We start from the raw sequence: 60,948 nt of genomic DNA on the forward strand, positions 1-60,948 counted from the left end.
CTACTATCACTCATTGCAACAAAGGTTCTTGTAATGTGGAATTGACCTAAATGTTTAAACTAACCCTGCATGTTGTGTCATGCCCTTATATGCTATTTGTTCAAGCCTTAAATCTCATGTGGCGTTTGGTTGAGAACTTTAAAGAAAAGCCCTTTGGCAAAGTCTGGAGTGAAGGCTTAAAGAGAGGTGAGCTGAAAACACTCCATCAAAGCTTAGTCTCACCTCACGCCATTAAATTAACCCATCGCCTTCAAATATTCATCGAAATCTCATCACTGTCGGGACAGTTTAAAAATCCTTTTAAAACTGTTGAAGGCTGAACAAGGAACTCCCATGATTCTGCCAGAGGAAGTTTTCAAAAACTCAAACAAATAAATAAACAACCAAACAATAGCTGTTTAGCCCTGCTATTAGTGGTTTTGTCATGTCATTGGTAGTCACCAGAGGAGTGGAAACAGGTCCTATTACACAAAGAGTGGGAACAATAAGAAACATTCCTGCATGCGAGTGGATAAACTTTTCCAGCACCAGGATGAGATAACAGGGATTAAGTTAACTTGACCACTTTAAAATGCAAAGCACTGACATGCAACACATCTAAAAGACTCTCTGGGCTGACTTGAAAGAAGCCATTACTTCCTACAAAGTTTCTGAGCATGACTACAGTTCGTGGTGCTGCGAGACCTCCTGATATCCTGTGGCGTGCGGCGTGCACCGAGGCATTTCCAGGAGCTCCTCGCCTACGACTGAATGCAACTCTTCATGCTTTTTGACCTGACCCAGTTAGTAAAACACTGGCTTATTTAGACGCAAAACACTAACCCTTCATTCCAACCATGACATCGATCTCATACTAAACTATATTTTTACTGCGATTAAATTTCTCCTTAACCCTGACACACTAGTCACCTATACCTTGTTTTTTCTGCCAACCACACAAGCAAAGCAAAATGACACATAAGAAGAGAGGAAGTTAGAAAAGCCATGAGTTTATTTTGGTCTCAGTGAAGCTGCTGTGCACTTATACTAATATATTTCAGGTTTTTCTTTCTTTGAGACCTTTTTCAAGAAAGTACGAAAGGAGGCTATGTGATAAGAAAGCGTGGCAACAAGGGAAGAAAGCTGAGTTGTTTGTGTTGACTTGTGTAAAGCTGCTGCTTTGACTGTAGTTTCTAGGAACTCAGAATAAAATTGTTTCGGTCACGTAGGTGTTCAAGGCGGAGGCGATTTTACAGGAGATATGTGGGTAATCATCACAAATGAGCTGAGACCTTGTTTACTGCAGCATCATAGTGCATCAAAGCCTCTGAGTTGTACGTTTTTCTAGCTGTTGTTTTATTAGTAGTCACTGTGCTACTGACTCCTTGTGAGGCTTCTCCAGAAACCGCTGGAGTTGCTTTACAGCAAATCCATAGATTTCATCTGACCACTGTAGCTGCAGCCAAAGGGGCCTTGAGATCCCAGTGACCTGAAAAGCCAAGCTGTCCCTCCACATCCTTAAAGAGTTAGTTCACCTAAGCTCTTATTTCTGCTCAGAGGAGCGAGGAGGCTGCCTGGATGAGCTGTCATTGAGGACACTGAATTCTGCTACAGTTAAACATGTCCCTTTATTGGAAATCAGTTTGTGAGTTGACGCTTTAAATTAAAGATCAGAGAAAAGTACATCTCATGCTTCTTAAAACGTGTTTCCTCGAGTTTTCTCTCCTCACAGTTTCTTCTTTTATCTGACGTGGTCGTGACTAAGATGCTAAGAAAAAATGCAAGCGAGGGAAATGTAGATGCAATTAGTGAAATTGGGATTCGTGTAATATATGCCTGATCAGCTGGGATAATCCAGACACCTCACTGTGAACATGTCTCTAAATCTGAACAAAATACTAAAATACCAAAAGATCTACGTGACTAGACTTTGCTAAAGGTCAGTAAGGGAATATGTTTGTTTTAAAAAAGAGCAGCTTATATCCAGACCCCAAGGACCCTACCTAGTATTTGCTGACTACCTGAGTATACCCAGACCTCTGTGGTGAAATGTGTAGGAACCACTTTACAATCTGGTCAACATGTGCCCCAAATTTCATGGCTTGAAAAAAGGGATCTGCCTCCGGTAAGACCCTTTTCGTGCTTCTCCAAAGCAACTGCTTTTGCTTTGACTAAAAAGAAGGAACACTGACTGAAGCCAAAATATCAAGATCAAGTTCCTCAGTTTTTTTCTTTTTTTTCTTTTGCTAATTCATACGACCTGAACTGAAGCCACTGACTCTGTGAGGGAGGTGCAGAAACAGGCAAACAGAGGGAGAACGTATGCTCGTCGCTGTGTGTCTGCTCCACTCATGCACTCTGACACTGCTGCTGCTGCTGCCAGGCTAAAAGTCACTTTGTTACAGACAGCAACAAAACAATGACAAGCTAATCACATACAGTTTGTCTCTATGAGAGCACATATGTCAGATTTCCTTTCTTCCTATTACACTAATGCAGTGCTCAGTGTGTGTGTGTGTGTGTATGTCACCATGGTAATAAAAAGTGTGGTATTTGCTCCTGGGTCTCTGCTTTCATCTTTTCTTTCAAGACTGTTAGAAAATCTGACTTCATTCAACTTTAAAATTTTTATAGGTAGAAAACTTTAGTGGTAGATTTGCAAATCTGCCCCTAATGGTGAAACTAATGATTTGGAAATTAAACAGGCCAGTGGTAGTGCATTTGCATTTAACAGCAAATACAAATGAAACATATGAATATTAAGTCCAATACACACAGTTACTCAGTCTAATTTCCATCACTAATCCAAAGAGCCAATTAGAACAGAAAATAGAAGCGATCCATATACAGCAACTTTCAGCTGCATCTACATGAATCTGTGCGCTTTGATTGGCTGGTTCGGGCTGCGTACCTCCTGGGTGTGTTGCGTAAAGGAAACGTCGCATTAGCATCGTTGTATCTGTCAGAAGTGGGTCAGTGGAAGCATTAATATACATTACACACCAAATGATGCAATATGTGGGAATATCCTCCTGCTCACTGTCCGCTCATCGTCTGAGGAGCTGCAGCAGAGCGCTCACAGCATGTATGGAGCTTAGATATAATACTAAATGTATAAACACCTCGCTCTTTATATGTACAATGTAAGCAGCTGGCATATAATGAAACAACTGCTCTGCTCAGTAATTTAAAAGATAAAACACAGCTCTGTGCTCATGCATGTAAATTGCTGAGGAGGGTGTTTATGAGTTTGAGAAGAACAATTCACACTAAAGAGAAACTAAGAAACAGAATAGAGGGAGTGTGTAATAGAGCATTTTGATACTGGTATGTGTTTGTATTTTAAGGTTAACATGATGGGAGATATGTTAATTGATTTTTGCCAAATGCCAAACTATTCCTTTAAGTTGAAGGAGCTTTAAATATGGTGTCATATGATACACAGCGTGTCATAAGTGCTGAGTTGATTTACAGCAGGACGCGTCATTATCCATAACACAACCTGGTCATACGTTCATTTTAATAAAGCTGCAACATATTCAGTTATTACACAACCATTTTCTGCCTGTGAAATATTATCAGTCAGCTCCTGCTGCAATTCTACCTCTCATCACTCTTCCAGGCTCCAAATGACCATAGGTTATGATTACAGCTGGTTTTAAAATAACAAACACTCGCACAAAGTACACGTTGAAAAGATTTTCTTGCGGTGCATAATGCTTGGTTTAAAAACATCTGCCTGTTATACAAGAACGCCCACACTGCAGAGGGCACGGCTCCTCTCTGCTTTCTAAAAAGGGTAAAAGTTGAAAAAAAAAAAAAAAAAAAAATCGATAAACAAATGCTGCATAGAGCTTCTGCAAAAGGAGAACTTGACAGTCGTATGTTTCTTACACTGCTTACAGTTCCACTTTATTTAAATATTACATGTAATGATTGCTACATGACTTTAACTAGGAGCGTTCATTCCTGTGTTCCTGAGATAAATCATATTTTGGTGGGTTTGTAGTATGAGTGTGTACATCAGAGCCTACTCAACCATGAAGCAAACAACTCCACCTACACAACTGAAGGCATCCCCCTGCCACCACAACCGCAAGTCACAAACGCATCAGTGTGACCGTGCTGTAAACTTTGCCCAGCTGCCTCGACCCAGCCGCCCACCTGTAAACCCACGCCTGACTTCACACAACTGACCCCTGGCAAGCTTACCGTCTTCGTAGAAGACATCCTCTGCTTCTTCACGCATCATCTCATCCAGGTCATCGTCCGCAATGTCGGTCAGAGCCATCACTATTCCTCTGCTTCTCCTTCTCTTTGGTTTCTCTCAGCTGACTAATCAGAGCTTTGGAGAGAGTGACTGGGCTGTAAAATTGAATCAACGGCGGCCGGGCCTCTTCGCTTCAGGCGACAGTCCGATCACCAGCAGGCTCCTTGTTGAAGAAGGCGAGGACTGGGACTGAGCGGAGTTTCAGCCCCCCCCACACGAGGATGTGTGTTTGAGTGTGCGAGTGCCAGGTGAAGTGTGTGTGTGGGGGGTGAGAGAGAGAGAGAGAGAGAGAGAGAGAGAGAGAGAGAGAGAGAGAGAGAGAGAGAGAGAGAGAGAGAGAGAGAGAGAGACACCCAGCGACCTTCACTAAGTTTCAGCAACAGTGCTGATTTCATAACATCCTGTGCAAAACTGAAGTGAGAGTGTGCTGGTTAGAGAGCACTTGTAACAATAAGTGTGCGCATGTGTGAATATATGGGGAGGGTCAGTGTCTGTGTGTGTGTGTGTGTGTGTCCATACACACAATATGGCTCTCTATAATGAGTCAGCTCAAGCACTGGGTGATTAACAGAAATAATTAGATTCTGTGTTTTGAGCCAGTAAGGACATGCAAAGAGGGTGTGAATAATGTGTGTGTGTGTGCGTGTGTGTGTGTGAATAATGTGTGTGTGTGTGTGTGTGTGTGTGTGTGTGTGTGCATATCTGGCATGCCATGTGAAATATGAGGCTCGTTCTACTTGTCATTCATCACAACTCACTCGGAATCATGGGACCACACTGATTGCTCCTTCTATTTTCTCCCTTGGACCACATTGAGTGGGCCTCAGCAAGACTGATAACATCTGGTGTCGCCCGCTGCTGCTCCTCCATGACGCTGCTCAGGATGCAGCAAATATACACACTGACCTGATACACTTTCAGAGCCTGTGGGAGCCATGCAATCATAGCTGTTTACATTTGAGGCTGTGACTCCACTTATTGCTCTTTCAAAGACATTTCTATCCATTTTGGACTCCTGCACAAAAATGAATATTATTTAACCAGTTTAACAAGTTGCAACCCTTCAGGTTCACATATATTAATCCTATTTTCCACAATTGTATATGTAATATATGAAATAATTAGGACTCAAAGGTCCTTAGCTGTAGTTTTCATATCCTGATCACTGAGGCCTTTTTGTACAACTAGTAGCCACAACAAACTGGCTGCAACTTGTGAACAAAACTCCAAGTAATGTGTAATTACAAACTTTCCACCGAGTCATGGGCAATCTGAAATAGAGTTGAACTGGCTTTTTAAAAGGTGTGCACCATCCCCATGAGGGCCCTTACTAGCACCTCAAGCATTTTACATCCAGTCCCAAATGGCCGGTAACATGTGGTCCTGTCTCTTTAAGTTATTCTTAGCTGAAAAAGTCAAGACACAAAATTTTCTTCCTCTTTCTCACACCATGCTTCCATCTGCCTTCACTGTGCAGTTTCTGTGACTCACACTCCATTTAGACAAACCATTTCCCAACCAAAATAGAAACTAGGCCTTAAGTCAATTCATTATCACTTTTCCTTCAGACTTCCTCTCCCCCGCCACTGCCTCCCTTTAAGGCCAAAGCTCGAGGGAATGGACCTGGAGACAAACTCATTTTCACTGAGGCTAGTCCAGACAATTCAGACACATTACATCTACCTGGAGATGGGATGTGGTTCTGAACACATGTGAAGAATATGTACTCTGGACGAAAAGTTGTTCTGCAATTTTCTGCATTCATGATGCTCATAAAGAAGTGGTTCGAGATCATCGTCACATGAGAAAATAAAGGTGGAAAACAACAGACAAATATATATAGTTTTCTAAACTAAATTTCAGCTACTAATTTGTCATGCAAATTCTTTCCCGTTCTCAAATGTCAGAATTAGCTGTTTTTTTTATGCACGCATTTTCATACAGTGCAGTTCTCTCGGACAGTTTCGAGATTGAGAGCAGGGTGGGACAAAAACACACCCAGCTGACAGTATGGAAAGACAGCGTTCACAGACTTTTGAAATCAAAATTAAATAGTTTTTCTGATAAAATTGGAGCTGCAGCTGGAAAGTACAGAAACTGGTCAAATAGACTCTATAGCAGAATAATCTAGAAATAATCATGCACTGTGTGATCCAGTGGAGTAAAATTATTTCCACAAATCGGGTAGATCCACATGATCTAGTTGCAAAAAAAGAATATTAAACTTGAGAGATGCAGCTTTCAAGCTAAACATCCAGAGGATTAAAAGATGGAGATAATTCAAGCAGTAGTAATTAATGTCCACAACCAATCTGACAGCTCACAGCAGCCACAGTGACATTTTGACTTAGAGTTCTGATCCAAGAAATATCATGCAGTGAAGGAGACTCACTGCTCACACAGGCAAGTAAACAGAAAACAATCTCACATATTGTACAGTACAGAACACTGACACATGCAAAGCAAAGCTCACTGTCTTATTCAGACACGTCCCACTCCCATCTGTGCACTGCTACCATCATCATCATCATCATCATCATCACATGTTCTGTGACTGTATCATCATTTATGTAAAAAACATTCCTATTACATTATTCACAGCAAAATGGTGCATGCACTTTTGAAAAGTTCCAAATCTGAGCAATCACAGATATTTCAACAACTTTTTGTTTTCTCTGAGCAGCAGTTTCTGACCATGAGCTACTTGCAGGCAGCAGTGCAGAGAAAACGGGGTCACGTTTGGGCTGCATTTGCCCTGCTGCATTTCAATGACAAGTGTACGTTGTTGTTGCCAGCAGAGAAAACCCCCTGCTTCTGGAAACACAAACACATGCTGCTGGGATTTAAACACAATGCCATGCGCGTGCGCGCGTGCGCGCGCACACACACACACACACACACACACACACACACACACACACCAACAGATATTCACACGTCTGTATAATAGTACTGATCTCTCGCACACAATGCCACTGAAACACAACGCAGTACGCACATCATGCACACGCAGTTGTTACTCCACCATTGCAAAGGGTGGTGCGATCACACAGTACAATGGTGTTGTTTGAATGGGGTCAAACAATGGAGCTCTTTGGCATCTGAATCAAGCCAGATGATGAGTATCCCAGGAGGATGAATAGGCGGCTTCAGCCTCCTACACTCTGGCTCTTCTGGCCTTGACAATATGCATCAGTGCGCCGCCTGTTACTGCAGACTAAAATATCAGTTATTAGCATGGAACCAGTAACTCTTAGCATCGCAGCTAATCCTAGTTCATTTTCATGTTACCAGCTTCCTGCAGTGATGACATATTTGTCATAAAATACTGGAAAACTAGAGAAAGTACTTCACATCAGAGAATTCTATTCGTAACACCCCGTTACACTTCTCTAATTACAAAGCAGAAGCAATTATCGCACGAGTTTGTGAAAACACTACATTCGGAAAAAGAGTTACATCTTATGTTTCTGGTGGTTGATGAACTGACATCAGACACCAAAATAAATCCTTCAGTGCTCACAGCAACATTTGGGTCATTTGTGATATTTTCATGCACTGCAGGACTGTGGCCAGTACTGACATCACTGAATTCATTCCTTGGTTTTTCTGAGAATTTGGTCTTTTGAGTAACATAAATGATGCTTTACAAAAAAAATAACAGATGCTATTTAAATGGATGATCACATTATTTTTCAGCTGCCTAAATTACAATTTCAGTTAGCTGACATTAAAAAATGTGTATATGTGGTTTGAAACTAGATCAAAAATAATTAGATTTGTCATGTTTTTGACATTACAACATTACACATACTTTATTTTGTAGGAGAGCCTAAGATTTTATATTCATTTATAAGTACAAGGAACTTGAATAAGGGCACACTGCAGCAGCATGTCACCCCTGGCACAGACGGCTCAGATACATCAAATACAGGATGTGCATGGAGAGTTGGGTATAAGGAGGAAATATATGAGAAAACTACTCAAAAAGTTCTTGATGTTGTCATGATTTTGTCTGTTAAACCATGACAGACAGGCAGGAGGGAGAACAAAAATGTAATATCCTATTTGAAGAATGCTACAAGGACTCCTCAGGTCAACTCACCTCGGGTAAGTCCCACAGACTGATGTGTGTGAGAGTCACAGAGGATGAAAGGTGGAAGATATAGAGAAAAAAAGATCAGTAAAGAGTGACCTCTTTGGACATCTTCTCTCCTCTCCTATATCTCCACCCAGGCCCTCTGATGCTTTTCTCTCCCTCTAAGAAGGATGACAATATGGGATGATCGTGAAGGGGCGCCTGGTTTCCCTGGTAACAATAACGAGGGCATTGCTTGATAAATCCAATTTGCCGTGACGCTCTCTGACTCATTCGAAATGCACGTGTGTGAGTTAGCGTGTGTACGACGTATTACTGTGGCCATGTACTGCAGTTTAGTCCTAGTGCTACATACTCATGCATAGTGACACACACGAGCTTAACACATCCCTGCAATGTCTTTAGAATTATTAGAACTGGAGATCCGAGGATGGATGTTGATGTTATTGTCTAAAAGCTTGCAGGACAGGAGCTTCCCTTTATGGGCGTAAAGAACTGAAGTGAAAGTTTCTGCCTAAGACACAGGGAAATCAGTGTAAACTGCTGATTGAAACACCTCATGAATCCCTGAGGAATTTAACCAGAAAATTAGTCTATGCAAAAAAGAGAATGTATGAACTTACAAATGGGGCCATGATTTTCAAACTATTTAACTTCCTTGTCTTTTTATGTTCACCATTTAAATCAGGTTCCACCTGCACAAACATGCAGCCTGTGATTGTTTGAATATAATTGGTTTAGTTTATTAGTAGTTTTTTATTTTAAAAAAAAAGCATGAAAAAATGAAAGTTAAGTAAAATTAAGTAAAAGTAAAAGTAAAAAAAATAATTAAGTAAAAAAAAAAAAGTTGTTGGAGAAAAACTGGTAAATATACGTACTGTAAGCATATCGATATCTCTTCATCTTTATGTGGTTGTAAGTCCTGACTCTGCGGTACATTATTCTAGGGGATAATCCAAGCAGACGCCTCCTTGTCAGTGTAAAGCCTACAGCTCCTTTTGTGCTGTCACCATTTTCTATTTTTGTTCTCTCTCTCTCCCCGTCTCTCCCTGCCCCTATTGTATTTTGTCTTTCTCTGTTCCACAATTGGATCCTTTTCTCTCAGTCATTCACACTTTGCCACTCTGTCTCTGTCCCAGGGTGCACAGAGGGCATCAGACAATGGCTGCGATACAGCAGCAGAACACCAGCTGTGCAGACTGGCACTGCAGAGACAGCAGTGCCCATGTTGTGCACTGCTGCCGCTGGGTACACCTGGAGGGAAAGTATAATAAGCAGCTGAAGCACTCCACCAAGTAAAATCAATAGACCGCAGCGTTATCTGGTCATTTGTGTCTGAAATCTTCAGTGTCAAATTTAAACAGCAGGACGAGCTTTGAAAAATTTTTATTTTAAATGATCTTTTGCTAAAACAAACAGCAGCTGTCGACCTTTACAGATTACATTAGTTTGTGATGTTACAGGTTACATCTATTGTGTGTTTCTCAACAGTGTGGAAGCCCATCGTGCATGCTCACTGCTTATGATGCTACACTTCACGAGAAAAATGTAGTTTCTGGTCAGGGTGACCTTTCATTGTAGATATTTAGCTTTAGTCTCAGTCTTCTAGCACAATTTTATCTGCAGCCATGAAGTGAATGTGTATGACCCCTTTTTACAGGGTTTTCAATGTAAAACAGCTGGAAACATAAAAAAAAAAAGCCAGTCAGATGCAGCATTTTCAGCAAAGTCATGAAACGAACGTTATTATTAATGAGCTTACCACAATGCAACACTCCACATTTAATAAGTGGGGAAATTAGCTCATTTACATGCTACATCACCCTCATGTCTGAGCAGATTTCAGTGTATTTCTCCCAACCATTCAGGCCAGCTCATTAGATATTACATTATCTTGGACTATTTTTGACAAGGAACTATTTTCCTGATAGGGCAATCCAGAAACCACATGCAGCAGGGCGGGGTAACAGGGTGGCAAAAGGTTTGAAAACCACTGTTTCCTCTCCCACGCCACCCAGTACAGCACCGTGTCCTCTAGCTCACACTACAGCCAACACCTGCTGGTTGCAGAATGAGGAAGTCAACTTTCAAAACCAGAAACACGCGGCCAACTGATGCAATGTACTCTAGATGGACATTTTTACCCAGTTATAACCTGCACTGATCTGAGCAGTAAAACTGGCATGTTGCATTAGTCTTATAGTCAAAAGCTATGTAAAGTATGTACAATCAAACACTTGGATTCAATAGATAAAGTTGGAAAGTAGAGGTAATTTGCATTGAAGGATTTAAACAAATCGAGCAGGGAGGATGGGAGGATATCACAACACAGCTCATGAGAAACAGGGTGGGGACATGGAAGGAAGGTTGGCTAACAGTGTGGAAAATAACATTAAGGGCCTATTGCAGCTGTATTTCTCAGAGTACAACACAATGCACATGATGTGCCACAATATGCATAATGGGTGTCACAATTAGGAAGTGAGTGAATGGTTTACTCAGCGGAGGGATGACTACTTTTAGTGTTGTAAGTACTGTAGAGCCTTTCTGCTGCACTGGTCATAGAAACAGGGACAGTGGGAGCAGGGTTGGCAGCTCATCATCGCACATGAGGAAATCTTTAAAAAAAAAATCCCCTTCTCTTTGTATTTGTTTTCACTATTGCATAAAATCACTCCAGAATGGTGATACCTGCTGTGACCACAACATAAGACAATCTGACCAAACACACTATTCCAGCTCTCAGCTCAGTTTGGGACTTAACAGTCACAGTTAAAAAAAACAAAAAAAAAAAACAAACAAAAAAAACCCAAAAAACTGAGATTTGACACCTCACATCTTTGACACCTTTAAAGAAATGTACTTTAGCTGAGTGAAAGTGGGAGAGAGACTCTCCCACAGCAGTGGAGAGTGAATTCAAGGCCTTCTTTCCGGTTCATCAGCATCTGAATGTTTCTTCTCCTCAGTGAAGCCAGCGTGAGTTTCACTAAAGCCAGCATCTTTCTCTGTCCCACACAAGAACACACACACACACCCACACACACACACACACACACACACACACACACACACAATTATCTTAGCCTGGCATCCTCCTAAGGGAAATGGACACTCCATAAAGCCACATCCTGCCTCCATGAAAACTCAGGAGTTCTACTGAGCAGCACAAAGAAGAAACTGGCAACCCGGTCCAAACCCAGTGACATGGGAACCATGAGCTCATGAGATACTGTTGCCATATACTCACAGGATGCCAAATCTGAGAAATCTGCTGGAAAGTGGCATAAAGTTCAACCAGTCAACCTTATGCTATTGAATAAGACTTTTTCATTGAGACATCAATGAAAAGACTGAAATGATGAGTTTGACGTTCTTATTGTTGTGTACGCTGTATACTCAGCTGTGTACTTTCAGCATCAGGACATTAAAAAAACTGTTTTCAGGGAAATTGAAAAAAAAAAATCATCTCTTTGCATTTTGTTCAACACAGCTCATTGTGGAGCATTAGAATTGAATAATCTCTTCCAGTGTGGTTTTTCTTTTAACCATTGTGCCATATACGTCATCATGGGTCAAGCTTACTGAGCAACAGCCAGAGGTCTAAACTGAACTGTTCTTTCATTGCCTCTGAATTACATCTACAGGATACTTCATCAATTCTGTTTGCTCGCTCTATTTTGCAGAGTGGTCAGATATCCAGTGCTATGCTTTGCTCAGAGGAATCTCAGCAGGGTGGCTGTTGGTTTGTTAAAAGGCTTAGTACTCAGTTCACACATTACATACATTTTCAAACCATTCTTGCACTAATTCTACATAAATTCAACAAATAAAGTCAAACTATGATAAAAATGCTTTTACATTTGACTGATATGAATAGAAATGGTCACTTTTAACATTTTGGTCTCAAAAGCCAAAGACCATGGGTTCGATTCCCATCCATGCCTGAACTGTCTCACTTTATTAACTCAAGGAGTCTAACAAATCTCATACAGTCACCATAAAGAGCACAACACAACTCTTAAGATATAAAAAACAAACTAATACAAGCCCTTCTTGAGATTCTGATTGAACACACAGGAAGAAAAGCCACACTGAGAAGGCTCAACAGTGTGGGCCAGAGTCCCTGAATCAGCCACACAATCTTAACACAAAGATGGAGTGAAGTTCACTCCATTATCACCAGCAAGCTTACCAATTACAACCAGTAAGCTGAATGTCAAACTACACAGCATGCTACTCAATCCACCAACCAAACTTCCTGAGCTACCTCATTTTAACAATCAACACACAAACGCTTTGGTTTATAAAACTCCTACTTTGTCCCAGTCACAATCCCACAGCCACTCTCTGGAACTGGTTATAGTGTTAACCATGTTTTACACTGCCAGCTTCAGGCTCTGCCCTCTTCCTCAGCACAGTGTCAAAACCATTAAATACAACTGAGGAAAAGTGGAACCTATAAAAACCCTTACGGTGAGCCTCTGCTGGGCAGACCTTAGGTTTCCAACTACACTCCTGCTGCCAACTTTGTATATCTAAGCTGTTTTCCAGTCATGGGGAGTTTCTACTGCATCCTCCCATTGTACTGAGCTCTACAATATACACAACCCACTGTAACCACAACACAAGACATTAGATTAGTGGCAGTTAATAAGTTAGATTAGCGGCAGCTATCATCTTATGGACTATCAGGTGTTTTCTTAAATCTACTCTTAACTAAACAGTAGTAGTTAATTAAACAGTAAACAGTAGTAGTAAATTAAAGTTTCAATGTGTAATATTTAGAATGGTCTATTAGCAGAAATTCAGTATAGTATAAGTATGTTGTCAGTGTGTAATCACTGAAATACCACTCACTTTTCTTAATCTTAGAATGAGTCTTAAATCTACACAGGGAGCTTGTCTCCTGTTATAGCTGCAGCAATGTTGTATGAATGAACAAACCAAACACTGGCTCTAGTGTTTTGTTTTAAACATGACAACCACCATACCCTCCCCTCTGTGACTGGAAACAGGGTGGGGTGCTCAGAAGGTTGCATTCTGCAATCTCACCACTAGATGCCACTAAATGTTTCACATTTTACACATCGCATCTTTAAATTTCCAGGTCGGTCACACTTGAGACAGCCAAATGTTTACACCCTAAAGTGTCCAAGAACACAACATTCTCTAGTCATAACCTACAGAACTGGGCTTCACCAGACCAAACAGTAAACAGTCGGCGGTTTGACCAACATAACATCGACATTATAGTTGTTTGAGCTAAGCTTCTGTTGCTGGTTCCATTTGAATGCCAAAACTTGCTCAGTGGTCCAGAGGAAATCACTAATAACTAGTAGTAGATGGTATTTGCATCAGAAAATGACATAGTTCATAGGCACCATAATCAATGACTAGCAATACTGGCATATACAGGACCTGCTGTTATGGAAATGAGAGCTATACCAGTAAGAAACAATTGTAATGAATGGCATTCTTCTTTGGGAAATGCAGACAGTGTTTTATTTTGTTCTGTCCTCCCTCTGTCTCTCATGCTTTCCATTAGTCAGTCTCCCTGTGTTCATATGAGCAGCCCACGCAGCAGTCCTGCTTGTTGACTTTATTGTGTGAAATTACAGAGAAAAGGCCAACATGATTCCACAGGTGCATGTACCCTGAAAGCTTGTGAATTGAATTCTCTTCTTGGTGGAGAGGGACGGGCAGCGTGTCCATAAGAAGATAGTTAAAAAGAAGAAGCGAGAGAAACAAAGCTGTGTGAGAGAACTGTGAGCAAAGAACTGACATGCTGAGACTCCGTTCCAGCTACAGCTGACAATGGGAAAATGAACCGAGGCAGTATGTAATCTCCTCTGATGTAGTTTCACATCCCAACACCGCCTCCTGCATCGGCAGCAGCAGAGGCTACAGTAGTGAGGAGGCGCGTTGCTATGGAGTGGGAAGATTTTCAGAGTGAGCACCATTACAAACCTAAGAGAGGAGAGGAAAGGAGGGGAAAGGAGGGGAAAGGAGGGGAGAGGAGGGGAGAGGAGGGGAGGCAGGGAAGGAGATAATGAAACTCTGAGGCGAGGGAGAGGAGAAACGGGGGGGGGGGGGAGAGAGGTCGCAGGGCATGATGACGATAAATGAGAAGACAGGAGATAGGCTGCAGGAGAGATGAGAAAGAATGAAAGCAATAAAGGAAATGCAAAGAGGGCAGAGGTGAGGGACAGAGAGGTGTAAGAGGGTGGGAGGTGACAGCAGAATAAAGGAGAAGAGAAACGTGGAGGGTGAGGCAGGTCACAGAAACAGAATAACAATCTGGTAAAATGTTTTTATCTAATCACGTCCATTATTGCTTCAGCTACGTTTAGAGTAAAAAAAACACAGCAGCCTGACAGTGATAGACCTGTTTGATTCTCCATATTGTTTTGAGCATCTCATATCCTCTGTATTATTCATAAAATCAGTAAGGTGAACCTGCCAGGATGGGAAGAATAAATCATCTTAGACCCTCTACAATGTTGAGTGGAAAACAAATGCAACCATGGCATTGTTTCACTTCGCTCTGAAGAGAGGAACATACAGTGTGTGTGTTTCTGTGGTGAGCAGTTCATCATTATAATGTATTAACAAACTGTGGAGGACCCCTGCTGGTGATGACTGGGAGCACAACGAGTTAGTCAGGAAATAAAACAATCATATGTAGCTTTGGAAAAACATTTAGTGGCCAAGTGATAAGGTGTTGGACTTGTCGACCGAAGATCAAGGATTCAGTCCCTCTGAGAAGAAACACCTCACTGTTTTCATACAGTTGAATCTTCTCAGAGTCATCAGAAGCAAAGGAGGAGAAATTATAGCCTTCAGATTCACAAAACATAGCCGTCCATCCTTTTTCATTACAGCGTTACAAAAAAGTTTAACTCTAGCTTTACAGCCTCTACTTCTAGAAGGTTTCTGTCTTAAGTAACATTTTACATTTTTCCACTGGTCCTATTCAGCTGTGTGATGACCACTGTGTGCACCACGCGTGTTCAGGAACTGAACTTATCTAGTGTAATTCATCTCCCTATTGTTTCCACAACAAAAGTGTGAAGCACAGGACGGCTTGATATGGACACTGCTGATACAGTAGAGTACGTACTGTGTGATAAGAAAGCACGAGTGGGTGGTCAAATTCTGTCCCCTCTGAAAAATCTTTAGATACAACTCATGTAATGGAAGTATGTATCTTGTCAAAATGGCTTACATTCTTGCCCAGAACATTTCGCACTGAAATAAACACATGACCTGCTAATAAGTTTCTTTCTCATACAGCTCATATACACTCCCAAGTACAGACCAGGCATCAGCCCAACCTGAGGGTGGAGAATTGCAGCTGCTGGGCTCATCCTGATGACGAAGCTCACTATGTCCCCCTCATTTCTTGTCTCACTCCTACAGACTTCCTTGCACTCTGTGTGACTGCTGACCGTCTTACAAAGAATAAAACTCACGAAGGCTTTCTCTCCTCGTCTGCATCTTTGTTGCACATCTCACCACAGAACAGATAATTATTACATTTTCCACAACGCTCACTAAATATGAGTGGCTGGCAAAGGCTACTGCAGCTTATCATAGATGTGAGATGAAACTAAACACATGCACAAATCAGCAGACTCTTCAGATTGATTTATATGGGTATAGAAACAGGTACGTTTGGAACCACCAGCAGGTGAATCAGTGAGGGGGTTTCCTTATATACACTAACACTTTAATTTAAGAGATGCAGCAGCTTTCCATAGTAGATTTCCTGCATGGAAAATATATCAGACTCACTCAGCTATAATCGACATCTAAGATTAAGAGGTCATCAATCTTCCTGATCCTGAAGGCGCACCGGTGTAGCTGCCATTAAACAAAATATAGGACCATAAAAACAGTCCTGACTGCACAGTCTGAAAACCTGCATCAAAGTAACCACAACCACAATAACTGCAATTTATCTACACAAACACAACAAGAGGTTTTATGAGCGAATGGCATCCAACAGTATTTTTTCCTGTCAACCTGCCAAACTACCTTTAGAGTTAAGGGCATATTAAACAAGATGACTTTTAAAAGAAGCATTTTTGTTTTCCTCTTTGAGATACGTCTGTAGCATCAACCTGACAGTTACTAAGCTAATGAAAAACCAGTGTTGTTACTTCACAGTAGCTTGCCAATAATACAAGGCAACACAATACAATAAAAGTACTATAAAGATACAGAAAATACATTCTCACTGTCATCTCTGTGCTGACCCTTGATAAAACCACAGCCTGCATCATTTCATTAATAAATATCGAGTTAATCTGCAGCCGACAAATCCACTCAAAGACTCAAAGGGTGAGGGGGGGAAAAAAAAAAAAAAAAATCAATAAACCTGAACTTCAATGCCTCCTCTTAAATGGAAGCTTAAAAAGGATCACTCCTGCTGACATTTAGATTAAAGCAGCGCTGGATGGGAACATGTTTTCTAACAGAACAGACAACTGCTGGAAAACCAGCGAGATTATCACAGGATTGCGTCTTTCTAAAACGGAAATGCATCTTTAAGCATGTGGCTCAGTTTAAATTAAGTTCCAAAATTTACCAGAAATTGCATAAAACATACACACTGTAGTATAGTATACTGTCTTGAATAAATATGGATAGTGACAGTGATAATTAACGCTACTACATTATTTTTGATTTGGTGCAAGATTATCAGTTAAACATTTCAGGTATAATGAGCAAGAGAAGGAAAATGTTTAAAAATGCATCACCCAGGTGTAGTCCAACATTTCATTTGTTTTCAATTCTTATTGAATTTCTATAGAAATTACGTGTTTTTAAATAGTATTCTTTCTTTCTTCACTTATTGGGCAGCACTGTATTGGTAGATACTGGATCCTGTGCTAAACACTGATCAATCACCAGCCACACAAGTGAATTCTTACACAGAATATGCTCCTTTAAAAGCATCACCCATTTCCTCTCTGCCATAAGTGCTCAGTTGATCAGTTCCTCTCTGCTACCATGGTTAGAACAACTTAATGCTGAGTGCACAACACACACACACACACACACACACACACACACACACACACACACACACACACACACACACACACACACACACACACACACACACACACACACACACACACACACACACACACACACACACACACAAACTCTCTAGACAAACCACCAAACACAGAGCTTTTATTTTGTGTGCATGATCCACAGGGGATCCATAAGACAGCTTATTGATCTTATTTCAGCTGTAATGGCTAGCAGTCAGGACTTTGAATCCAGTGAACTGAGTCAAACAATTCCCCTCCAAATCAATCAAAATTGTTTAAAATATCATGATATACAGTAGCACTATTCAATAAGTGTGACGCTGAATAGAAAGTTGGCGACAAAAGTGCCATAGTTGCTAACCACCGAGGACCATTGTGCACTCAATATGAATTGATCCATACACCTAATGTACCATAATCGCATGCACTTACATGTTCTCCCTGTGCGCATGGTCATGCTTGTCAAAGAAAAATCGTATAAGGGCATATTAAAATGTAGTTTGCTTTCTCCTCCAGATGTCGCAGTTATAAAGGACACCATTACCAGATAAACCACTGGTAGACCTACTTGGCACAGCCACACGAGTGTTGTAATCCATTCTCTCTGTATCAGTCTGATACTACACTAGCTACACAGATGCTATTTCAATTAAACATTCACTGAGCAAGTGAGATCAGGGATCCTGCAGTATCAGTTGACCACTGTGTGTCTGTGTGTTAAAGCAAAACTCATTTGCTGACAGGATTTTGTTAAGAACATTGTAGCACTACATTGTTGACTGGTCCTGTAAATCCTTACTAACCAGGTGTGATGTCTCATCTGAAAATCTTAATTTATGGTTAAAGGATGAGTCGCACATTTTATGATTCATCTTGACGGGAGCCACGAGGGTTTATGGCAGGAATCTGCTTAAAGCCTGGGGCATCATTTTAATTCATGTTTCAAGCATTAATGTCTTGTTCATCTCAAATCTTATTCTGTGTCCAAATACAAACCTGGAAGTATTTAAATGCTTAAAAAACAAAATCCAAGTACAATCTGCAAATATACTGAGTACATTTAGTAACAACAGATTATCCACACTAAGAGACACATGAATTACACAGTCTGAAGGACCAACAGTTCCCTTGACAAGCCAGTGATGACTTCAGGGGAAGTGTCTCAGGTTAACAGCAGCACTTAGACAATTAAATTAAAAGCAGGAGCAAGAAACAAGAGGTCAGAAAAAAAACAGCCATAGTAAAAGAGCAAGCACCAGCGCCCCCGAGTTGTCCACATATTCACGATAACTCTGAAGTTAAATGCCTGCTAATGTTCTGTCACTTACGGTTGAACTCCCTGCGGCGGACGTGGGGCCTCCAGGCTCTGCCTCGTATCCAGTTCAGGCGTCGGGGTAGCTCCATGATGCCAAGCAGGTGCCTGTGTGTACCGGCTCAGTTCTTCAGCCCATCCCCAGGACAGATCTTCCCTCCAGTGCATCAGTGGGGCCAAATACGTACCTAGCACCCTGGATCTCTAAAACTCAATACTTCACTCTTTCTACAGCCTGTCCTCTGCAGAGCTGCTGGTGTCCTCAGCTACATTTCCCCTTCACTGCTTAATGTTTTATGCATGAATCACTGGAACTCTACTCCTTTCGTCCTGCGCAGGGACAGTCAGGCCTCCCCCCAGAACCAAGCGCCTATCGACGGGCAGCATCTGAAGCACAGAGTGCACCCGGTGAAACGCGATGCCTGAGCACAAAGCCCCCGGGGAGGTGAGGTGGATGGATAAACAGGAGGTGGGGTTGGAAGGAGCCACCTGAGGAGGCTGGAAGGTAGACAGTCAGCCAGACGGCATGGACAGTTTCTGTGTGTGTACACAATTACACAGCTGCAAGTTTCTATTTACACACTGTAATATGTTTTACTGACAATTTACAGGAGATTACAATGACTCTAAACACTAACTTTAAGGATTATTTTACATTTAATGTTACAAAATGTTTTTACATATATATATATATATATATATGCAAATTCCACTCTGTTTATTATCACATATGTAAAGGCTTTTAAGGCTGGATGCATTACACCCTTAAAGCTTTCCACTTTAGTATGTCATCCTTGTTAGCAAAATCCTTCTATTGCAGCAGTATTGATAGATTCATTGCTAGTCTTAGAAGGAAATTATTAACACTTCAAATTTCTTCAAGAGCTTTAAAAAATTGCTACTCAGAAGTAGTACCACCTTAATCTGCAAAATGTATAACACATTTAGAAAGCTTTAAGAGTGCTGCAATCAATTTTCAGCAAAAATATTCCTCAAAAAAAAAAAAGGTTCATTTAGACCATACCCTTTAGTGACTGTGTGACACTCAGCACCCAGACATTTGTATTTCCACTTCAAGTAGAGGTCAATGGATAAGAAAAGACAAATATCACTCAGGTGTTTACCTTGTACATTCTGTACTTGCCTTTATTCAATTATGACTTGATACAATCCTGACTCAGTCTTGACAAATAACCCTTCCTGTAACACAAAAACTTTTCCTGCCATTTGGTTTTTCCCCAATATAATAAAAAGTGAACAAGACAAGAACCTTAAGATCCAATTCTACAAAAACACAAAACACAACCAACAAAATTCACATGTGGCATCCAATAAACACGTTACACTGCAAAGATCCAAGTTTTGTGTCTTCTGAATATACAAGTTCTTACAACCTGACAATATACAGAATATTGATTGTGTTTACTGCAGACAACTGACTAGTTTGGTTTAAATTACTCAGACCCCATAAACAGCAACATTAAAGAAATATCTGTGTGCTTTTGCTGGCTGGTGCTGTGGAAGTACTTGTATCAGGACATTAAATATGGTTTTGATCTGATTATTTCTAGTTGACAGTCAACTTACCTCAACTACCACATGAAGCCACCACAATTGGGGAAAAAAAAAAAAAAAAAAAAAAAAAGACAAACATGCCCTGATGGTCTTTTGACAAACCCTACAGTAACGTGTCTATACGATTATGCTCAGACACTTTACACAAAAACTACAATATCAAAAATAGACAGGCCCGTTGGCAGACCACACTCACAGAAGGCACAATCAGTTCATAAGGACCACATTAATACACAAACACCAAACACTATAACACAAATATGACTCATTTCTCCCCATAATTGAACATACATATTGATATAGGCTCACATCTCAGTGAGCAGAAAGGTGGTCCGACTACTAGCCTGTTTAAGACACTTGGTTACACACTAAAGAAATGGTCCACGATGGTGATATATTGAAAAGGCAACACCTGGTTAAAACTTGTGATAAACACTTTTAAGACTGCAAAGAGTTAAAGTTAGGTCAATATCAGCAATGTGTACCCATCAGCATGGTTGATCCTGAGGTTTAAAACTACAGTGACGCAAAGAGGTCCATCAGGTAGATTTGCTTAATCCTAGATACAATCACGGCAGCACTGACAAGTTTTAACTTTTAAAGCCTTATTCATATCCATAACACTAGTTACACCATCTCACTCGTGTGTGTGTGTTTGTAAACAGCTAAAATTACAGAATATGGTGACAAATGACAGTATCAACAAAACTCAGAAGTAGATAGTGTTGAATGACACGTGAGGTACAGCGTGTACCTGGAAGTTAATATTAGCTACTACTAGAAGGCACTGGAAATTAAATTTAGCTCAGCAATTAAAAGATTTGGTTGAAAATGAGAAAACCGTTTTATGTGCTTTGCTTAAGTGAAACAGCAGCAGGATGCACTCTGATGAACGTCACGTATTGATGTGGTATTACCACTGCTTGACCCATCACAACAAGCTTAAACAACATCTAAGAAACAACACACGTTCTCCACTGCAGTGTGATGTTGATGTAAACTTATAAAAATCATTAACCTTTGAGAGGACCCTAAGGTCTGTGACCTTCAGCAGTGGTTGCTAAGCGTCCACTGGGTTGGAAGATAAATGTGAGTAGACAGAATAGAAAGTTAGGTTACTTATTTTAAATTGATGCCTTTTGTTTGGGAATTTCTGAATTACTTTTTCATCTTACAGCATATTAAAACCTTAAAATAAAAGGGTGACACGCTAAAAAATGTAGGAACTATTGGTTTCAAACATCATGGCTCGTTTCACACATTCACAGAAGCTACTCCACCTCCCTTCATTAACATACCTGTGGTTTCTGTGCCTACACCCTGACTGTAAACAGATTATCGCAGACATCTCTGCTGAGTAAGTTCCTTCTGGACTGGATTGTTCATTTCCTCATGTAGTGTCATCACAATAAATCAGATTATGGGCGTTTGCAAGTTGTAGTGTGTGTGGAGAGAATTGCACAATCAACACTGTGTACAGGTGACTTTGTCTATACAGCTGCTTGTTGGAGGGTTATCTTTAATTCATTCTAACTAAAATCTTGCTCTGTTTTCTGTTTTAGGTTATTCCTAATATGCCCAGTTTGTCTACCCCACTTCCTTTAATCTATCAAGCCTTGAATTGGCAACTCTTGATTGTCCAAAGTTTATAGCTTACTTCATTCATTCACCCCTTCCCTCAGCTCTCCATTAAATGCTTCACTGTACTCCTCTGTTGCTCCATCATTCGATCTTTTCCAGGTCTATGTTGTCCAGATCAATATCAGGCGAGGCCACACAACACGTGCACAGTTTTTGGGTGCACAGAGAGATCTCATCTGCAGTGAGAGAGAGGAAAGAATGAAAACTGAGGCAGCCATTTTTAATGGGTAGTTGGGTAGGTGGTGTCAGTTTTGGGTAGGTGGTGTCAGTTTTAGAAATAGCTGATAAAGGATTGCTGCTTCAAGCATTTTGGCATAAGACCAACGGGGAAGGCGTACTGCTCAACTGCAGGAATTTTATAATGCCAAATTCCTGACTATATTATAAAAACTCATCAGTTTGGTTCATAAATGTTATTCATGCATTAAGCAAAATTATAACCTACATAAAAAAAGATGTTTATTCCCATGGGTCTCTGCATATGTGGTGTGGGGCTCATGATCTCTACTATAAAAATAAAAGGCAAATAGCTCTAGAAAAAAAAAAAAAAAAACCTCTTGAAAGGTAGATCCACCAAAGACCATCAAAAGTGATAAAAGTATAGTCCCCCCCCATAACAAACATGATCACAATGCTGACAAAACTACTCCTATTATGTAAACATTTGAAACTTCTTACTGAGCATCCTGCTGAGGAAGGCTGGTCTAGAGCTGGGTGGCAAGTAGACACAAATGTAGTAGACTGGTGCACCAGACAGCGCTACAGCAATTCCCACTAAAGAGTTGATGGTATCACTGTAGAGGGGCACAATTACCAGGAATATGCTGCACACACAGTAGACGACTGGGAAGAACAAAGACAGCTGCAGGGAGTAGGGAGAGGGCAAAATAAAAAAAAAAGTCAAAAATGGTTGGGGAGGGAAGAGTAGGAACAATAAAACAATCATTTTATCAAAGTTAAATATTTACTCAATGGCTACTAAAGGAACAAACAGTGAATGATCAAATTCAACACATCATGGGCTCTGAACTATCACTGCTCAGGCACACAATTTAATATGTTTTGAGCATCTTATGAGAGTTAAGGACTGGATTATGGACAGTGTATTTTGTGTGTGTTAGATACAAACTTTCCAGAAAACAAAAAAAAAAACAAAACACAGAAGATACAGTGTGTGATGGTGACAGATTCCCTTTCTGAATCAACAGTTGATACAATCCAGCATGACTGTCTTGACTAACAGTAAGGTATGTGTTCATGTGGTTATCTGTTTAAATGTCATGTCTCTCCAAGTTTGACACCACACTAAGGCAAACCCATGTCTCCCTGGAAGGCAGATTCACTGCTGTCCTTTAAAAAGCACATTTGACTCATGATGCATCAATACCTTAATAGGTCGGTGCAGATCAGGAGCTTTGAAGCGCAGGTAGATCTGGCTGGCTATTGACAGGCCGATGAACAACCAGTAGTTAAAACTGAAGTAGTTGATCAACTGGAAAACATCGGGGACGGACAGGTACAACAGAGACATGGCACCCTGTGCAGAGGAGATCGCACACAAAAAAAAAAAAAAACAGAGTTTGGTAATAAACATACACCAAGACACTGGTGACCTAAACAACCAAGTACTGCTTTCATTTCAAATCTCACTAAAGTAACACTTGCATTAAACAGCAGGGCAGGAATTGGAGTGAAACGCGTAATGTGGATCATGCACAGGATATTAGGTAGGTGACGTTCTCTGGAACCAACAAAAAACAACCTGCAGGAGAAATGGTTGGAAGTGTGAAAAAACATCACCATGTTGCAGATCAGTTGTAACATTCAAAACACTACTGGCAGAAATAAGAATGTGTAGAATACCGACTGAATCAAGTAGCAAAATCTGTACTTTACTCTTTACTGACCTGGAGGCAGCAATGATGGAGGAGTTCAGGCCCCCGTAGCAGGAAATGGCCACAGACAAAGGGATCAGCCAGCGAGCCCAGCCCAGCACCTCGTCTGCAAATGTCTGAAGCCACATTGACAAAAAGTCAACTGCTCACATTCATTGATAGTTAAGTTCTGCGGTCCTCAATGTTAAAATACAGGATAAGGAAGCTAGCAAATAATAATAGAACTACAGATTACCTGATTATTTAACTTGTAAAACACAATTTAATTTTTAGGTTAAATAGACTTGTGCATGAGTCGATGTATGTCAATACTTAAGATTTTTGAACTTCTGACAAACTTGCTAATCTGATTACGTAAACATTAGGACTGAAAATTATTTTCTGCTTAGTCATGATTTATATTTGAATGATCCAACACTGATTCTTAAAGTTTCATGATCCATATTTGCATTTGCATGTGGTGTCTGTAAACAGGTTAGATTTGCACTCAGTGTTACATGTAGGAAATGGTTACTTGGTGCAAATGGTTTAGTTTGCGCTGCATGATGCGTAAAATCAAGTTATTGCAATGTAGAAAGGGTTATTTGATGTGAACAAGAGATATATAGCTAGCTGTATAAGCTGCCTTGAGAATAGACAGTCCCAGTAACACTCCTTGTTCAACTGTTTTGAACATGTGGGACTGAAAAAAAAAATACAGATGTCTTCTGTTTTTTTTTAACTACATGAGTATTTATCTGATTTAATATTGACCTCCAGCCCTAGTATAAACTCCCAGACGTTCCCCTGCAGGTTCTACTTTTAGTCTCCCGCAGCTATCACAGAAACAAAATGCAGCAGCCCAGGGTAACACTATACATTCTCACAGCTTTAGGTCTGCGTATTATAACAATGAACTTACTGTGAAGGAAAACTGCTTAGCTTTTTAGGGGAAAAAAAAAACAAATCAATTAAACTGCAAAACTTTCTCTTTTGCAGAGATTGAGCACTGACATTTCTTACTATTACATACTTATACTTACTACCAAGTGTGGTTAAGCAGTTTACACTTGATAAAAAGTCTGAGCTGGAGTCACTGGGTAGGTCAATGGACTCAGTGCTCAGGTCAACACTTATGTTCACATGTATTACACAAGGACAAATGGGCTGTTTACCTGTAAATTAGACTATTATCAATAAAAACCAATAGATTTTTTTATGTTTATTTTTCTTAGTCAGGATTCTTTGTAAGAAGATAGTTACCTGTGCCAAGCAGAGTTTAAGATCATATAATATCAACCTTTAATGCAGCGCTGGGATATGAAGTGTCAATAGACTGCCTCAAAACATGAGGATTCACATGGCTGCTCCGCCCAAAATCTGACAAATCCAGTGATGGAAACAAACTTATTGGGAGTTGGACCATTAATAACCCATCAGACTGGATGCTCTAATAAAAAAGATAATCAAATACCACTGACAACAAGCCTGAATAGTCTTCCGCATCCAATGCACTAATCACATCAACAACCTCCCCATGTTCCTTTGTGGGGCGCTAACCTCTTTAGGCTAAATGAGGTTCCTGTCATCCTCTTGGCTCCTACAGTCAGAGACACCCAAAAGGGCCTGCTAAACCGGACACTAGTGCCAGTGACTGGCAGCCAGACAGCAGAGGACAGGAAGGAGACATTCCAACCTGCTGTTCCTATGAGACTGAGCAGATGCTGTCAATTTGAGTTAAGTCCTCTGATGTACTAATAGGGACATTAGTATGCACACGGCCGTGTGGGTGGGTAGGCTACTGCCTCTGCATTACTTCGTTACTGCTCATGGAGAGTGCAGAAGGTTGATGGCCTGCAGACACTAACCACAGCAACAGCTTCGCTGCTGAGCACTTGGTCTGCATTCATGACGATGTAGTACGCTACGTTGGTCAAGATGTAGATCACAGTGACAATGGGCATGGAAATAGCAATGGACAAGGGCAGATTCCTACAATGGAAAATAAGAAAACATTCAATTAAAGCTCTCAGCTGTAGTTGTGCAGCTAGAAGGGAAGTATGGGCTTTATGACGGTAACATTCATTAAAAAAAATTAAAGATTTACAGAGTTACAGTAGGTAATACTTTAGTTTAACATTCTAGGAATGAAAAACAATCCGGTTTATTGTGAAATCTGGGTGAACATTCACCCTTCATACCTCTCTGGGTTTTTTATCTCCTCTGTGATGAAGTTGAGCGTGTCCCAGCCAGAATAAGAGTAGAGTGCTGAATAAAGGGCCAAAGCCATGTCACCAGGGTCCAGCTTTGAGCCTTTGAATGAGTCCTCAAAGTTTTGGTCGAAACCTACACCAGCAAAGGATTGGCACATTAACACAGCAAGAAAGTGTTCACATTTTTGCTTTCAACATCCTGAACAGAATGTAGGACACCTAACCACAACACTGCAGCTTGGTCTTTAAATTCAAGTAAGTCTGTTTAAAATTTCATCCAGCTGTTTCCTTAAGTCTTTATTTTAATTACATGGCTTTAGAATGTATCTGATCTGATTTAATAAGTCAAATGACAAAAATAAACATTTAATCTACCTATTTACACAGCAAACAATTACGAAAGTATTAGCAAACAGAGGTTGAAGAAATAGAGTTGAGGCAGATACAGTACATGATAGTAGAGTGATTCACAGACAGTGCTCCCGGGACATCCTACCTTGTGCCAGCTTAACCAGCCCAGTAATGATGATGATGATGAGAGCTAGGACCTTTGCTACAGTGGAGATGACCTGAAGAATAGCACCCCATTTCACTTTCATACAGTTTACATAAGTCAATAGACCTGATAGAGAAAGTGTAAAAAAAACAAAACAAAAAAAAAAAAAAAAAACAGCAGTTAGCCAACATATAATAGTTTATACCGAATACTGGATGCCAGGCTTAGAAATATTTCTTGACTTATTTCCTTTCTGGAACATTAATGAACATGACAAAGGCACAAACTCTGCTAAACTAAGGTGTTATTCCAGCCTGTTTATCTACAAATGCATGATTTCACTCCATCATCCAGTTCTTTCCTTCCTTAATGAGGCAACCCTCTTGGAAAAACAAGGCTCTAATCTCAACAAAACACCTGCAAAATGAGATACTTGCAGGGTAGGTGCTCAGGAAAAGAAAAAAAATGACAAGTCCTTTGTTTAAATATTTCTCTGGCATCCAACATATTACAGTAAGAAGTTGTGTTGTTTTTGCACATATCTGCAGAAGGAATCTAAATAAATCAAACAGGTTTTAGGTTAAACACTGTACTTATATTACTGCTCTTCCCAAAGAGCTTCACAGTTAATAAGCTCACTTGTCTTATGAACATCACCAGCTGTAGTGTAGATACATAATTCCTTCTAAGCGCATTTAAAAATAGATTAAACAGTCATGATAGGCTGCATCAACTAGATAATGCACTATGTGCCTTAATAAGTTCAGCAGCACTACATCACATAATTAACTAGTTTCTCCTACACTTCCTCATTCAACTGTCTGCAACTGACCTAACAAGTTTAGCACAGGAGGTGGATATGAATTAAAAAAGCGCTCAGAAAAGCTCTAATTAAACTGTCACTGTGAACCAACTGAAAAGTGCAGGAGGTAAAGCAAAAAGCAGTTCGAAAAGACATAGTGTATACAGTAGAAAGAAATTAACAGAAGATTGTTCATGACCTGCAGCTTATAATACATCTCAGAACAACTATAGTGTATTATTTAAACCAGCTTCTGTACAACACCCCCACAACATACAGTACCTATACACCCTTGCACCAAGTCACCACGCAAACATATGTTCTACTGAAACCATTGCATGAGTGTGTTTACTAAAGGCAGAACCTTACATATGATGACAGCAGCAATAAGGCGGACAGCGTGGTACGGGGCTGAACACGTGGGGTAGAAGGGCTGAACCAGATAGTTGGAGAAGGTTAGGGCTATCACTGCCTGACAGGCTGGCTCTACTATCATCAGTGACGTCCACAGTCTATAGAATAATTCATACACATGTCATTTAAGTCATAAATATAACAGTCACGTATTAGTAAAATACCAACTAATAACATTGAATTATATACATTTCTGCCATTGAAGAAAAAAAATGAAAAAGAGGCACAATAGTCACTGGAGAGTATTCAAAAAGTCAGTGGAGTTTTAAAACCTGTTTTTCCCTTATAACAAAATAGGTTGTAGTGTGGTTTTTGGTGCTCATTGTGGCATTCATGTTGACAAACACTGCCAAGTTAAGTTGAGAACATGCTGTCTAGTTGTTGTCTGATAGCTGTCCAGTTTCATGTACCTATCTAAGGCTCGGTTACCACAGGCTGCGAGATAAGTGTGATAGCAGAGAGCACTGCTGTAGCTGCATCGATAATCTTGATAACGTTCAGGAAAAGCAGTACAAACATGCTTCACACATCAAGAACATAGAAATGACAAACAGTCTTGATTTAAGTGCAAGTGCATTGAGTGGATGTGATAAATAACAGTTCCAGTAAAACCAGCCCACTGTGGGGAAACATGCAGTGAAATATGTGTGTAAAAGGACAAACTGGTACCGAGGACAAGTTTGAGATGATATTTTTTAGACACCAGCCTGCCCACTCCACCACTATAGGCGCTAAGACTTTGTCTGCATAGAGACCAGTGTAAAGCATTTCTTAATTTCAACCAGTTTAATAAAGATTAAAACAAAATGGAATCATTTTAAAAAAGCATGAGTGAAATGTTAAAGTTTAATCTACAGTCACTGTTGCCATCAGTGAGCCTTGGGTGCCTGCGATACCGTCGCCAGCTCACTGTTTGAAGTTGTGTATTGTCAATTTGCGACAAACATAGATCATGTTGATTAGTGTGCTTTATTTCCTAAAATGTTAATGACTAACCAACAGAATATTAATGTGGTCTATTGACAGAAACAGTAAAACAGCAACTTACCGAATAAAAGCTAAGAAGCCCCCAAAGGCTTCCAGTATGTAGGCATAGGAGGCTCCAGATTTGCGGATAGTCGTACCAAGCTCAGCGTAGCATAATGCTCCAAACACAGAAAATACACCTCCAATGGCCCACACAACCAGGGACAGGCCAAATGAGCCTGTGTACATAAGAACCCCCTGCAGAATAACAGATTAGTAGAGAATTATTGCAGCATACACTGCAAAAAGTACTGTCTATATGAGAAAATAGCACATGACAGACAGGCAGCAACTTGCACCAGGATTTACATTACAAACCAGCAATTGTTTGTAGTTGCGATGAAATCTAACTCCAGATTGCTTTGGGTGATGTAAAACCAAACAGCACCAATTACAGCAAGGTAACATAATGAACTAATTACCTGAAAACTTAAATGACAGGATCACAAGAACTGTAAAAAAAAGGCCCTAAAATCAATCAATAAATACACAAGTGTTTAAATAATATTATTTAGTTTACACTGAAACCAAAAGACCAAGGAACTATTGTCATTTTGTTCATCCTGGAAAGAAATCAGGTCAAAAAAAATGAATCAGCCTAACAAGCAGAGATTCTTACCTTAGGTGAGACAAAGATGCCAGAGCCGATCATGTTTCCCACGATGAGACAGACCCCATGGAGAAGGGAAATCTCCTGCTTCAGCCGTACACTGCTGTCCTGCGACGCCGAGTCTCCCTGAGCAACCATTCTGAGGGATTTACAGTCTTCAGTCTCAGCTCAGGAGGTAACGGATGTGACAGGGGCACGATAAGGAGGGCAGACTGATTCCCACTCGCACCAAAAGCCAATAAGAAGATACTGGGAAAAATAAAAAGCAAAGACCTCGACCAGGCATAAAAGAAAGGGAGGTGGGCGCGTCACTGGAGGGCTATCTGCTAATCTCAAACAGGCATTGTTGTATCAATGTGTTCTTCACTGAGATAATCTGTAACAAAAGCAAGTGAACAGTCCTGAGTGATCCTGACACAATGTGGGAATGGTTTATACCACTACGTCACATGTAGGGCCAAGGGAGTAATTGCATCTGAGTAAATCACTGAATGAATAAATGGATAGATAGAATAAGTTAATGCCTTTCAGGATTTATGAGGTACAAGGCATTCAAGAAGCAGTAACCCCTACTGCTTCAGCTATAGGAACAACAAACCAGACCAAAAAAAACTGCTGTTTGACAGAAGCCTTATTTTTAACAAGCACAGAGGAAAAATGTATTAAACTGCTACTAATTTTCTCATATAATTCATCTGATCACTTAATATTAACTGGGTTTTCAAGTCCTAATACAGTGTGGTAAATCCAGTCCTCTCAGTAATCACCAGAGCTCCTTTGAGCGCAGCGAGATCACACCACTCACGGCTACAAACAATGTTTAAAGGGCACTTTCCTAAAATGAATCAACTTTTACTGACTATGGCTTTACATATATTACAGATTACAATATTGTTACGATGTTTGGAAGTGCATTAAATTCACTGCTTTCACTAGTAAACACTTTGTGCACTCTGCTTCTCCAAGAAATATATTTCATTCCAAATTAAACCTTCAGCATATCAGCAGGTCAACTTCCAATATAGCAGTGAATGAATCAGACACAGAAAGGATGGTAAATTCTTGTGTCAATGGAAACTAGGTTTGAAAAAGCAGAGGCCATCTTCCCGACACCTGCCGCCATCAGGTATTCTTTGTGAATGGAGACATCCCTAGTGTAACTACAGTATTTAACGTAACAGGAAATCATAGGTTATTTGTAGCCTTAATGTTTTCTAGACTAATGTTCATTTAGTCTTTCAATGTTAGTCAGCCCCCCAGCTCAACCTGCTGGAGTTAATGAAGACTCATGTTTCCTGCAATGGAGCAAATAAATGAATGAGATATGTAAATGAGTCGATAAGCATCATGACTGTAGAAATGAGAAAAACCAGTTAAAGAATTACAGCTATCACAGATGAAGAGATCAAAAGGACTGAAAAATGCAAAGTGTGAGGGGGGAAATGAATCACAGCGCTCCTGAGAGCCTGACAGGAGCGAGTGTGAGAGTGATACACAAATGTGGGCTTTTTAAGAGAGAAAAGGCTTTGGTGGTGAGGACTGCTCTCCAATTATAACTTGGGGAAATCTGCCAAACAGAACAAGTGTAAAAAGTGTTTCTGGTTCCTCAAGAAGTCTTTTGCAAAAACAGAAACTAAAAGTTGGAGTGTGTGTTTTTAACCCTCTGGGGTCGACTAGGCTCATGGAGCAAGTCTCCCTATAGTGCTCAACCAGTCTGCCACAAACCTTCATGATATATTCTTGCCCATCCTTTGCATTTTCAACATCTTTTTGCTCTTGTAAACACAATGAGAAGAGGCAGATGAGATCATTGAACTATTATTCATCTTTAAGCAGTTAATTCTCAAATAAAGCTTCCTGTTATGCGTCAACACTTAAAAACGTGAACCTAGTGTGGTGTGAGGCACAGAACAAGGACGTGAGACGTGGACACAGTGTGTGTGTGTGTGTGTGTGTGTGTGTGTGTGTGTGTGTGTGTGAGAGAGAGAGAGAGAGAGAGAGAGAGTGAAATGTTTCCCTAAGCTCTACATTAACGCAGCTCTGTCCCCGTTTCACGATAAACCAAACCTCCACCTCCATCAGCTCCTCTGGTTGCTCTCTAACGCACAGCGTCATATAGAGCGATAGCCTGGTTAGCATTAGCCTCACGTTCAAAAAACAGCCCACTGGTCTATTAAACCACTTCCCCCTGCGCCAACATTAAACCACCAGCTAACACCGACATCCATCCTAACCGTGTCCGCCTCAAACTCGCCGTGTGGTGTTTTGTTTTTTTATTATTATGACACGAAGCTTTTCGCAGCTAGCTTACACCACCGGTGACAAATATGATGTTCTGATGATGTACATGCTAACGTGAAAATGTGGTGAGATGGAGCGAAGCCGTTTTTAAACCTCAGCCCCGTCAGCTTCCCACAGCATTTACAGACGTGACACGGTGCGTGAAAATACCAGACGCGTTCATTTACCTTTGTCGCGTGTTTTTCTGAAGCAGAGGAAACAGGGACACATGTTCCGCGTTTCGGGGTTTGAGTAACTTCAGCTAAACATATGCGGCTGACTCCTCCTCATCAGGGGCACCACCCACCGGCAATCTATAATCGATAACACAATACATCCATCATTTAAACAGTGGGCCTAGAAGCTGAATAAACAGTGCAGTATCGATTATATCTGCATCTATCAGTTGTTTAGATTGATCTTGATTTGAGCGGCGATGACGTCACACAGGTGTGAGACCGTGAGCTCCAGTCAACCAATCACAAATGAAAACGCACTGTCGTAACAATCCTCCCTGAATTAAATTAGTTGCTCATCAAATCTGGTGATTAAGTGGAAATAAAAGCTCTGTGCATTTTCTGATCAATGAAAAAAATATACTGATGTGAAGGAACAGTTGAACAGAGGTCACATGGAGGACAATAAATGTCCACTCTTGTTTTCAATCCAGTTTTTTTCTTAGTGTTAGACAGGACAGGTTGTAGTAACACTGCTAATTATTTACCACAGCAGTACAGTAATAAAAACAGCAGTCATTTCACTCTGATGCTTCGAAATTAAGAATTACTTTTATTATTTACTACATTATTTGTATAAATAATGTTTGTATGGCAGCAGCATGGTGGGTGGTTAGCACTGTTGCCTCACAGCAAGAAGGTCCTGGGTTCGCAACCTGGCTTTTCTTCACGTTTGCATGTTCTCCCTGTGCTTGTGTGGGTTTTCTCCAGGTACTCTGGTTTCTTCCCACAGTCCAAAAACATGTATGTCAGGTTGATTGGTGACTCTAAATTGCACTTAGGAGTGAGTGTGAGTGTGTGAGGTTGTGTGTCTCTATATGGCCCTGTGATGGACTGGTGACCAGGGTGTACCCCTGCCTTTCACCCAAAGAGAGCTCCAGCGGATCCCTGTGACCCTGGTTAAGGAATAAGCGGGTATAGAAAATGGATGGATGTTTATATGTTATCAGTTTTTTAAAACGTAAGTTATTTACATAAAGTTCACAAAGTTCTCCTCACATCTGCAACAATACAAACTACAACTAAAAACTGTGTCACCGTGTGGTTCCTCATTGGCTATCACAAGGTCTCTGGTTATACTCTTGACATTTGTGCATCGCTTTAAGTAAACAGTAGCTATCAAGCTAACGGGTTCGTTCTCTATGCAAACAGGCGTTCTGATAAGAAATATTCTGTCTGAGTTTGCAGGGACTGGTGTGGTGCTTTGTGTGGCCCTTCGTGTAAAAGGCCTCCCAGAGTTGGACAGCTTGCATGGATTTTTAATTGAAGCAATCAAAACTATTGCACATAGACTGAAAACTGCAAAAACTGGATATATTTTCCTGGGTATCTGTCTAAATGGAGCCTGCATGGCTATGCAATAAATTCTAAAGTAAATGTGGTCACAGGCTCATATAAGAGATTTGCTGCCATCTAGTGATGATTGTGTTAATTATTCCACTGGTTTTTGGCAGGCAGGCCTACGACATGACTTGACCATCAGTGTTTTCTGTAGTTGCAAATAGGTGATGACTGGTATGATTCAGCCAGTTGACTGGGTTTTTGTCAAAGATGCTCTATGGAGACTGGACATGCTGTTTATAAACCTGCTTCAGCCTGATTTTCCCAGAATGGCACCATCACGTCTTGTAAGGAGCTGTCTCAAAACATAATGTTGTAGTAAAATATAAAGTCTGCAAATGACTATTCTCATGTTATTAGTATTATACTTCCAATTTCAGCACCATAGACTGAGAGATGAACAACAGAGATCTGATCTGAGCAGGGTGTGGACAAACACACACACACGCTTGTCTTTCAGAGCTGAACTCTCCAGCACCAGAGGACAGGCTTTTGATTAGGAGAGGGGCGTCAAGGGAGTATGGTGGGCAGTATGCTCTAGGTGGCACATACACACTCACTACTGAGTCAGTGCCAAGTTTATCAGATTACATGTTAAGGCTTCCTGCCATTCATTTCAAAATAAAGCATTTTAAAATATTGCATCTATTGTAATGGTCTGGTGTGTTGTGCAGAATGGCCATTAATAAAGATGGGAAGTACAGAGATGCCCAGCTGGATACAGCATTAGAGTGAAAAAAAACGTTCATTTAAATAACACAGTTCAAAAATAAATAAATGTTTCAAAATAAAAAAATAAGTAATTACTATATCAGGTTTTAAAAAGAGGGTACTGGCTTTTGACTATACAGCTAAATCTCCTTCTTGGTTCCTTGGAGAGAAAACCTCCTAATGAAAACAAATAATATAAAATCCTGACAACCCCTGGACATCATATTAGGGTCAAACTAACTTTTACATCTGACAACTTTCACTATATTAATCATGACGATCATGACAATTTCTCTGACTGTTCTACATGAAATCAGGAAACTGCTTTTGCATTTTTGCTGAAAAAACAACCTACTACGATAATTCATTGTTAAAAAAAAGTTGCCAGTTAAGTTAACTAATGAAATGATCATTGCAGCTCTAAATCACATACTTGAAATTCTTTTATTGCCTTATTTAAGCTTTTATTCTGAAGACTTCGCCTGCACACTTCCGCTCTTTTTCTAGTTATTATCCAGACTTGACGCAACCAATAACAGACTACCAGTGCGCACCGGCAGCCTCAGTCTCTGCTGACTCAGTGCCTTAAAAGCAGCCTCTTCAACTCGAGAAACAGCATCTAGCACCCGGCGCACATTCCTCCGGCCAACCCGCCCCGACACCACCGTACAGAAATGGCTAAGACCGCAATCGGTGAGTTTTCTACTTTATTTTTTATTTTTTCTGATACAACAGCGGCTTCGCAGGTTTGAGGATGCTGAGAGGCTGTGGCGACACCCATGGCACAAAAGGATGCTGAGGGTTGATGAGAGGGAGCGGCCAAACTCCTTTGCAAGTCACTTCTTTAAAAATAACTTTAAGCATATTTCCAATTCTTTAGTCTTTTGGCTATTATGAGTCTTTTCTTGACATTTTTGTGCTGATCAATCGGCTCTGAGCTAGTTTTGGATTCAGTTTGTGACGCATGTGTTTTTAAAAATCATTTTAAACAAAGATAATGAAATTATACAACACAAAAAAGGTGATTTTCCTCTCTGCGCTGTGGCGATGCCTGCCTGCCGCACCTGCCCCCTTACTGCCTGACTCACAGCCGTGCAGCATAATGCAGCGCCAGCGACCCCACCCATCAGCTCCGGTCCCTTCAAAGCAAGCCAGCCGCTCTCCAGGGTGCGAAATATTTCCCCATGACAAATCAGCTTATTAAAACTGGGCCATCCTATGTAAACTGTAGTGTAAAGCCCTATGCTTTTTGTTCTGTGAAGACATGAATGAGACGGATTAAAGAGAAAAGGCGCATCCTTATCCAGAATTGCTTCGCAGTCGAGGGAAGAATTTACGACTGGCGTTGAAAATGAATGTCGTCTCAGAAATATCAGACTCCAATCTTGTTCGGAAGGTTATTGACAATTATATTCGATAACTGCATTATTTTCATGCTGCTGTTTATTATAATGAGGCGATATATGGTAGAAGTGTGGAGAAATAAAAGAGATGCGTGTTATGGCAGGTGGAAGGCCTCCTAGCCTGTTTGTATCACTGAATTTCCATATCAAGGCGTGATATATTTTCATGTGTCTGGATTAGACTATTTGAATCACTTTATGATCTGCAGGCCAAGAAACATTAAATGTCACCTACAGGCTTTATGAAAAAAAAAGACTATAATCATGGCAAACATTATGGGTGGTAGAAGGTGTTTTAAAGGGTGTGTGAGTGTAGAGGCGGCAGCAGGGCTGTTTTCTGTTTGAGTGGGCTCTTGATGGACATGCACAGAGACAGCATTAAGGGTCCTGCATGGTGTCTCAACTCAGGGAGACTGGCAACTGATCCCTGACTCTTATATTTATTCCCCCTCCCCTCCTTCGCCTCCTCCTTCCTCCATGATTTGAGCTGTGGACAGGCAGACAGGGCTGGGCAGGTCAACCCTTCAGCAGGTCGCTGAGTTCATTTAGAATCTGTCTTATTTATGGAAACCCAGTAGTGCTCTTAATATTTTTAAAATTACAACTATATTCACACTTCTGAGATGTGAGAACAAAAACACCTTAGGTTCCATGGGTAAATGAAGACTGACTACTGTATTTAGGGGCTATAAGTCAGGATAAATATGCCTGTATATATGTGACTTTAGGTTGTTGGAGAAATGAGAGTATTAAAATAGAGACACATCATAAAGCACTTAAACTACAAAATGCAGCTATACCACAAACAAACTAGAGATCCCAACCACTCCTGCATGCATTAACGGCCTCTAAGCTCTTTTCCTGATTCTTATCATGCAGTCTTGTCATATCCAATTAGGTGTGGTCATTCAACCGATGCCCTGAAATCAATTCCTTTGTCCACAGACACAGACGCTTCTCGAACAATAATGTCATTCATTTTAAGCAACTAGTGATGTCCAAATTCAGCTGTATTTCTCATCTTATTATCTCTATCACTAGTGTCATTATGGGCCATGTGCATAAAACCCCTGAACTCATAATTCACCCTGATTTATCACTGTGTCTCATCGATCAATGCAACACACTCCCATTACTGGTTCAGATGACTGTGGTGCGTTAAGATAGGCTGAGAGGAAGGGGTGACATCAATCTGGGTGGAGGTGGTACACCAAAAACTCATCACTTGTAAAAAAATCAACATCTGGCTAAGGGAGTTCAGATATTTTAGCATCCTGGTTTGACAAATGTGAGGTCATCCACAGGTTATCTTTATGTTAGATTGTGAAATTTTAACATAATTACCTCTTTGCCTTACATATTTGACAGACACCCATTTGCTCTTCTAATATTATGTGTCACATTATACTGACTGGTGGATTTATTCCGCTAGTCAACCAAAAGAAATTAGGCAACTAGGCAAACATTTAGCTCATTTATCAAGTGATCTAAATGGAAAGATTTATTGTTGTTTATATGAAGACATCAAACTAAGCTTTACCAACTGTGATGGGTATTTTCACCATTTTCACTATGAAAATGTTTAGTCATAGCTGCTCTGTGGGAAAATTACAGGGTGCGGTTTTGCATCAACTTGCCACCTGTCCTCTAGTCAATGACTGCAGCTGCCCTTGAACGTCTGGGTGCCATAACATTTTGTTTCATAGCCAATTTTTCTCTAGTAATACATTTATAATTTTGTGATTATACTGTTACCGGGCGCCCGGTTGTAAAGGCTTATGTGCCTGGCAGAGATGCCGAGCCAGTGCTGCTATGAAGTTATAGCACCCACAAGGGCAGTGAGCGCTGCGATACACAGGGTCACAGTCTGTGGGAGGGCTTTAATAGGTACCTTGCTCATAGCCTTGTCAAAGGTATATTTTATATCTTTTTCACTTTGTGCCTTTTTGCCTGAAGTGACACTATTGCAGATTCTTCAAGCACCGTTCCCTGTTGAAATTCCAATAACAGCGGGGGTTGGGTTTTTAAGAGAAGATGAAGAGCGTGGTTGAGAGCAATAAGGGAAGAAAATCTCCCAGCAGAGGTGTGGTCATTTGGTTAATGCAGAATTGAAGCTGTCAAGACTGTGGGAGAGAAATAGAGAGAGGGTAAGAGAGAGAGGATGTGACCGAGAGGAGGAATACATCAGCAACAGATGAAACGAGGGATTGGGGATGCGGAAGGTGCAGGGGATGAGGGATGCTTGCGGGGGAGGAGGTGCAGTAGATATTGATGATCTGTGCTCTTCTGCAGAAGGATTGAAAGAGGAAGTGTGGTTTTCTCACTGTGGTTGGGACATGAGGAGCAGCTTTCTGAGAGCGAGGGTGCAGAGCTGACTGGTTGAAACCAGCCTGCTGGAGTGGACTGGAAGCATTAAAGCAGCATCATCCCTGTCTGATATAATTTTGTCTCATTTCCTATTCTCATATCGAAAAAAGCACTGATCCAGCATGTTTGAAACTCAGCTGACAACAGATTTGCTTGGAAACCTCATACTGTAGAATGTCATTCTGGATCATTTATCAGTTTTAACTGCCTGATCCATTGGGAAATAGCTTATTGCAGTCATTATAGGAGAAAATATATTTTCTCTCAGGAGAAATACAGTTACAGTTTCGTGTTTTTGCACATTGCAGAATCTCATATTTTTTTGATTAGGGATATAAAAGCAATATCTCCAGGGTTTTGAGTTAGAGAACTACAGCTCACTTTCAATTCACAGTGAACGTTTATCTTCCAAAAAAATAAAGGAATAAAATTTACTGACACAGTGGTAGTAAAAACCAAGGTTACTCACTGCAAATAAAACTAAACTGAAAATGAAAGAACAATTGGTTCATCTTAAAAATTCTTTAATTTTTTCATCTAAGTTGTACAAAACAAGGCATTTGATGACATTCCCTTTGGCATTTTTTCAGTTTTTAATGGACCCAACAAATAATTTGATTTGAATTATTTAATTGAAAATAATCACTACAGAGGTTGCACCCCAAAACTACATATCTGCAAAAAAGTTTACATCCAAAGCATAGAAACCACTAAACAGGAATCCTTGCTGCTCTGCACCATTAGCACTTAACCCAAATTTCCTGCTCACTGAATCATTAACAGTTTGAGTCTTCAGCTGTAAAGTGGACTTGTGTGTGGGAGAAAATGGCTGCTGGGGTCTTGACATATACACAGCCCTTAATCAGCCTGTGACAACCGTCCAAAAGCTCAGTTCTCCCTCATTTGTCAGCAGAAATGGTGCAGTCCGCTAATTACAAATTAAAGCGTTATCCACCTGCAGTGGCTGCTTCCGTGAGGCTGTCCTGGGGGCAGTGGATGGCGGCTGTAATTCCCATTGGGAGCTGCCCCCTTCTGCTCGTGTTTAGTCATTATTATCTGTGATGTCTCTTTAGGTGTTTTAGGTGTTTCTTTAGGTGTCTTAAAACCCCTATTTTCTCCATCTTTCTGCAGCTACTTGTAAAAGAAATTTAACTGCTTGTTACACTGCCAAATTTCAGTGTTGTCTCGAGTCCTGCTCAACTTGAGCATTTCTCAGTTTTCTTCACCCTCTACCATGCTCTCAACCTCTCCCACTTCCTCCTCAGGGAAGGGGTTAACAAGGCCTTCAGGGAGCAGTGAGAGCAACATCTGAGAGTTGATAACATTACTGTGGCGTCTGCCAGTCTGCAGGGCAGAAAGCAAGACATGGAGAGGAGGAGAAGAAGAGAGTGAGCAAATAAGCTTAAGAAAGAGGATTTGGATTAATCATACTGCATACTGTACTCCACTGTGGAGAATCCTTTTTCACAGTAAATCTCATTTCTGGCTTTGCTACTGTAACCTGCTCCAAATCATGAATCAGTGTGGCACACTAAGGACCTGCAGGCCTTGTGCTCAGGGTGATGGATTATGCCGTACTATGACAGCTGGCATGCAAATCTGCACCATAAGGCAGTGTACCTCGACAGAACGCAGCAGAAGCAGGATTTTTTCACAACCTGCAGTGTGTTGTGCATATTTTTGCCACTCTCCCTGAAGGGACTGCTGCTGCTGAACTTGAAGCTCACATTATATAGTGGTAGGTGCCAAAAACACAGGAATAAAAAAAAAAAAAAACAAGGTTAGACAAGGTTGATTGTTCTTTTCTTTTCTGTTTTTTTTCTGTCTGCCCTTAGAAGCACTTTGTCCCTCCCTACTGCGCAGAGTGCAGGTTGCCAAATACAGTCAGCATGATTTGTTGCCAGCTTTGCTCCAAAATTAACTTTTTAGACCATAAGTGGAGCATGGGATGGACAGTGATATTGCTGTGTTATGCTGATAAAGTAAATCCTTGGCTTTTAGCCTCTATCAATAAGCCACAGACAAAGAAGATAAGAAACAGCCCAACAATTATCCCCCCATCTATCCTAAATCCTTGCTTCCTTGCTTTTGTACATTACCTGAAAATAATTAAACTAATCCCTGATGTTTTTTTGGTTTGGGTCGCAAAACGACTGAGAGGCTATAGGGCGTTGGTCGGGCTACGTTAATAAATAATAGATTAAAATGAAATGCATATCTAATGATGTGTGGAGGATCCTACGGGGATGGCAGCAGCTTGTCTGTTGGGGAAATTAGGCCAAGTAAGGACACGTTTATCCCGTTCGCCTTGTGGTGCTGTGAAAACAAAGGCTACACAATCTCCACAAAACCCAGGGCAGCTCAGCTCCGCCAGACATCCTTTGATGAAGTTTTCTTTTTGGGGGGGGTACGATATGAATAATTATTCTTCTAAAAATCTTGATATTTACATCAAGGACCTCCTGTGGATGTAGAAGTGGGTTAATGAGGTTTCATCTATTTGTATGTTAGTGGGGCAATGATATTTCATCTTTGTGTATGTGTTTTAGCAGGATGCTGGTTTACATGCAGCTGGATCTGTGCAACAAACTAACACACACTCATGCTTCAATTTACTTCCCCAGCTTACAAAGAGAAGATGAAGGAGATTTCAGTTCTCTCGTTCATCTGCTCTTGTCTGTATCCTGAGACCCGTAAAAACATCATGGGCGACTTTGACGGTATGTGGCAATCATAGGATTACAGTTTTGTTGAATTTTTGAACGCTTCCCCAGAGATGACTAAGGTTTTTTTCTTTTTCTTCCTCTCTTTTATTAATGCACAGACATGGACATCAAGCCCATTACCAAGCGAGCTTCAGGCCAGGCCTTTGAGGTCATCCTGAAGCCGTCCTCCCCCGTGTCCGATGTCGCCCACTGCGTTACCACCCCCCCAAAGAGGGACATTTCCCTGGAGGACATCCAGAAGAAACTGGAAGCAGCTGAGGAACGGAGGAGAGTAAGGATGCTCTCAATCAATTTCCTTGCACCCAGCTGCTACATATCAATAGGCTTCAAGAAGCATGAAAAGATAAAGCCATCTGGGAAACTAAATTCAAACCATTTCTGATCCAAAGCAAAAACACATTAATACTACTGCTGTATTAACAGGACTTGAATGTGCATACACAATTGATCACTATGGCTGCAAAACTGTCATGAAAAATTTAAGTGGACATTGGTTAATTCCTGCATATCAATGATTCAAATATCAATACAGGCAAGCAGCTGTCCAGCAACCAACCAGCAAATCAATAATCCAATCAATAACACAGTTTGACCATTTTTTTAACTCCAGATGTCCAATAGAGCAGGTCAAACATACAATATATTTCCTAAATTATAGCACACAAAAGAAGATAAAAGATAAATCCAGACATTTTTACACTTAACAATAATGTAGGAGCAGCTCTGACCCATACTAAAATTTTGAGAAGTGAATTATTGTCCTGCTACTGACGCTTCCTCCCTGTGCTGCTCGTCACCCCTCCTCCTCTTCCTCCTCTTCCTCCTGCAGTCCCAGGAGGCACAGGTACTTCGGGCCCTGGCTGAGAAACGGGAGCACGAGCGCGACGTGCTGCTGAAGGCCATGGAGGAGAACAGCAACTTCAGCCGCATGGCCGAGGAGAAGCTGCAGCTGAAGATGGATCAGATTGAGGAAAACCGGCAGACCTACTTGGCCATCATGATGGATCGCCTGCAGGAGAAGGTGAAGCTTTTCTTAATCCAAGATATCCCTAGATATTTCTAACCAGAGACTGTAAAACAATGTATTAAAATTATTTTAATGGGTTGGATTTTAACATTATATGTCATATGTCTATAAGTTTAATTTATAAACAGCAACATTGGTTGACCTATGTGCCCTGGAAGGCCATAAAATTTCCAGTATGTGCTTTTTATTGTCAAATGTCAACTCCTCCCCTGCAGGTTAGTAAAACCCTTAGATTTCCTGGACAAAACCTCAAAACCAGCTATATTTAATTACCTCATTGCTCCGTATGGATCATATTTTATCAAAATAGCTTTAGATTTGCCATGTACATAATATTCAATAGCAACAATTGAACATTTGGAACAATTTTAAAAGAAGATGTGGAAAAATAGGATGATGGGAGATAAATTATTATTCACGTGGGAGAGAGGAAAAAAGTGGCAGACAAAGAAAATGAAGTAAGTTGTCATTAAAAAGCTTATAAAAACATGACATCCTGAATCTGTGGGTTTTTTCCTAGGAGAGGCATGCTCAGGAGGTGCGCAGGAACAAGGAGTTGAGAAATAGTGTGACAGAATGAGAAGCCCCAACTGGTTCTACGTCCCGCCTCCAAACCCCGCACCACCACCCCATCCCCGAGGAACACCCGACCTTATGCCACATGTCCCCGCCTCTCCAACTCTCCAACTCTCCTGCCATACCACCCCATACTCCTTCAAAACTACCACAGCCTGCGATGCCACCCCAAGACAGTGGGGGGGTTCGAATGGGGCTGGGGGTGGAAAAAATTGCAAAAATGTTAAAAAAAAAAAAAGTCATGTCTCCCACCCACTCTTCCCAGAAAGAATGTTTTTGCTCCATCTGAAATGAGAAGAAAAGAAAAAATCAAATTAACAAGTGGCAGTGGGTATTGGTTTTTGTAAATACTTCTTTTTTTGTTATATACAGTACAATACAAGCAGCAAAAGTATTGATTGCAGTGTGCCATTTTTATATATAAGTTTCCTCTCCCTGCATATATGGATGTAATGATTTGTTCATATTCATGTTATTTTTATTTATTTATTTATTTATTTATTTGTTGTTTTAGCCTGAGAATGTTCTTTTTTAGGTTTCTCTAGTGTGGTAACAGGCTTAGGTGTTTGTTGTGACTTTGCCAGCTAGCTGATGTTTGTTGTGACTGGTTGTGCCCTCACAAGTCCCGCAATCTGACTCCCTTCCCCCATCTCATTTGACCTCTCACATCTTAAGGCAATATTAATATTAGACCTGTCTTTTGGTCTTAGTTATTTTCCATCTAGTTATTCACTCAGCAAGAGACATATGCAGGAATTGTGTGAGGAAAGGGGACAGTTTGCTTGTCTGTGGGGGGTGCAAGCCGTTGCTGCACATCCACTTTTGTGAGGTAGATGGTGAATGTACTGCAGGAGAACACTATAGCATTTAATGAACCCATCCTCATCCTCCTTTCCTCCGTCTGCAACCTCTTCATCTCTCTTAATACATAAATAGTGTAGAAGCACTCACTCACACGCTCTCCTCATGGGCAGGCTTTTAGCCAATCACAGCACAGAGCTCAGGAGGAGCTCACTAAACTCTGTCCATCTGGCACTGGAAACCTCACATAACATCCCTGACCATCGGCAGTCCTCTTATATTCCTCAGAAACAAGCTTTTACCCTAATCTACAATGCAACTGAGGTCAAAGTGCATCCGAAGAATGCTGGAGTGCAAAAATCTTCACCTGAAAACAGGCTTGTTACTGTGAATCTCAAAAAGGAGAATAACCCACCTTTCTCCATTTCATAGAGGCTAGAGTAGTGCTCGACATCATCAGCACCTACAGGAACCACTGCACTTGACTCCAAATTCTTTGTAAATTCCACTGAAAGGTCGGCACAAGACAGATATTTAAGCCATACCAGGTATCACTGCAACAGCGATTCATCAACACAGTATTTCCATCTGTAAAGGTGTATAGGAGTGTATAGTATCCAAATAGCTTGTAACCAGGGGTGTTGAAGCCTGAGGGTGAACCCTGTCGGTCACACACGCACAGTAGGCCCATAGATCTATGTGAGTGTGCGCACGCATGTGTGTGTGTGTGTGTGTGAATTTCAGAAAGGGCGGGTGGAAAACCGAATGACTGTGCCATGTTGATACTGATCGAGTGAAGTGTAAAGCAACAGCATCACAATGTGTAACAGCTGTCAGGAGTTCGCCACAGACAGTGACTATCCTACCTGCCTCTCTCGCTCTCTTTCTCTCTCCTCCGTCCATTTGTGTGTGTCCCCCTCTCCACATATATCTTTGTGAGCAAGCAGTGGTTAATAAAGATTTGGGGTTCAGTGAATGAAACATGCCTGGAGTGATTTGTTTCACATACTTTCATGTTGGTTCAATATACTTCAACCAATATATCACATTAAAACAATGTATTGAGAAACACATTATTATTAGAGATGACATTGTTTTAGTAATTAATCATGTATTCATTCTATAACAGTCTATAAGGCACCAGGTTTATGTGTTTAAATTGATTTTTAGGTTTAACAAAATAAATTAACCTTTATTTAAAAAGATAGTTTTACATATGCTAGAACAGAAAAGAAACATAATTAAAAGATTAATAAAGATCATATTTAGTGTTTCCAAGTCTCAGGGTCCTGTTATTATGTATAATGAGCCTTATATTAATGACCAAGTTAAATAAAAACTCACTCCCTTAGCCACATTTAAGGCTATTGAATCAGTAAATGTTTGCCATCCAGTTGCTGTTGATTAATTCCACTATTAAACTAATCATTTCACTAATCATTTGAAAACATTCAGCATTGGCAGAAGAAAGTTGCTTTTACATATAAGCAGGTTATTGGCTAAATGTACATATAGTAAGTATAATTTAGGGGTATTTTACTTGACTACACATATTTTACTTGCATTAAATAAAAGTGTCTTCAATGAGGTCCCACTAAATATTTTTAAAATGTTGCAGAAAATAAGTATAAATTGTTGTGTTCTTTTATTCTATATCATTTTTAAATGAACATTTTTTCTTTACTAAACATAAGGTATATAAAAATCGATGTCTTCACTATCTACACGTATTGAAAAAAAAATACCATTTTAGACCAGCTGGGGGAGACAAAAGACAAGTTTTGTGCACTAAAAAATCTCATTGACCTTGTGGTTTTGGCTGCAGTGAAGCTTACATCACTACCTGGCCTTGCACCATCCTCAGTAATAAAGGAGGAGGTTAAGGAGAATGATCAAAGGAAAAAGAGGGCGTAGACATTGATAAAAGAGTGAGTGATATTTTGGCGGCTGAGGGATAATTTGGTCCTGCAGAAGAAGGGACGGCATGTAGGAGCTGAGAATAGAAGGTGCAGCTGGAAGCTGAGACGACAGCAAAGAAACAAAACTGTTTACTTCCTTTCTCACAGTTTTTCAGTGCTTCTCCTACCTTCTCCTTTGATGCCCCTGTTCCATTTCTTTCTTCTCCCTGTCCCTCCATCTCTGCTCCAGCCCTCCTTCCTTTCCTTCTTCATCCTCTTCCAACCTTCCCTCCCTCCTTCTTTCCTCCTCCTCTAGTTCCCACGGAGCGCATGGGGCCAGCCGGGCTGCTATTGTCCAGGATATCCCCTCCTTGTTAATGGTTTCCTGTGCACACACAGAGGGCTGCTGAGAGAAACAAGCAACCTCATCTGATACCAGGCGTCACCATGTACTATGACTACACACTCACACAAAAACAACTGCAGGGCACATATAGGTACATGCACACAAAAGTACATTCATACCCTTATGCACTTCATAAACAAGCATGCAAATACACTTTCACTCACATAAAAAAACACAGATAAAGCCACGACTGATTTATCAGAACTCTTTTATTACAGGGAAGTTGTCATCACTTCCAGCAACAACTGTGAAAAGCTGAAAATCTGATTCGCCAGTGCTCGCTTGCTTTGTACAACCATAAAACATACAAACTCACAGTGAGGTTTAGCAGGAATAACAGGAATAAATGAGAAGTTAGAATTTCTAAATGTCTCTACCAACAATTACAACAAACTGAACTGTGTGGCCTTGTTTTACTGAAACTGCTTTGACAATGCTGCTATATAAAGAAAATAGCTCAGAGACAAGGTGGTAAAAATCTCCCCTAACATCAGATGAGAAATAATTGGACATTTTAAGATAACTTGAGGAAGCGAGCTTAAACAGTGGAGCAACATGTGAACATCAGAGCTTGTGGATAAATCATGGCCAAGTTTCAACAAAGCTGGTAGCTAACTTCTGTTCCCGGTATTTAGTCAAACAAACACCTGGTTTCGGTTATTCCACCCCATAAAATGCAGTAAAAAAGGGGGTGACTCTCCACAACCTCGGGCCCTTCTTCCACACCTCCCTCTCCCTCTCAATAACCAGGACATCAACCAGGGGGGAAACAAAGGGGAGACAGTTTCGCCCAGGAGCTTGACAGGCAGCGACTACTTGACCATCTGGGAAAGCCATTCCTGATAGGCTGACGACAGTGGGCGAAACTTCTAAAGGGGTGGGCAGGACTAGAGATCAATCAACATGATAAATCACTCTTGTTGCTTTTTAGTTGTGGTCTCCATCCCCACTGTTTTTCTTCTATACAAAACACAATACATTAGCAAGGAAATAAAAATCCTAAAGCTACACATATCCTCTGTGGGACGTCAACATCATAGAAAAAAATAGTAATTTCTTAGCAGGGAAAATATAAAGTCAAGTCCTTGAAGGTCCAGCACAGCTGGGTAGTGAGTTGAATCTATATGTAGACTGTGTTGAGGTTTTCACTTCAGTCAGAAAGCTCCTATCTCCATACCCCAGGGTCTGTAGGGTTTGCCCACACTGGATGTTGAGGCTGGGGGGCTGATGGCGGTGGTCGGGGAGATGACGGGGAAGGCGCTGAAGGGGAAGGGGAATGCTGAGAGGGAGGAGAGGAGTGGTGGGGAGAGCTTAGATGCTGATGAGGGGACAAAAGTAGGGTGCAAGACAGTAGTAGGAGTGGCAGTGGTGGAAGACACCCGGATTGGGCCTTGATCCGAGTGTGGGGTGGCGCTGCCGTTACGCCTGCCTGGGACATGAGTCTCTGCAACCGATGAGGACGTTGACGATGAAGAGGAGGAAGAGGTGGATGAAGTGGACGTAGATGCCAGGGGAGTTTGAGGGCTGCTGGTGGCACTGCGGGATAAAGGTGCCAAAGGTGCTCCCTGTTGGTGCTGCAAGAGGAGGGGGTGGGTCAGGTGGGCAGGAGGGGATCCAAAAGCAGAGCCCCATGCCAGGTGACTCAGGCCAGAGTGGGCCTCTCTTTGACTGGCATAGTTGTTCAGGTGGGAGACCAAACGGACCCGCAGAGGGTCGGTGCTATCCAAGCCTTCAATTATACTCAGGTAGCGGGCCGTCTCAGCAAGGCACTCTCTGAAACCCAGACCTCGGTAGTCCATTGCCAGGGCATGGGCATCAAAGTAACCTGAGGTAAGAGCAAGAAGACAGATTTAAAAAGAGTCACAGCACAATACAAAACAAGTTTGTCCACAACTATGAGCTCTGTCTGACACGAATCAATATGCCCTGGGCTTTGGGGCTGGGAAAGACTAAATGATCAGTCAAAACAAGTCAGAGTTTCATTACCGACCTGTCAGACCAGTTTAAGACATTGCTTTATTTATCCATTTATACATGTAGGAATGAAAAAAAAAGCACTACCTCTTAAGCACTTCAAAACAAGTGATTGTTGTTTTTCTGTAGCTGATTACTGAAATACCTTTGCCTCCAGCTGCATGAAGCATCTTCAGATGGTCCACAGTCATCTGCAAAATCTCTGCTTTCTCCAGTTTGGCTGAGCCCTTCAACAAAAAGGAGCCAGTTAGACATGCATAGTATAAAACAACATACGTGTTGTGGACGCTTTTCTCCATGAGCGACATTAAAGCCGCTTTACTACTTGTTGCTTACCTGTTTCTCATAGGCGCTGGGAACCAGCCTGCGGAGCTCACTGAGACTGTTGTTGATCCTGTCACGGCGTCGTTTCTCAATTATCTAAGAAAAAAAAAAACAGAAACCATGATATTTATTATTGGAAGAATGTGCGCATATGGCAAAACTTTGGTGCTGAAACAACAGTTTTATATGAATATAATTTACTTACTCCTCTACGCCTTTTCCTCGCCTGCACCTGAGTGGATGTAGTGGGAGACATGGACCCGAGAGGAGAGCTCATATTCCTGTGAAGAGAAGCAACAAGGAGGTTCGGTGTTTATTCTAATAACAATAAAAATAAATAATAGTTAATCTGATTTTGTATGCGCGCTGTCTACACGAATCGTATATGAGAGGAAATACAAAGTTTGGGTTAAATAACTTACCCATTCTCATCTGCGCTCTCCTTCTCCACCTCAATAGTCTCATCCAGCTCGCTGTCCGAGGAGCTAAAATCGTGATTCCGTTTCATTTCTCTTCGTGCACAGTAAAGTTAGTCCTTCAGAGTGTCTGCTGTGTCTGCACAGGTTCCCCCGGAGAGTCTCCGTTTGAAGCGCTCAGCTTTCCCACGGTGTCATTTCAACGCTGCAGCCGGCCAACAAAGGCGGGGCCTCGGCCCGATACAGCCAATCACAGAGCGAGTCTGTGATTGAGTGACAGCGCAGTTGGCCCAAGCACATCCCAGTGCGCTCTGACAGGTCAAAGATGGAAAAAGAGTGGATGCATCTCACTCTGTGGGAGTTTCTGGAAACTAATCGATTAGGGACCATACAGTATATGGGACCGTGATTGTGTGATATTGTGATATTATTATTTGTGATTAATTCTAATTTCTTCATCCATCATCACTCCTGTTTATAAATAATATATACTACAGAATAGCATACTGTGACATCCAGATGTATTGCATGTTCTTGCTCAGCAGATGCATTTGACCAGATGTTATAAATGTTGTCAGTTCAGATTTTAGTCTTATCATCACTTTTCCTTCCCTTGAACCTTAATTTGATTCAGCACTGGCACTGAAGAAGGGCCCCAGTGTCTTCCTCCTGAGGAAAAATTATGCATTTCGTTGAGCTTAAATGAATTTTTGTCACGCCTTCAGAAATGTTTCTCCACACGTTTTTTTTTTTTTTTGTGTGTGTGTGTCTGGTGACAGTGACTGATCTTCCCAAACATAGAGGATCTTTGGAGAAACTTTGTCAGCGGTCCAATGGGCTCTCGGTCCGTGACTCCCCCCGCTCTCCCCCCTCCCCCCGTGTCCCGGTGGTGATGAGGAGTGGCTGGCCGGCTGTCAGCACGCGCTGGCCGTGGGAAAGTTCCCTAACCGGCGCTGATAACCAATCAGAGGCCGGCGGCCGTCTCCGGCCCCGGAATGAATAGAGCAATTGGTCGGGGCGACGGGCGGTCTGCGAGCGAGCGTGTGAACCTGTAATCCAATACTAACTCAGCCCGGGAGGAGAGACAGGGAGCAGCGCCGCGACCAGAGGAAGCCACCAAGTCTAATCTTACCCCACAGAGAGACCTCATGCACGGCGAAGACTGTGGGGACTTCAAGGGCTCCGTGAGCGCGCTCAGCAACATAAGCGCCATCGTGCAATCAAAGCTTGATCCCCGGGGCCTCCACATCATCAGCACCGCTCCTATAATGGTCACACTCCCCAAATAATTTGACAGAGCCGCTGGTGTGTGTTTGTATACACGGAGGGCTCATGTTACTGCGTGTGGAGCAGGGGCTCTTCACTGGAGGGTCTCCTGCAGGGAGATTTGGATGAATCAACAGAGAGTAGCATAATATTACATAAACTACTACACACTTAAACTTTTACATCATAATGCAGTCCAACTGTTGTGTTTTACTTCAATATTTCTATTTTTTACTTCACTGTAGGCAAATATTGAACTTTGATTTTCCAAACAGGCACCTGAAGCTGTTCAATCAGGTCCACCTTGATGAATTACAACAATAATGTAGACACTTCTCACTGGCTGAAAGTGTCTGAAAAGATAAAACCTACGCTTCAAGAGGTTAATGAAGGTTCCTTTCTTTTAAAAATGAATGCCTCCTGTCAAAGGTGCCCTTCATCATTACATAAGCACATGTAATGATGAAACATAAAACCGCCATGTACCAGACATGAAAACAATATCGCACTATGAATTAAATACACTGATCTGTTGGTTTTCATTTCTGGCCTGTGCTAACAAAGATCAACAGAAAACACTAAACTATGGACCAGTCAGTACAAATACACACACACACACACACACACACACACACACAGTGATATGGTGATCCTTATCAGTGGGAGCCGAAAGCAACCAAAGGCATAATAGTCATCACAGTGAGAGGAGGCTGCCTTGTTTGGTTTATATGAATGAGAGGAAGCACTTAGGGCTGTTTTCATCTTGTTGTTGTTGCACAAGGTTATGCTTATAGCAGTGCAGACACACGGATGCACTCACACATTCATCGAACTGGTTATTGGTGGGTTTTATATGTGTGTGTGTGTGTCAGGGGGTGGGAGTATATGAGAGTTGCGTTCACACACGTCCGAGCTCATGCAACCTGAAGCCTTTGTCACAATAAACACAGGTGTGCGTCCACATTAGTTTCTGACTGTGTGTTTTGAGTGTCCGTGACTAGGGGGGGTCAAAGTGGGTGGGTGGGTGGGTGAGCCCTGTTGTTGTATTTCAAGTTCACCCAGAGTTCCCACGCTGTTATTTTCTGCCTGGCTGTCTTTGTTCTACCGGTCTCATCACATGTTGTGATTAGTAGGGCCTTTCAGGGGCCGCCCTTTGAAGGTGAGGGCCCACAACACGACATGATCCAATCCCCACCCTCCTCTCCCACTTTAAAATCAGGCCAACGAACTGAATCGGACTCAAGGCCAGAACACTCAGGGATGGGGTGACGGTTCACCTCAGCTGCTCTGTCCCTGCTTATGTTCTTTTCTCTTCTTCTTTTGTGTCTCTAAATTCCTGTTTTCCTGTCTTGTTTTCACTAAGTCAATCCCCTCCTCTGTGTCCGCTCAGTCACTACTTTGCTGTGAAACTGAACTCAAAGGTGAACATGTCCTACGAAACATTCGCTTCAGCCGCCAGATCCCCTCACACACTGACGATTGATATATGCACTTCAGGGTCTATTGAAAGAGGAGCCATGAAGACGTTTACTTAGAAATATAACATTAGATTGTCCTGACATTTTGGCCAGAAAATTATACGTTTCCTCTGCCCACTTGCACCGTACAATCAAAAAAGGGTTTTGAATTTCAGTTTATTAGTAAGCCACAACTGCATTTCTTGCAGCAAAAACATATCATCAGTGCAGACATAATTTGAGCCAAGCCTGTCTTACCAGAAGGAAATGGTTGGAGTCATGTGTGCACACTCAGGCTTTGAAGTTTTTTTTTAACGGGGGATTTCATCGACGCATTCACCTCAGTGCTGTACATGTTACACATTTTTTGCATCAAGTGTGATTACTTCTGCTGCATGTATTTACACAGCGGTCCACATGTCATCGGGCGTTTAGTTGTATCGGTTTGTTTGTGTTTGATTTCCTGCAAAGAGCTTATGGGGATCTACTTGACTTCAGGGACTGTAGGTCAAACTAGGCTGCAGCGTTGGCAGAGCGACATTGATGGATGATGTTGGTATCACATTCAGGAACTCTCGGGTTATTCGTTAACCAAACAGAGCCATGCTAAACTGTGAAAGGCACTAAAATGTTCCTGATGGTGTCTGTCTAGTGGGCTGAACTTCAAAAAAAATCTAAAAAAAGTAGTGGAGATTTTTCATTTGTCACATTTCATATCAGCTGTGTTTTTTAAATAATTGTGGCAATAGTCTGTATCAAAGTGAGGAAAAACTGTAATTCCACTGCAAAGGAAATAACCTGACAAATAAAACAGATACAAGAATATAAACCTGCTCCGTAATTCTGAAAGGAATCAGCCCTTTAAGTTTTTTTAGGTAAATTTAATTATTTCCTCATCTTTGATCAAATGAATCAGATCCTGACAGTCTGATGATTGATTACTAAAATATTATTTTATATGTTTCACATGTAGCTGGGATAGGCTCCAGCAGATCCCCGTGACCCTGAGACAGGAAAAGCGGGTATAGAAGATGGATGGATGGATGGATGTTTCACATGTTCTTACCATATGCCCAACTTTTTCACACAGTGTGATCCACATTCTCATATAAAGCCCCAAATCACAGTTTGCCTCAAGGTTTTCTTCCATATTTAATTTAGAAAATGCTAAATGGAAACAAACAAGCATAAAAAAACCCTTAATGGGAAGCTAGGACATGTAGATGTGATACATATATATGTTTACTGGTTGATTACATGTATAATAGACATGAAAATTGCTTCAAAGGCAGAAAATTGCTTATATTATAGTAGAAAGTTAAATAAAATAAACTTTTAATACAGTTTTATTGCTTCATTGGATCATGTGATGAATCAACTGTCATCTGCCAGGAAAAGAAAGGATGATGTCATCTTATAAACTTTACATTAGGACACATTTTCTCTTTTGTTTTGTTTCCTTTTAGGACTGGACAAACATAGAAATTGTACAAAAAAATGCAGTACTCTATATAAACTCTATAAACTCTGATGTCAGCTACATCAAACATCAAATACACAAAAGGCAAGTTTCCTCCACAAATGTTCAGAAAAACATTTAAAAAAAACCTGCCTCTGTTTCAAATAATAAGTTGTGCCACGTACTGTTTTTCCACAAGATCTGACTGAAGTTAAAACAATCAAATAATATCTTTTAAAAATTAAAGGCCCAAACACAAAGTGTTTCCTACTTCATGAAAAGTCTGTTCTCAGCATATGTGGACTGGAGACTGTGATTTTCATCAGACCTGTTTAAGATGCAAAGCAGACCATGACTGGCTTCCAGTTGTGATGTGACTAAATATTAAAAACCAACACACAGTCAGATTTAAGGTGACATTTTTCCTCTTCAGCAAATGAATGTGAAAACATTTAACTTGACGCTCAAACAACCAAGTGGAATAACATTTTTTAAAACGTTGGATGGGCCCCTAAATATTTCTCTGTTCCAAAGCTGTGCAGGATTTGAAGGTGAGACACTGAGAGCCAAGGAGTCTGTAGGTTAGCCACAGACAGATGTTCATCCGCTCGAAACAATGCTTCCAGCCGGTCTCTGTGAAATCCTGCGGAGGGCGAGCCTTGTTATTGTTTATAAATAGAGCTGTGCGGAGCAATGAGGAAGACTAACTTTGTTTCCCCTGACAGGGAGAGGAAGCGACGGCTAATTCTGCTCTAGATGTGTGTGACACCCGACCATTGTGCCTTAGAGAGAGAGGGAGGGTGAGAGGGACAGGGAGAGAAACGTTGTTTGGGAGGGTGGGCACTTTTTGAGTAGGGGTGAGAGCTGTGTGCGTGAGAGACACCCTGGTATTGTGCTTTAGGAGGGTGGGGGTTTGAACGTGATTTCATTGTTTGCCCTTGTCTATCACTGTCAGCTCCACGCTGAGTTTTGTTAACGGGGGTCCTCTCCTTCACCCCTCTTGACTCGAATTCTTCTCCCCTTTCCACGTCTACACGTCTCTCAGTGTGTGTGAATGCTGAGGAAGAGAAGGAAGTGTCAAAGTTGACCCACTGACACCCATCTCTGTCTTGTGTCCCCATGGGAAGTGATCGAGGGCCCCCCTCTGTCTCTCTCTGACACACACAGAGAAACACAGTCTGACTCTGAGAAAACTGGGGTTTTTTTTATGCTATACCTTCCATCATGTTATAGAGTGATGACTTCATTATTTTATTGTTTTCTATAAAATCCATATTATGATTCTCAAACACAAATCAGAGAACCAAAGTTTTTGTTTCTACTGACCAAACCCAAAGTTTGGTGTATTATACACTTTAACCATTCAGCCGACATCATTTTTATAAAATAACAGCAAAACATTTTTTATGAATGTATCTCCCAAGAAAAAATTAAAGTGTATCTTCTATTTTCAGTGCATTTGCAGCATTGTTTAATTGATTTTAATTATTGCACCTTGCAGTCTTTTTGTTATGTCTCCCAAAGAACATATGGTGATTTTTGTGATTTCTTTTGCTTAAGATGACCTGAACACACTCCCTTCCATCTGCATTTCTCTGATCTTGAATATGTGGATTCGACAGGTGAAGGTAGAGTGGTCAAACCTGATATTCGACTCCCCTTCGTCGCATTAAGTCAAGTCAAGTGAAAAAATCGGAGGTACCTGCTGGTTAATATTCACTGAATGTCCTAATCAGTGCTGTCTGACTCTAAAATGGAGATAAAGTGGGAAGCGGAGCGGCTGGTTTTAGGGGGGTTTTGGGTGTGACTCATGTCTGGAGTCGGTGAAACTCCTGGTGGGTGGTCACTGTGAGGAAAGAGTGTGAGAGAAAGTCATGGAGAACAAAGGCAGATATTTAACTTTCATCTCAGCTTGAGGTAATTATTCGGTTTAAGTCTGACCCAGTCACACTTTGAAAGCGCCCTTGTGCCCTTGGAAAACAGCAAATTTTCTTCTGTTTTGACATTTCACATAATGAAGATCACATAGGCCAAGAGTGGCAGCTATGATTAGAGAAAGGAAAACCTGCTGGCATGTGACAGAAGTCACGAGTAGCATAAGGAGTTTACAGTTTGCGCCTGAAGACCGACTCAGACTGAAGGAGATTGCTTTGATATGGCTGCAGCGAGCTCCCTGACATGAAAGCGTAATGAAATGTGAGGCGAAAAACAACACTGGTTTCAAGAATTTGTCAAACATGCTCACACACATTCACTCCTAACACACACAAACCTCTAATCACTCATCTTTACTCGCTAATTTGATAACGAGCCTGAACAGTTGAAACATGTTTTAACGTTTGACATTTGGCCTCACAAAAAAAAAAAAAGGAAAAAAAAGAGCCTCCCTTCAGTATCTTTGCAGTGTTGGGAGAGAACTGCTCCCTCCTGCCTCAGTCCTGCTGAAGCGAGGGGTTACTGGTCCTCTGACCCTGGTAATGATGGAGGGTCAGGAGTCAGGTTGTGTGAAGAAACCGTCTACGTCTGCAGAGCGCGTGAGGAGCGCCTGGGAACCAGAGCTCGCCGTATGATCCCGTGAAATTGATCTCTCCAGAGGGGACCAGTGGTGTGTATTTTTATATTTATGTGTGGTGGTCTTGTGTTTGCGTGTGTGTGTGTGTGTGTGTGTGTGTGTGTGTGTGTGTGTGCGTAGGAGGGGAGTGACCGCGACAGGAGACAAGCCAGCGGAAATGGTAGATCCCAGCGGTTGGCCTGTTGCACCGTGACCTGGGTGCCCTGTCTGCATGCCTGTCTAGAGCAGGAATGGCAGGAGACAGTGGAGGGAAAAGGTTTAGCTGAGATGACGTTACACTTCGCCTGATACAGAAAAAAGAGAAACATATAAATCCCCCAAATTAACATCCCCATAGCTGAAACATCTGAGTGCTTCCTCTTTCACGTGTGCATAAATGTCATAATGATTACACTGTCTTCCTTATGCTCTAGCAGTGTGTTAATGTGTTGTCTAATACAATTAAAACACCTTTTATAGGGATGACCTTATGTAAAATAGCAAGAAACATAGGAGTAGATGATGTTGCATGCCTATGTGTGTGTGTCAGTATCTGTGAGACAGACCCCTCCAGTGAAGGCCCCGCTGCGCTTTCATCTTCAGCATCTGCTGTTCTTCTTAGAGCTCTCTCGAGGGCCAAACCTCGGCTGTCTGTCTGCTTTGCCTATTTAGAAGCAACCACTTCAGTCATATCTGCAGACTCTCTATGGCAGCTACAAAACCAATCCCCCCTTGTGCTTATTCAATCACAGAGGGATCTTGGGAGCTTTTTTTTTTTGTCTCTCTGTTCCCTCTCTGAGGCTTTGTAGAGACATTTTGAAACAATCAGCTCGATTAGTTGAGACTTGTGATGTCTGATCCTTCTGCTGTGCATGGGGCCTTCGTGGAAATGTGGCACACCCCATTCAGAAACGTCTTGCGGTTTGCTAAAAAAAGAAAGAAAATGTGAAGAATCTAGTCAGTTTACCACACTGTATCTTTGAAGTAATGCCATCAATGTCTTTAAGAATTTGCGTCAACTGTATTGTGATGTGAAGATTGGTGATGGTAATGAAAGGTGACACATCAAACAAACCAACAGGGAAAAGTTTGCACATTGTCTTTGAAAAGTAACAATGCAATGGAGGTTAAATGAATTCAAAAAAGTCAGGAATGTTGAATTGGACCCTTATGCGCAAGACTGATGATATGAATGTATACAACATACTATGCAGAACTATTGTATATATAGAGTAATGTTAAATTTGGCACTATGCAACAATGCTTAGCAACATTTCAATAAGATCATTCAACAACTACCTGTAGAGCTATAATGTGCTGAATAGTAAATTCAGCCATTATCTATACCCACTTGTTCCTAACCAGGGTCACAGGGATCTGCTGGAGCCTATCCCAGCTCTCTTTGGGTGAAAGGCAGGGGTCCACCCTAGACAGGTCACCAGTCCATCACAGGGCCACATAGAGACACACAACCTCACACACTCACACTCACTCCTAAGTGCAATTTAGAGTCACCAATCAACCTGACATACATGTTTTTGGACTGTGGGAGGAAACCAGAGTACCTGGAGAAAACCCACACAAGCAAAGTCCACACAGAAAGCTCCCTATGGGTATAGTGTGATAATATCATAAAAATATATGCATTAATATCATAAAAATGATTCCCACTACTACTACTACTACTCATCAAAACATTATGTACTGAAGCACGGCCTGGTCCTATTATAAGCTACATATGTAAAAGGATATGCTAAACTGTTAACAACTATATTTATATATTTGAATCCATGGGTTTATTTTATGTACCTTTATTTTTATGTCATGATTAAATGAATAATTAAACCTTGAACTACAATATGAGAAGTAAAAGTCAGAAGTTGTTCATCTAACACAGTGTGATATATGACAGTGCAAACTCTGCAGGTAAGATACTTGCACTTGAAAAGTCAAATTCAGGTTTGTGGGAAGTTACACACACACACACACACAAACACATCGGGCTGAGAGTGTGTGACTTACATGTTGTCATTACATCACTCAGGGACCAGATTCAAAACATTAATTAGACAGACTTCCCCATCTTGTTTGTGTTTGAACTCATGAATGACGTGTGTATGTATTTGTGAGCATACAAGTGTGGCGCTTGTGTGTGTGCACACATGCATGCTCGTCCCTGCATTGTGTGTGGCTGTTAGGATTTGAGTTTGGGTTCACTCACTAAGCTTTGGACTTTGCTAAGCCGTGTGTGTGCACACATTTGTCACACAGTGGTTAGCGCAGCGCTGATTGCTGTTTATTTGGTCTGTGTGCTGACACAGAACCTAGCAGTCAGGAGAGCTACTGACAGCTCTGTTTTCACTGGGCCCCTGTGGCCGTACCAACACTAACAGTGGGGTCGCGCTCTTCCCTCTGTCCCCCCCCACCCTGAGGCTCCCACACCAAGCTTCCTGCCTGTACTTCGAAATAACATACAGTAAATCACTACGGTTGTAACAAGATATTTTCCATTTGTAGAGGAACAAAACTGAATATTAATGTGCAGAAATGAAGAAATAATATGACAATTTGAAAAGCATATATAGCAAATAGAAGCCAGGAACCAATTAGCTTAGAATAAAAACTGGAAACAAGAAAAAGACCAGCATGGCTCTGTGGTAACATAAAGTTATGTTAAACCTCTTTCATCTAAATAACTTTATATTTATCTTTTTATCCCTTTAGAATTTTATTATCTGGATTTCTCTGAATAAAGTCCAACCCTGGCTACCTGTTGCTTTTCTCTGGGTTGTAAGTTGTATGTTGTAATTGATTCAGCTTAGACTTTTTGTGTGTGTAGTGTCATACACTGGGCCTGTGAAAAGTGAATGACGTATCAAAGTGACAAGATTCCTTATTTAAACACAATATTGCAGCTAAAGTTTTATTCTAAAAAGTCACCAAAACATGTGAAATGCATAGACAAAGACATTAAACCTGTTACATTAAAACATTAAAAGCACAACTTGTTCAATTTTACTTTCAAAAAGTGGCTATTTTTGTTCACAACCTCGTGTGTGGCTTTCTGACTGCTTAGACACTCATTGACATCATGCCCATTTCCCTAACTTTAACCTAAACCTAATTCTAACCTGACTCTGTAACCAAGTCTTAACCCGTACAGTGTACAGCACAATGACTTCAAACAAAAATTTGTCCACATAAAGAGAGAAAGCCACGTACAACACACCCACACACATGGTCAAGATGGTATATAGTATATGAATGCTAAGTCAACCGTGTAATGTGATTGTCTGAGCCAACACATACACACATATACACGCAGAGTGGTAAAGATGTCGCCGCGTTGCCGTCTGGTGGTCAGACCACCCTCCCCCCCGCAGACACAGACATTTTTATCATTTCGGGGGACATTACATTGACGTACATTCACTTCCTGGAGACTGACTCTAACTGTAACCACTACTAACACACAGAGAAACATAAAGTGTAGTGATATAATAACCTGTACTGTCTGTAGTACAGTGAACTACAGTTTGTATGACTTCACCCGACCTAACTGCTGACACTTCAGTTCACAACCTGTCTTACACACACACACACACACACACACACTCACTCACTCACTGAGCTCCTTCTTTCCAGCTGACATCTCCCTTTACTGAGAAGAAGCAGTGATGAGCGCATTAGGGGAAAGAGGGAGAGGGTGGGGTGGGATGCCGCGGCTGCGTTTGTGTGTGTGTGTGTCCCTGCTGTAACGGCTGCTCCCGGCCATCCACACAGCTGTTTGCTAGACACACAAGCACATATACGCTGAGCGGCTGTGAGAGATTCCCCCCACGACTGCTTCCCAGGCCTGTAACTAAGAAAAAGGAAAGGAGGGGAAATGGCTGAAAAGGATTACACAGACAAACATACGCTAACAACTACTACATTATGCGTATAGCCCTATACACACAAAAGCACTGTCTTAAACACGTTTTAGAGTTAACGTTAATGTTGTTCTACACCTGCCTCAGTATGGTTCTATGACTGCAGGTAATAATAATACAAACTTTATTAACCCCACTAGACACAAAACACAAAACAGTTCTGCCCCAGCTCGAGTCATATTTTCATAGTAGAACAGTTTTAGATGCCTGAGGTGAATCATACATTTAGGATGGAGAATGAAGATGTGACAATGTTCATATTTGTCACTTTTGAGGCATGTTTGCTGTTTCAATATGAGGAATTGTTGGTGTTTGGATCTTTTCTGTTTCAACTCGTCTGTTTGAAATAAACACTCCAGGAATAACTTCCCCAATAAAATACCATAACACTTATAATTAGAGTGAGCGAGTTCTCTACCACTCTGTCACCAGGAAATTGTTCATAGCTAACAGGAAACTGGACCGCAGTCTCATCAGGAAACAATGGAAAGACAAATTCGGTGACTCCCTGCCTCATCGATGGTGGGTTACCTTTTAAGAAGAATGTGTGCATCTTTTCAGCAGATAGGAATATGTGTCATTCACAGGCCTGAGTCTGAACACAAACAGATTTGTTACCCAACTGGTCACATCCTTTCTAAGAGTTTAGTGTCGCTTCTGGAAATATTTGGATTGTAGAAACTGTGCTATTTTAGTTATTTGTCGAGGGCCTCATGGTATTTCGGACGTGCCATGTGAAAACATGCAGCGGACTCAGGAATATTCACTGTGTTTATGAGCTTTACGCCGTGTTTGTTATCCCTGCAGATGGAAATAGACAGAAGCTGGAGTTTCACAGGCACAGGAAAGGCTTTGTTGGCAATCAGCAAACTCAGAGCTGTCGCTGCAAACCACACAGTGTGGAAATCTGCACTGATATAGTGGCACTGATGGTGATCAGGTTTAGTCAAGACGTATTCAGTGGGATTTAATGAGAGATTACTGTAGGAAACAATGAATGAAAGAAAGGCATAGGGGAAAAAATCAAAGTCACTTGATGGATGAGACTCTGTGTAAATCAAAGTTGTAACATCCCTGCAATGACTCCAGACCCGAGTCTTAATGCCTGGTGTTCACCACACATACTTGCTTTGTAGCCTTCCAGTGATTCTCATGAATATTTGGAGGCATGTTGTTTGGGCGACAGTGGGTTTCTCTCTGTGTATGTTTGCATGTGTGTGGTGTGTGAGCACTGTTGTGGTTATTGATGCATACTTCTTATGAGGCACGACGTTAGAAGCTGGGCAGAAGTTAAGAGGGTGGTGGTGTGTTTGTTGTGTGTGTGAGAGTGTGGGAGCGAGACAGAGAGGAGAGACAAAAACACGAAGGAAAAGAAGGAAGTGAGAAATACAAAACTAAAGAGGAACAGAGAAAGACAAAGAGAGAGACACTCACGCCAAAACATAACGCTTGCGTGTGTGTGATTAGAAGAAAGAGAGGACGTGTGTGTGTGTGTGTGTGTGTGTGTGTGTGTGTGTGAGAGACATGATAACAACTTGATCCAGTGGGAATATGGGCTACAGGGAGGCATAAAATAACAGCATTATTGTCTTATACATATTCACAGGTGTAGCCAATGTGCATAAATGATACTGTATATACATCAGTACATAGATGATGAGAGCCATTGAAGCGGAGTCAAATTCTGTGTGCGTCCCTCATAATGGGCAATAAATCCTCAAGAAATTCTGATTCTATATAAGCAACATTGCCTCTAGAAATGAAATGATTTCAGTAAAATGTTCACTTACAGTATTTTCTTTTGTTTTCCTGCAAAATATAAGGTCTTCAAATACAACATATACAGCAGTATTATAATTTTTTATATTTGTGGCAAAGGCCATGATCTTCATCCATTTTAATACAGATAAAACTTGCAGTGACATGATACGCAGCATGTTTATTAACATTTTACCAAAACCATAAGCTTTCATAAGTTTTAGCTGTGCATCCCCTTATTGCGTAAATTTGACCACAGACAGGACTGTGGATACAAACCCTAAACTCTGTTGACAAAGTCTTGCACCATTCACTTAAAAAAAAAGTTGCCTGTGATCATAATCCAGGAAACTTTGGAAATATACATTGTGTTCATGTTCATGTTGTAAAATATTTACCTCATTTCATTTAATGGAGTTCATTTAACTGCAGATTATCATATATTATGATTCATTTCTGATGTTGTCTTTAATACTTTTTTATTTTTTTTATCCATCCCAAATTTTTATGAGCAGTGTGCAGCCACAGAACAACTCAGATGGTGCAGTTTCACATCTGCATGCAGTATGTTGGTCATCAGTATTCAACATGAATTCCTGCATCACTCAGTCAGTTCAGTTTTGTTGAGAATCTCACTAATCCTGTACCAGAGTAAATGGTAAA

General features: G+C 41.1%; 4 protein-coding genes across 8 annotated transcripts in view; 1 reads left to right on the forward strand and 3 right to left on the reverse strand.

The window, feature by feature from the left end:
- ripor2 (RHO family interacting cell polarization regulator 2) overlaps positions 1–4,270 on the reverse strand; it is a 45,861-nt gene extending 41,591 nt beyond the window's left edge. Inside the window, exon 1 of the mRNA XM_026299823.1 lies at positions 4,192–4,270. Within this exon, the coding sequence (XP_026155608.1) occupies positions 4,192–4,270 (79 nt within the window). The remainder of the gene's footprint in view (positions 1–4,191) is intronic.
- A 16,087-nt stretch (positions 4,271–20,357) lies between these two features.
- On the reverse strand, positions 20,358–32,043 carry LOC113126097 (Y+L amino acid transporter 2). 5 transcript variants are annotated; one of them, XM_026299919.1, is made up of 12 exons: positions 31,845–32,043; positions 29,386–29,515; positions 28,789–28,964; positions 27,696–27,838; positions 26,525–26,650; positions 26,017–26,161; positions 25,684–25,807; positions 23,849–23,952; positions 23,607–23,703; positions 23,329–23,478; positions 22,620–22,803; positions 20,358–22,117 (listed from the first exon to the last, which is right to left on the reverse strand). In XM_026299919.1, exons 2-12 carry the CDS (start codon positions 29,512–29,514, stop codon positions 22,023–22,025), a joined length of 1,473 nt encoding a protein of 490 aa, XP_026155704.1. In that variant the 5' UTR covers position 29,515; positions 31,845–32,043; the 3' UTR covers positions 20,358–22,022. The 5 variants fall into 5 exon arrangements, with proteins under 5 accessions (XP_026155704.1, XP_026155703.1, XP_026155702.1 ...); XM_026299918.2 differs by having other exon boundaries at positions 29,386–29,625; positions 31,845–32,040; XM_026299917.1 differs by having other exon boundaries at positions 29,386–29,752; positions 31,845–32,040.
- Positions 32,044–34,494: 2,451 nt separating this feature from the next.
- Positions 34,495–43,820, forward strand: stmn2b (stathmin 2b). Its single transcript, XM_026300202.2, has 5 exons — positions 34,495–34,637; positions 40,339–40,434; positions 40,539–40,711; positions 41,270–41,461; positions 41,988–43,820. The coding sequence occupies exons 1-5, from the start codon at positions 34,619–34,621 to the stop codon at positions 42,045–42,047; spliced, it is 540 nt and encodes a 179-aa protein (XP_026155987.1). The 5' UTR covers positions 34,495–34,618; the 3' UTR covers positions 42,048–43,820.
- A 1,519-nt stretch (positions 43,821–45,339) lies between these two features.
- hey1 (hes-related family bHLH transcription factor with YRPW motif 1) lies at positions 45,340–48,030 on the reverse strand. The gene is made up of 5 exons (XM_026299475.2): positions 47,869–48,030; positions 47,652–47,727; positions 47,459–47,542; positions 47,268–47,349; positions 45,340–46,973 (listed from the first exon to the last, which is right to left on the reverse strand). Exons 1-5 carry the CDS (start codon positions 47,952–47,954, stop codon positions 46,303–46,305), a joined length of 999 nt encoding a protein of 332 aa, XP_026155260.1. The 5' UTR covers positions 47,955–48,030; the 3' UTR covers positions 45,340–46,302.
- Positions 48,031–60,948: the final 12,918 nt, after the last annotated feature.

The sequence above is a fragment of the Mastacembelus armatus genome, chromosome 11 (assembly GCF_900324485.2).
Source record: "Mastacembelus armatus chromosome 11, fMasArm1.2, whole genome shotgun sequence".
Lineage (NCBI taxonomy): Eukaryota > Metazoa > Chordata > Actinopteri > Synbranchiformes > Mastacembelidae > Mastacembelus > Mastacembelus armatus.

Coding starts and splice junctions, on each gene's coding strand:
- LOC113126097 (XM_026299919.1), bottom strand. CDS start 29,514: ATGGTTGCTCAGGGAGACTCGGCGTCGCAGGACAGCAGTGTACGGCTG. Junction 26,651..27,695: donor TATTGCTGCTGTCATCATAT/GTAAGGTTCTGC, acceptor TTTCTCTATCAG/GTCTATTGACTTATGTAAAC. Junction 23,479..23,606: donor TTCCTGCCCTGCTGTTTAAT/GCAAGTGTTACT, acceptor TCCTCTGCACAG/GGTGCCATGTCTCTGTTGTA.
- stmn2b (XM_026300202.2), top strand. Junction 40,435..40,538: donor CATCATGGGCGACTTTGACG/GTATGTGGCAAT, acceptor ATTAATGCACAG/ACATGGACATCAAGCCCATT. Junction 41,462..41,987: donor TGGATCGCCTGCAGGAGAAG/GTGAAGCTTTTC, acceptor GTTTTTTCCTAG/GAGAGGCATGCTCAGGAGGT.
- hey1 (XM_026299475.2), bottom strand. CDS start 47,954: ATGAAACGGAATCACGATTTTAGCTCCTCGGACAGCGAGCTGGATGAG. Junction 47,728..47,868: donor GAGAGCGCAGATGAGAATGG/GTAAGTTATTTA, acceptor TTCTCTTCACAG/GAATATGAGCTCTCCTCTCG. Junction 47,350..47,458: donor CCAGCGCCTATGAGAAACAG/GTAAGCAACAAG, acceptor TTTTTGTTGAAG/GGCTCAGCCAAACTGGAGAA.